This window comes from Sciurus vulgaris, assembly GCF_902686455.1.
Source record: "Sciurus vulgaris genome assembly, chromosome: 10".
In the NCBI taxonomy this organism is placed as follows: Eukaryota; Metazoa; Chordata; class Mammalia; order Rodentia; family Sciuridae; genus Sciurus; species Sciurus vulgaris.
The window spans coordinates 102,519,443-102,591,531 of NC_136470.1; the positions used below are offsets into that span (position 1 = coordinate 102,519,443).

At 38.1% G+C, this 72,089-nt stretch overlaps 2 protein-coding genes across 6 annotated transcripts; both read right to left on the reverse strand.

Moving 5' to 3' along the window:
• Positions 1–208: 208 nt before the first annotated feature.
• Positions 209–16,062, reverse strand: CLDN11 (claudin 11). The gene is made up of 3 exons (XM_079155953.1): positions 15,613–16,062; positions 11,994–12,158; positions 209–2,762 (listed from the first exon to the last, which is right to left on the reverse strand). The coding sequence occupies exons 1-3, from the start codon at positions 15,836–15,838 to the stop codon at positions 2,530–2,532; spliced, it is 624 nt and encodes a 207-aa protein (XP_079012079.1). The 5' UTR covers positions 15,839–16,062; the 3' UTR covers positions 209–2,529.
• Positions 16,063–37,214: 21,152 nt separating this feature from the next.
• Positions 37,215–59,611, reverse strand: SKIL (SKI like proto-oncogene). 5 transcript variants are annotated; one of them, XM_079101501.1, is made up of 6 exons: positions 56,817–59,611; positions 47,369–47,466; positions 44,885–45,117; positions 41,746–41,975; positions 41,100–41,255; positions 37,215–40,252 (listed from the first exon to the last, which is right to left on the reverse strand). In XM_079101501.1, exons 1-6 carry the CDS (start codon positions 57,912–57,914, stop codon positions 40,094–40,096), a joined length of 1,974 nt encoding a protein of 657 aa, XP_078957627.1. In that variant the 5' UTR covers positions 57,915–59,611; the 3' UTR covers positions 37,215–40,093. The 5 variants fall into 5 exon arrangements, with proteins under 5 accessions (XP_078957627.1, XP_078957629.1, XP_078957628.1 ...); XM_079101503.1 differs by having other exon boundaries at positions 41,031–41,255; positions 45,023–45,117; positions 47,369–47,462; positions 56,813–59,611; XM_079101502.1 differs by having other exon boundaries at positions 41,031–41,255; positions 45,023–45,117; positions 56,817–59,608.
• Between the last annotated feature and the right edge of the window lie 12,478 nt (positions 59,612–72,089).

Genomic DNA, 72,089 nt, shown 5'->3' on the forward strand with positions numbered 1-72,089 from the left:
AGCACAAGGCCCTGGGTTCAATTCCCAGCACCACCAAAAAAAATTTAAAAATAAATAAAAATAAAAAAAAGAATATTCATGGATCCAAAAACTCAATTAAAAAAATTGACTATATATTGAAATAATATTTTGATATACCACATCAAGTAAAATATGTTAAAATTAATTTCATTTGTTTATCTTTAATTTTTCCATATGGTTTTATGGGTGCATTAGAGTTGTACATAATGGTAGAATTCATTATTATATTTTTGTACATGCACACAATATAACAATATAATTTGGCTCAATATCATTCCCCACTATTTCTCCATTTACTTTTAGATTTTTTAATGTGACTATTAGAAATTTTTAAAGTACATATGTGACTCACATATTCCCACTGAATAGTACTGTTCTAGAAGAAAATCTACCCTCCTTCCTCAAACTGATCATAAACCCTAACACTACAGTTATGACCTACAAAACAGGATTCCTTAATTAGTCCAGACAAAGTTAGCTAGAAGAGATGTAAGGTCTCTCCCCCATGCTTCAAGGAAAGCCGAACGGGTAGCTCACCCTCTTACAGTAAAGCAAGCAGCATTCTCATGGGAAGGAACCAGCACATCCCTAAGATCGCTACTGTATTTAATGATACTTCTGATTGGTGGTGAAGAGAAGGAACAAGAGGACCTAAAATCTTACTTCTCCCTCCACATGCCTTCTGCTGCATTCATGGTCATAATCCACTATACCTTGACATGTTTTAATGAGGTAGGGAGGGTTTTCCAATATAGTCACATGAGTCATATCCTAGCAAAAACTGTCTCATAACAGAGCAAATATTTTTGTCAATGTGTTGTCTTTTCTGCACAAGTAATTTAGAAATACATCCTACAAGTTACAATATCCTAATGTATATAAATTTCTACAAATATCTGACACAAATGAAGATTTCCAAGGAGGAATGTTTGCCAATTATTATACTACCAACAAAAGAGATTAGGATTTTATTTGGAAAATGTCTGCCAAAATAGATATCTATTTCCTTAGAGGAGGCCCATAATTTGAAAGTTTCTGGAATAGAAAACAAAAAAAATCAACTCAATGTGTCTTTGTCCAAAATTTCCAAAAATCTACATATGTGACTAAATGTATTTAGGTATTATAACTAAAGATCCAATAAAATGGGTTTTTAAAATTCTCCTTCATACTTCGCCAATTCTATACTAAATGTTCAAAGTAAATAAAGGAGTTTAACCACATAATGCTTAGCACTTGGTTTCTCATTGCAACCCATTTACCAAAAAGTCACTCTATAGTAGAAACCTAGAGAACATTAAGGTTACATTTTTTTGATCATACATTACCACCACACTATTAGTGAATAAACTCTAACTTTTAATTACTCAGGGCAATGTAGAATGACTTGTTCCTGACTCACTGATCAGGTCCCCTATAAATTACCAGTAGAGATTAATGAATTTATTTTTTTAAATCAGTAGACGAATACCTCTGGATACAACAGAAGATTGAAGGCCAGTTTTGCAGACAGTTTGTTATTTTATTGCACAGATTTCACTTAAGGAACCAAATGCACCATCCGTGTTTGGAGAGTCTGGGGTCTCAGATGCTGATAACACCATCAGCATTTACACCCGTAAAGCCAAATTCAACAGTACAGCTTACGTTAAACATGGCTTCAAGAGAGCCAACAGAACAAAAACAGAGAAAGGGAAAAGGGCTTTTAAAATGTGTTAATTTGAAGCATATGCAAATGTGGGATTAAAAACTATATCACACAACTCTGGAAATCAAAAATGTTTTGTGGAACATCAGTAAAAGTTATACTCACTTGTACTGTTATTTATTGCATGATTAAAGTCTATTTGGTTCATTTCCTTCATACTGATGAACTGAGAATTTCAGGAAAACCATGGTTCTAAAAACAATCGATCTTGAAAAAAGTATGTACAGATAAATGTAAAATCACAAACTAAAAAATATCCCCACCCCTTGCCCTCAACTTATAAAAGGGAAACTTTCCCACGGAGAGAAAGTTCCACAATTCCCCTCCCTCCCCACCCCATGTCCCCAATTCTATCTTTTTCTATCTCTTAGAAGTAAATGACCTTGGAATGGAAGAGGAGGGAGCAAACTGAGAGGCATTTATGAGACTCCCATTGTCATCTGTAACAGTTTGAAAAGTGTTTCTTATTTCGCTCCCCCACCAGCACCCAACTCAGTCATGTTTGCAAGACATTTAAAATTTAGAAACAAAAATTCTTTTTTTAATAAACAACAAAGGGATGCCCGAGAAAAGAGATAATCGTGGGCAACACCGTGGAAACTATGTGGGCTTTATCTGAGCCAGAGATTTCTTTTAAGGCAACCAAAACGTGGTGGGGGGGGATGGGGGCGGGGAGTGGTGTTAAGACTACGGAACGCCAGGCAGGATGTTTAGACCTTTGGCTTTGGTGCCTGGCAGAGAATGAACCTAGGGCCACAGGCCCGGCCTACAGCACCTCCACGGGTACCGTGGCCGCTCTCTTATACATGCGCACTCTTGGCATGAGTCGGGGAGCTGGAGCCCGAAGAGTAGTAGAAACGGTTTTCACCAAATGACTGGGCATCTCCAGCGCAGCAGACGATGACGCTGCCACCCACGAGGCACAGCACCGCACCGATCCAGCCCGCGTACAGGGAGTAGCCAAAGCTCACGATGGTGGTCTCACGGTGGGCGCACACAGGGAACCAGATGGTGGCGACGATGGCGCAGAGAGCTGGGGAGACAGAAAGAAAGCGCTGACTGGGCGCACCCGCCACTCACCAAGTGCGGTGTGCAGCGCGTTCGCTCCGCATCCACACGCCTCGCAACTGCTCCAGAACAGCTCCAAACACACAGCTCCACTCCCGCGGCAATCAGAGCCTAAAGACTTGCGGCTGTAGAATTAGTCCTGTCAAAGCAGCTTGCCCTGCTGGGTCCTTATTTTTTTCAACAGGTGGCAGTGACAAAAGAACTCTCATGTAAAAACTGAAAAATAAATCATTTAAGACCAAAAATTTGTTTTCACTGTAATTGTGGCTTTGTAATTCCAAGTCTATCATTACATTCACCTAATCATATTATCATTTTCTCTTTACAGGTCTATTTCCTATGCCAGTCTCTGAGTTTTTTGAAGACAGGGGCTGTACCTTATTTATGTCTACAAACTCAATATTTAGCTCAGCACCAGGTATAGAGGAGGTGCTCTATGTATGCTTGTTGAATGACTGAATAACCTGAGCTATTTAGAGACTGGGAACAAGATGACGCCCCCTTCAACTCTCTATTCAGTTCACACTACAAAGACCTGAAGAAGTTGTGCAATTTCTCTTGCCACGGTGAATGTTGCTAGATGTAAGTGGAGCATCAGCTGAGCGTCTGAATCTATGCTGTTCTATTCATGATCACAAAATCCCAACACAAAAATCAATAATCCTTAGAGTAAAATAATTCACCTAGTCAAGGATTTTATGATGAAAATCATAAAATAAAAACAGGATGGAAATTTTATTTAAAACCTTAAGTTTGAAATGGTACATTAGGGATGACAGACATAAGACTAACAGTAATAGTGAGGTTTCCACTCGTCAGTCATAAAAGCCATCAACAAACTCAAGACAGGGCATTGCACTGCCAGCCTGGTGTGCCACCTGGGGTACCCTTGTCACTTTCAACTCAATAAGCTCTTTTCTGATTTCTTCTCACACTGAGTGATTTTCCTAACTTACCCTTTACGCCAACAGAAAAGAAATATAATTTTTCTCTAAATAAACACTAAAACACACAGCACGATACATTTGCTCCAAATTTTAGGAAAGATTTAAGTTTTACCCATTTTGAAAGACCCAACTGTCTCATTGTGTGTTTTTTGTTGACAACAGAATAAACCTGCCCCCACAAACTGAGTACAACATACATATAAACAAATGTGATTCCTATTCAAAAAGTACAATGGAAGTCAGAGGCAAGAGTGGATTCAGGGGTCTTTGAATTGTCCAGATTGGTTTTCTAACAGCCTGAGTTCACTCCATTTACAGTGAGACAGGACCACCATAGGGATAAGGGGCAAAGCGATCGTGGGCCTTGGCTCATGGCCTGACAGCAGAAGCCAGGAGGCTTCATGTGTACCAACCTCAACCATGTCAGCTTTGCATCATTGAGGTCAGACTGTTCTGTATGCGTCCTCTTCATCAAGTGTAGTGACTTATCTTTAACACAGGGAACAATGCTTCAGTTCAATACACCTAAAGCAAATTAACATTCCCCTCTCCTGAAAGTAACCAATAAAATGAGGTCCCTCCTTTGGCTCAGGGAGCCTGCCTGAGTCCTGTCAGAACTGTCTCCCTTCCTAAACAGAGGCCCCAGTAAAAGCCTTCTCTACATGTTAGCTTGCTGGACTCAGTTTAGTTCCTATGTTATCAGGTCAAAAGATCCCAGTGTCTGGCATCAATAGTGAGCTATCTACACAATTAAGGAAATTTGTTTTGTTTAGTTTTTGTAGTTTTGGAGATTTTTGGTTTTGTTTTGTTTGTTTTTGTTTTGGGCAAGGGGAGGGGTACTGGGGATTGAACTCAGGGGCACTTCACCACCAAGCTACATCCACAGCCTATTTTGTATTTTATTTAGAGACAGGATCTCACTGAGTTGCTTAGCACCTCCCCATTACTGAGACTGGCTTTGAACTCCTGATCCTCCTGTCTCAGCCTCTGGAGCCACTGGAATTACAGACATGCACCACCCAGCTAGTTCTGGAGATTGAACCTGGGTGCTCTACCTTTACTTTATATCTTCAGTCATTTTTTATTTTTATTTATTTATTGAGACATGATCTTGTTATATTGACCTGGTTGGTCTCAAACTTGCAATCCTCCTACCTCAGCCTCCCAAGTAAGTGAGATTACCAGCATATACCACCACATCCGGTCAATTAAGGAGTCTATATAGGTTATCTAAGGGGCTAAAATCTTACATGTTCATTTTCTTAAAGAAAGCATAATAACATCCACTTCTATAATATTTATATGAAACACCAAGAAAAAATACACAATCCAGCTACACACCCCAGGCCCCCACAGTGGCTTTTGTTCCACCTGGGCAACCTAGCAAGGGCTTCCAAACACTCAGGTTTGTTTAGAAGGAAAAGTCCGACAGTTACAAGCTGAATTGTGTAGGAAAAATAATGATAATAAAAGATTTAATTCCCATACAACTGATTTGGTTCAATTCAGTCTTTCCCATAAACAATTAACTGGTTTCAAAACAACTTACGGTTCAAATTAAGTTTTACATTTTCTATTTATTTTGTATTTACAAACACAACACATAAACACATACACAGAAACATGTATATGCACACAGGCAAGAAAGCAACCCCCCACGTCCCATGAAGCCAAACAACTTTGAAATTTGGTTTAAACTTCATCGAATAAGACAAGAAATTGCCTCTAAGTTCATTTCATTCTTTCCCATAATAAAACCAATAATAAAACTAAGTTATCTTCAGATAAGGAAAGAATCAGACTTCATCTTCAAAGGTAACCATCAGTTGGTTTAAGTGTTAAGAGATTTTGTTAGAATATATTGCAATATAATTCATTAGAAATAAAAACACAAGAAAAATGTCTGGACATTTATATAATGAACCTCAGAGGACTGGATGAGCAAGTGGGTGCACCAGTGGAAAACGAACCCAGGGCTCTTCTTGTCCCTTCATACACACCAAGACTGACTTCTAAAGTCATCAAAGCTTAAGGTGACTTTAACATACGTAGAGCCACACGCCCCTGATTTACCTCATTAAAGGTTTTCCTCGTTTATAATCCATACAAAACAAGGCAAATGATCACCAGCAGGCTCTTTATTTCCTAGCAGATAAACGTACTCTGGGAGGAATTCCTGTGGCTCTCAAAGATGAACCACATCAAAACCACTAAGAAAAGACAGACTACCGCACAACATGAAAGGAAATGAGAGGCTCACTGGGAGCAGTGACCTTCAACTGAACTCAAATTGAAAAATGTTCAGAGACCAAAAGAGGAGAATTTACTCCATGTTGGCCATGGTCTGAGGGAGAAAAAAATATGAACAGCAAAGTTAAAAATGCAAGTCCAATCACTGCTCGACTAAAAATTGTGAAAGGTTAATAAAACTGTCACTAATTTTGGACTTTCTTAAAGACACAGAAGCCTTGCTAAAATTGTATTTGCAGAAACCCTCCACCCCCCACCACCCAAAAAAAGGAAAGTGTGAAATGATTCTATTATTAGGGGAAAATAAAGTATTTTCCTAAAAGTCACATTTACCTTTAAGGTAAGGAAAATTAAAGAAATAGAAAGGAAATTTTCATTATTTTTTTATATTCTGTCATCCAAGTTTTTTTTTTTTTAATTAAGTCTCCAAAAACAATTTTGCACTCAGATTTTTCAGTCTCTTTCTCCTATTTTAGCTTCAGAAGATTCAATCGTTAACTGCACAAGAGGTGAGGAATAATCTACTCTTTGGGAATAGAAGGTTAAAAATTGTGAATATTCTTAGCTAGAGATGCGGGGAGAAAGAAGGAAACTTCACTGGTGGATACAGATCCTTTCATAAGAATACCTTAAGTTCCAAGTGACGTCATGCAATGTGTTTCTTAGTTTATAGGATACACCCTTGTTAAAAAATTAACGATAATTTGACTTAACCAAGGAGAAATTTGGGGGGAAGGCAATTTTAGAGCAATGAAAGTTTAGTGTAGCTTTCAAGGTTGTGAGAGATTAAATGGCACATGATGATATTAGGGAGTTAAACAAATGTGAGACAACCTCATAAATAAGTACAATTTTTAGGCATCGAAAGTTTTAATAGCAACAAAAGAAAAATAAAGGTAATGAAGTTTAATAAAATTGATACAGATGTGTTTGATTCGAGAAGCAACAATTGAGAAAAGGAGAAAAAGAGGTTGGGAAAGATCACCAGACACTGATATTTCTGCCTTCCTCTAATGAACACCTTTTTTCAAGTTTTTTTTTTTTTTACTATCAATACAAGGTATTGAATGAACTTTCAAAAGCCTATGTCTACCACTGAGGAATATGTGTATCAAAATTACTTGAATTGTTCTGACTATATTAGTAATACTGGAGGAGAAATCTTCCTTGATAAGCTGAGTTTTGAGACAAAAACATCTGGAGCCTAGAAGAAATGAAGAATTGGGAAGATGAAGCAAATAGGACATGAGCTGATCATTATTGAGAAGGAGTTTGGGTTCATGGAATTTATTATTCTAATTTTTTCATGTACACTTGAAATTTTCCACAAGTGTTTCTTAAATCCTCCTCCATTTAACATTTTACAACACAGTGAATGGTATCTTAGTATCAATACTATTATAACATACAACCTAAGTAGCAACAATTAATTTTAGCTTTTCACAAAGGAATCCATGAAGGCAACAATAAGATTTCTAATGAGCTGATGGGTCAATCTCTATGTATTATTCTCATATGAAACTAGAAAAGTTTTGAGGTTTTATCTTCCTTGTTTATCATTCTCTAAAATGTTGACATGTAACATACTCCTCTTACACAAGTGACCTTTAGGAGGAGCTAATATTATAAAAATCATCAAATCAATGGAATATGTGAGTCCATTATTTTCCTGGCTTGCTTTCAAGATTTTTTTCCTTCAATTTTATTCCATGCATCATTATCTTTATTATTTTTTTCCTATAGTTTTTCAAAGCCAGCTTATGGTTGGTTGGTTGGTTGATTGATTTTTTTTATTCATTATTATTTTTTGGTCCTGGGGATTGAATCCAGGTCCTCGAGCATGCCAGGCAATGTTCTATCACTGAGCCACAACCCCAGATCCTCGTTATTATTTTTTTTTAACCACAGAATTTAGAGGCAGGAAGTATTCACAAAGCAGTTAGTGCCTCCAACTTTGCTGGTGAGATCATTTTAAGCCACAGTCATACTCAGATGTCACATTCTTTCCACTATCTATATGAAATTTTATTTGGAGGAAGATTTTTCCATATTTTAATTCATGCATTATAACTGTATATAATGGTGGGATTCATCATTACATATTCACATATGCACATGAGGAATTTTTCTAAGAATGTTCCTAATGTCCTGAATCAAGGGCATCACTAGTCCTTCCACACCCAACGATTCCTTTTCCCTACACTACATCTGATCCTGCATGTATGACAAGCTCAGTTTGTCTCACATTTGCCCACACCCTTTATTTTACTATAATTTTACTGTTAACCTGAAGTTCCAAATTAAACCAACTTTTTCCACTACCAACAGGGACCAGGTTTTCTAAAAGGAAGAACTAATCACTGTGGCCCACACCTGTGATCCCAGCTATTCGGGAGACTGAGGCAGCAGGATCACAAGTTGAGGCCAGCCTGAGCAATTCAGAGAGACCCTACCACAAACCAAATTTTAAAAAGGATTGGGATAGAGCAGTGGTAGAGCACTAGCCTACCGTGGGAGAGACCCTAAAAAGAAAAGAAAAGAAAAGAAAAAAACCTTAAAAAGGAAAAGACGAAAGGACCCTACTTAGGAAGCAAAGCACATTGCTTTTCCTTCTATTCCCTACCTTATTCCCTTAAGAAACATCCAAATAAAGTACTTCCTAACTTGCAGCAAGGTAGGAATTAGAGTGAAGCAGAACTGAGTCTGTGTTTTCAGAAGGGTAACTTGTTTTGGCTTTCCATAATGGAATAAGCAAAAATCTTTAACTATTGATCCCAAGGCTGTGTTTTAACAGAGTAAATGAAGGAAGCATTTCCATTAAGCCAGGATATGAGGTATGTTTCCAGAAACAGGTTATCATCTCTCCTCACCAGTTCCAAGAGTGGGGTTGACCCTACGCAGAAATTAGACACGACTGGAAGAATAGCCAGGTGCCCTCTGGGTTAACTCTCTTTTTCCTCTAACCAACAAGAAAAAGAATGACCATTTACTGAACACTTCCTATGTGGCAGATTCCATGCTAAATAATTTCTCTGTTCTTTCCAACCAGACAAGTAAGCATTATCATTCCTATGTTATAGAAAGACTCAGAGACATCAACTACTTGCCCCAGTTTAAACAGCTAGAAAGCAATAGATTCCAAATTCAGTACAGTCGGATCTGACACAACTGACTAGATGAAATGATTCAGGGCGCAGGCACCTCACGCATTGGTAGGGACTCTTGAAAAGCTACAAACAGATTAGATTGGCCTCAGATTCACCCCAGATCTGAGAAGCCTGCTGCTCCTCAAGCTACTCATCTGGCTTAAGAAGACAACAGCATCAGGCTTGTATTTCTTCCCCACAGCAGGAACTAAACCTCACACCATTAAACTGAGACTGCTCAGAAGATGGAGTTGTTACAACAGACATAATTTTTTAAGCCTTAAAAAAAAAAGAAATAGTTACAGATTTTCAAGGTCAGAAAACAACATGATTTTAACTGCATTCAGTTTCCATACCAGGACCCGTGTGACACTGTGTCCAGTTCCCAGGCCCCCAACTCCAGTGTTGTCCCACCCCCTTTGGTCAGCAACCACACCTCAGCTGGTGCACCACCCGGTGACCCTAGGACCCAGCATGGGCCCAGCACTGACTTCTCCTGGGACAGTGACAGAGACCAACCAGAGCTACACAAAGAGAGCCTTCACTATCTCTTGCTCCTCCCACTCACTGCCAAGGGTGGAAAACAAGGCACTTAGGGCCGGGGTGAGAAGACCTAGAGGAGAGCAGCAGGAGCCACACTTGAGACAATGAGCTTTACATTTCCAGAGCTGGCTCCTCCTGGTCAAAACAACATCCAACCCAAAGGCAAGTGGCAACCCACTGAGAAACAAAGCAGGACAGGAGCCTTCAAAGAGGTGAACAACACTGGACATGCAAGCTGTAAAGGGTCCAAGGGTGTGTCCCCTCACCCCATCCAGAGAGACTTCCTGCAGGGTCAGATAACTGGACACCCTGTCTCCCTTATAGTTTCACTCCACACAGGCCAACAGGGACGTGGGGCCCACCCCCAACACCCTGCCCCACTGCATTTCTCTTGTCTGACACGATCTGCCTATACCAAGCCACTTTAAACAATAAAGAAAACCTAATTCAGCTAAGAAAGTTCAAATGCTTCCCCCAATCTCAAAACAAAAACAAAGCCTGGTTATTCTACTAGGCAATTCAGCTGTTTTTAAACCAATTAGTCTATCTATACTTGTTTTTATCACTCTATTTTCCACAGGGTTTGTTTGTATTTGTTTTAATCCACTTGTAGATACTCTGCAACTCTCCTGTGAAAGGCTAGAATTTCTAAAGATGAACACCTAAGACGACACACCCAATCTTTGACTCTCCCATCTCCCAAGAGCCCAAGAGAACCTCTAGAGCTTCTGGGAGAAAGTGAGGAAAGTAATAAACAGCAAGTGGTTTGGAAGAGAAGGTCTTCTGGATTCCACAACCCAGTTTATCATACAGCTTTGGCCTACCCATCAGAAAGGGACACAGAGATCTGACCATGAGAAGGGGCACCTTTGAGTTACAGAGCAAGGTTGTGTTCTACATGGCACTTGTACACAGATTCTTTGTGGCTGGAACCAAAATTTCCACGTCCAGATATTTGTCTGAAAATTAGTAGTCTTTTTCACCACACACAGGCACCGCCCCTCCCCCACCTTTAAATTCTCCAAGACTTAAGCACCCGCAAACCTCTACCCTTTCACCATCCTGGGGAACGATGCCCACCTCTCATGTGCCCTGACCTCAGTGGGGTCACTGTGAGTGAGAAGCCTCCTGGTGGGGAGTGGGCATCATCAGTGGCATGGACATATACAGAACCCTGACATATTCCCCACCCATCAAGTGCATGATCTGCCACCTTAGGAACAGGAATCCCTTGTCCCAGGAGAATGTGACTTCAAATCTAACCCATATCCAGATCAGTTTCTGCTCACTGATATGTACACTGCAACAAGAACTGCTGCTCTTAAAATCCACATCTTCTGTAAAGATTTAGATATGCTAATGGAGTCAGCATATTCCATTATGGGGGCAGGGGGATGGAGAGAAATGAAATCAGCAAAGAGAGCAGAACTAGAAGCCCCCTCCACTGGTTGTTAAATCAAGCCTTGAGTCCAAGTGTGATCAGCAAAACTGAACAAGCACGTGATGTTTCCTTGATCTAGACTCTCCCCACTTCCAATCCATCATCTGACCACCTTCTCTTCAATTCTCAGCACTCATCCCTGGGTTCCTCTGCTCTGGGAAACACCCATCTGGGTTCGGTGCCTTCTTTCTGTGTGCACAACCTGGGCAACTTTTTAGATGAGCACATGCCACACACACTGTGTACACTCAAAGTAGACACTGCCTCCCACTGCCCCATGTCCCTAAGGCCCACCTAATGCCTGGTGCATGTGCTCAATGAGCATTTATTGAACAAAAATACTTAATCATCCCCTACTAGTCCACCACACTCAGTGAATGTTCCTTTTTTCCCTCTTTCTTTGTATATTAACTGAGGTTCTCAATCTTGGCTGCCCATAAGAATCAACCCAGGAGTTTTCAAATATATCTTTCCCTGGTCTGATCGCCAGAAACTTCTGATTCTCTTATCTGCTGTGGGAACTGAATATAAGGGTTCTAAAAGAAAGCCCACTGTGTAGCCTGAATGGAGAGCCACCATACAACTCTATTCTGTCCTTCTGGTCTCTCCCTTAGTTTTCCCTACCCTCAAAATCTTCTTCTTCTTTTTCTTTGTTTAAACTTATTTCTGTGTGCAGTGCCCACACCCCAGATATTACTGAGTCCTCTATTTAAACTTATCATCAAATAGGAAGGAATCTCTTATGGTGTCAATTGCCCAGTGGATTCTCTTGACTTCCTTTCATGTTTCCCTTGAACTCAAGGAAGCAGCAACCACAAGATTTGAGGTCCATCAGGTTCTCAGAGTTGGGGCATGTATAGAAAGCTTACCCAGCAGAATGAGCATGACACCTGCCAACTGGGCCCGCCGGTACTTGGCCACACCAGGCTCATGGCCCATTCGAATGCAGGGGAGAACCGTCAGCAGCAGCAAAATGGCCGGCAGGCCCAGAACTGAGGCAGCAATCATTAGGGCCCGGCAAGCCTGCACATAGCCTAGGAACAAGAGAACAGATAGGGTGGGTTAGATCAAGGGTCCTCTTCGTTCCTGAGGCACACCTCACAGGAATTCCTTTCTTCTCACCACATTCCAAGATTTGAAATAGGCTAAATATTGTCCAGGATAACTACATACCTTCAACTTTTACAGCAACTCAGCAACAAAAAATGGGAGTTAGAGAAATGGAATGGGTATCCCTGGTTTAGATGATTTGGTCAAACTTCCAGGATGAAGAGTCCAGAGTCTACATTATTACACCTTGTAAAAGACTCAGGTGGAAACTCAACTCTTCAAAGAAGTCTTCTGCAATGGTCTATGTGGGCTCCAGCCTGCTGTTGATCTGCTTTACCTATGTGACTTTGGGCAAATTACTTAACTGCTATGTCCTCATCTACAGAGTAAAAATAATAGTAGTACCAACATTTCTCTGATAGAATTCTACAGAAGAGTAAATTAATTAATTCATACAGTGCTTAGAAAAATTCCCATGCTGAGTACTGAAAAAGTTAGTCATTATCACTCGTGTTATTACTTTTATCTGCAAGTGTACTCAGTGATTTCATGCCTAAACATGTGCTTTTAATCCACTTTGAGTATGAATCATGTATGGCTCTAAACTACAGTAGGCTAAGATTCAGACTTCTCTCCACTATGTCTTGAACATACTTCCCCAAATGTCCATCATTGTCTAAAAGTTGTCTCTCTAGACCTGGGGATTCCCGGAGAGCCAACACCTGCCTTGGTTTTCATGTGTCCACAAATGATGATGTAAACAAAAAATTACAAATGAAGGAATAAGTGGATTGAATAATAAGGTAGTAGAACAAAGCTATCCAAACTTTATACTGTCAAGTAAAATGCCAAGTTAACTTTATTAAGAAATAGATTATAACATGTACAACGTTTACATAGATAAATATGACAAGGTCCTGGGAGAATTTCACAAACTTAAATTTACTGTTTCACTTTTGAATTTGTTTCTCATTAAAACACTTACCCTCTCAAAAAGTGACATTCATTTATTACCTCCCTTTTTGGCTCACAGTTACGAATTCTATCTCATACACCTGGACCCCCATATCAAATCCAGCCAGGCTGCCGTATGCACCAAGACCCAACTTTAACACTGTCTCTTAGCAAGGTATGTTTTGCCAGAGTTCAGATTCCAGAAGGGCTCTCTTCCAACCACTGCCCATGTCAGCTTCTTTGGAATTAAAAATAATTCATTAGACATCTGTTGACTTATAGACTCCCAAAGAAGAGCCAAAGAAGGCCCAGCCCCTCCCTGGCCTTTCAGTCTGTAGGAGAGGCAGGAAAGACACAAAGGAGGGAGTCAGCTAGCAACAGAGGTTCTGAAATTCACAGCACAGGCTGTTCACATGCTACAGTGCCAAGGCCATGTCTAGAAGTCAAAAATGGAGGCTGAGAACCATCCCTGCCCCCAACCAAAGTGTAAGGGTGGGGGGAGCCGGAAGGGTTAAGCCCTCCCCCTAATGTTTTCCACCCTGGAGAATGGCTCATATTCTCTGAAAACAAACCACTTGGCATTGAATGCTCAGTAAATTTAATTCCAGGGGAAACAGAAGAATAAATTTATGCTTAGTCAAAGGTCCTTAAAAATTTCATGCCCAGATTTGAATAGCTACCCTTTATTGGAATATCTACTACACAAAAGAAGGTTTATATTTCTTGTCTCATTTACTCCCCAAAGCAATCCTAAAAGATAGGTGATTGATTTTAACTTTAAAAAGATGACAAATAGGGTTCAAAGAGGTTAAAAACTTCTCTCTAATCACCCAGATTTTGATTGCTGGGGCCAGGACCAGCATTAACTGAAGCTGGATCCTAATCAGAGTTTCCTGGCCTTCTCTGTCCTTCTGAAAGGGTAGCAAAAGGCAGACCAGATGTGCAGTATGCACACCTATTATGTGCCAGAGGCAATGTCCAGGTTAGGAGAGGAATGCCAAAATAGTAGGAGGACAAGTGCATCTTCAAAAACTGTAAAATGTGGTAAGAGAACTTAACTTACCGCCATAAAAAAAAAAAAAAAAAAAGAAAAGTGATGCGATAAGGATAAGCCAAGTACAGCAAAGAAGGGAGATTTATTCCAACGGCCAGGACTGGGATATAGGCACAACTTGGGACACTAAAGGGGTGCAAAGTCTCTGAATGACCCCCACCGCACCCCACCCCCCACCAAAAAAATATATATATATTTCTCAGAGAAGGCACAAAGCGAACCGCTCCTAGACCCGCCGCTTCAGAGCCAGGTTTCTCTCTGTCTGAAGGAAGCCAAGACTAAACTTTAACAGCGCACAATTCACAAAGGCTTGAGGGACAGCAGGCCACCGTGGAGGGGCCAGGTCTAGAATGAGCCCTCAGGGCAGGCCAGATTTCTAGCAGAAAGCTCGAGGGGGCGCCCGTGGTCTCGCTATTCATCCAACTTGTCTCATAGTTAAATCGCAATTGAAATTTTCCCATAATTTTTCCACAGGACAACAAAGGAAGATGGGGCTCCCCGCGGGCATCAGGGAGGTGGAGGCTGATCAATTCTTCCCTCAGCTCTCCTCTTGGAGACACAGCTGCAGGCCAGAAGGAGCGGCCTTTGGCGGTGCTCAGTGTCTCTCGCAAAGGAGTGTGTACTCTTCCCAATCCAACTGGAGGGTCGCAGAGCAGGGGAGGGTGTCACCGCGGCCTCGTTGCCGGACTCCTCCATAGCAGAGGTAGAGGTGGGGTAAGGTAGCTAAAACAGACCCTGGGGACTGCGAGAATCAACCTGGGGTTTGCTAAACTGGGCAACCCAGAGACACCCTTAGACATGAACTTTTTGGGGACCCCGCGGATGGAGCTAGGAGCTCCCCAACCTCTCCCCAACCTGTCCCAGGAGGACTGAGAAACAGCCAGCACCTGTTTGAATCGCTCCAATGCGTGCGTTTGACTCTTTCCTCCTCACTTCTGCAGCAATCTTAACTGGCAGCACGGAGTCTGTGGGAAGAGTCTGGGACCAGGGTAGTAAAGAGGCAGTGGAGGGCTGGGACGGTGGGAATTCTCTTCGTCTGTGTCCCTTACTCTGGCTCAACACCTCGGTTCATTAAATTCTTAGAGCGACTGGGTCAGCATTGCCACTGGCCAAATTAACATTATTATCCCAAATTCTAGATAAGAAAATTGAGACCGAGTATGATTTCTCAAAGTGCATCCTACTGTCATGTGTAACTAATTAGTACAAATAAAAACACTTTTTAAAAAAGGAAAAACTGAGACAGAGAGGGATTAAGTTTAGAGCTGCCTAATTCTGCAGCAGGGTGGGAATGGGGGGATGTCAAAAACGTGCCCAAAGGTCATTGAGGCCCAAAATGTTTCTGTGAACTCTGTCCACTGCCCCCCTCTCTGGTCTACCCAGAGAATGTGGGCTTAGAGAGCTGCCGCTTGCACAGTGGGGGTCCTTACCGGGCAAGATGAGGATGTCCACCAGGGGCTTGCAGTGGTACAGCCCCGTGGCCATGACGCAGTCAGCCCACAGCCCCTTGGAACCCAGTTCGTCCAGCTTGCGGCAGGTGGGGATGGTGTAGCCACAGGTCACCACCCAGTCATTGGTGGATGTGGTGACGATAATGCCGATCCAGCCCACGAAGCTCGTGACGAAGCCCACCACCTGCAGGCACGTGGCCACCATGGTGGCCACCGCGACGTCCACGAGCCTCGACCCTCAACTGGCTGTGCCCGGACCCCGGGCTGGACAGCGCCTGCCCTGGTAGGTACTCCCTGTACTGCCCTGGCGAGCCGCTTGCCGGCGATCGCCCGAGGCCGGACGCTCGAGCTGGTGCGGGCCGCTAGAGACCGCGAGCACAGCACCGACGACGCGGCGGGCGCACAGCTGGGACAGCGACCGATGCACCGCGGGGACAGCAGCGCTGCTGGGTGGCGCGCCCCCGCCCCCCTCTTTAAACCCGGTGACCGGGACCGAGGAGCGCCAATCCGCGACCGCCCGGGGTCGAGCCCGCCAATCGCCAGGCGGGGTCCAAAGGAGGGTGTGGAAGGAAGCAGAGTAACGGGAGGGGGGCCCTTCTCCCCTCCCCGGCGACGCTCGATCAGTGCTGGAAAGTAAAATAATCCCATCCTGGTCCGAGACGTGGAGAGCGCAAAGAGGGCTCTCGTCTGGCGCGAGTTCTGCTCTGCTGCAAATTATTTCTCTTCTTGCAGTCCCTCTCTCATCTCTATCTCTGGGTCTCCGTTTCTCTCCATCGCTGCTCACCTTCTACCCATTCAGCTGTGAGTGCACCCAAGGGCGCCAGGTACAGTTCTCCCATGGCCCAGGATTGTAACTGATTGATAGCTACCCTAAGATACAGAGTTGAAAAAGTCAGCATACCATAGTTACAGTGTGGGCGTTTATATATGTATATAGGTATATATGAACTTTTCATGGTTGAAGGCAAGCATGGCCACAATAATGGCGATAACAGCAGTTCACAGAGCTGTATTACATAGTATGTACATGCATTTTACATGTATTAGCTTATTGTCATAAAACCTTTGTAGTAAAAACAATTGTCAATTACACATAGAAGAAAGCATGATGAAAGCTAAGTGGCCCAAGTTCATCCAGCTGGCTAGGGGAAGACTCCATGCCCATCTCACCTCTCTCACTAACCATTCTGGAAGGAAACCCTGCCCCATCATCAGTTTCTGAGAATTTCTAAAGAACTCAAGTGTCCCATTTCTGATATATTAAAAACCAAGCTGACACTTCAACTCACATAGAAAAGTTAATATCTGTACCCACTGAGAAAACTACCTAGACCAGACTGAGTGTACAAAGTGTAAGCTATGGTCCTAGTCATCACCAAAATCAGCCACCTTTTCTCCTACATTCAAATACGGTCCCTTACCTGTGCCTTTTATCATGCAAAAAAGTTCCCCTTGGACTGTGTTTAAACAGTTTTAACTCTCTCTGAAATGTCTGGCTTATCTTATTGTATGTCTTGATCCATTCATTTGGATCACAGCCTCCTCATCAATTATGCAATTTAAAGGCATGAAGTACAGTAGAATGAATTGGACATTACTTTCCTATGTTCATATATGAATACACAACCAGTGAAACTCCACATCATGTTCAACCACAAGAATGGTTATACTCCATGTGTGTATGAGATGTCAAAATACATTTTCCTGTCATGTATATCTAAAAAGAACAAATTTTTTAAAAGAATGGCAGAGTGGTACTAAAAAAATCAGTGAATGTGTGAAGGATTTTGGCAAACACAAAAACTTCTTGCTCAAACATTCCAGAATCTCAGAAGCCTAGGACTGATTACAGAATAATATTCTTTAGAATAATCATATTCTCTAACTAATGAAAAATAACAAATATGTATAACAAATTATAGGTACATAGCCATTCCTAATGCTGGTATTGCAAGTCACCATATCTTCTAGGAAAGTCTGTCCTTGAAGAGACAATTGCATTTCTGTGGTAACCACAAAGAAATCAAATGCACAAACAGAAAAGGCTCTGTAATAGATGCCTAGTACAAAGTCCAGAATGAGCGCCCAGGAAAGACAGACTACAAACATAGGCCAGGCTGCTGAGTTCAAATCCTGGCTCTAGTACTTACTGGCTATGGGACCAAATTACTTCACTTTTTGATTTTCTTGTTTGTGCCTCCTTTACTCATTTGTAAAATGGTGATCAAAATAGTGTCTTCCTCATAAGTTTCTTGGTGATTATGTAAGTTTTTATCCAGACAAAGCTTATAATAATGTCTGGTACAAGGTAAATCCTCAAAAATCCTGGGCTACTTGAACTATATGTGATGCTTCTGAAATCTTGAATTTACACCTGTGTATTTAACCTGCATTTATTCAAATTTGACTTCTGGAAACTATTTTATAGATAGATGTCTCCTTTCTGAGTGAGCCATTAGGTTTGGGGAGTATTTCATCACCAGAGTTTATTAATCTGGATGCTTCCAGATATTTACCTGTAACATTAAAAACTGCTTTTGTACTAAGTACAAGATAAAATATAAAACCCAAGCAACATCAATTCATTACAAAAAGAGTGATGAAATTTGCACTTATGATTCTTTTGACATTTGATATTCATGAAAATTCAACAATCATATTTTGCAGTGCCCAGATCACTGACAGGTCACACAGCAGAGATGTTCGTAAAGTCTGATTTCGCCCTTTGGCTTGTTCCTTAACCTATATGATTCTCAGATTCTTCACTCTGGAGTGAGAATAACAATGGGAAGACTGGGTGAGCTAACTTATGTGAAGTATTTAGCACAGTGCCCAGTACTGATGGACATTCATGCATATTAACTACTGTTTGTATTATTTATTGATAATACACCTTTGATAGAAAGCTAAATAATTAGGTTATTATCATCTAATCAGAGAGATTATAAGATCAGTGTCTAAACAATCCCAACATAGATGTACAGAAAGCCACCCATTTGGAAGGCCAGTTTAAACCAGTTGGAATAAATTAACCATAAGTAAAGAGAGGGCATGGCTATTCAAACAGAAGTCAGAACCACACTGAAGCATAGAGAACTAGGAGCCATGAGGCAGACAGAAGCTGTGAGAATCCATAGGAGATGGTCTTCACTATCCATAGGACATGATCTTGTGGCCCACAGACTCAGTATGCAACCCCAAGGCAGGGCTTGCTGAATCATGGAAAGTCCCTTGAATTACCTTAGCTGAGGGTCTTGCACCCTCATCCAGGTTCCTTGGTTGTGATTTATTTCTAAAGCCCTCCTTATGATGCTTCCAACTTCCCATGTAGCTTGATTTAAACTGACATTCCTGGTCTGGGGTCCTTTAAGTTGTGAGAGTGAGTCTCTTGGGGTCTAAACACCCAGACAAGAGTCAACAATGGAACCCCAAACCATTCAAAGACCTTCTTAGTTAATTTTCTCTTAGAAAATTCCATCATACCACCTCTTCACATTTCTATAGTATATAACAGGTATATTAATATATAAAGTCTATAAAGATGTAGATGACACTTAATTTCAGATCTTCCAACTCTAAGCCAAATATTCTTTCCATTATGAAAAATGTAAGAAGAGTCTTTTCTGTGGGTCAAACAGAAGAAACTTAATTTTATTCTTTTTCATAGATACTTGAAGCAGAGGATTAGAGGATCACTGAATATCCTAAAACCCAGATGTGAATAAAAGAAAGGACTAGGTTAAGTATTCTATCATTTACACCTAAAAATAGTCAACCAAACTAAAGTGCAATTCAATTAGAGCACTAACTCATGTCCAAGGCAAATGGCTACCCTGAAAGCAAAGCTTGGGCCAAAGGAGTGTGCTCTCAGCGCCTACTAGTGGTTATCTTCTAGCATTGCATAGCTGTAAAAAAGTTTTCTGTATAAAGGAGCTGTGATTTGTAGAAAAACATGATTAACCTCAACTTCACACATGACAAATAGTGATAATTAAGCTAAACTAGATTGTACATTTTTGTGACAGTTTTCTTTACATATTAAAAAAGATGCATCTCTGTAGTAACCAAACATGAAAACAAAGGATGTATATGAAATTACTTTTGTAAGAATATTCTTTTAAAAATGAGGTACTGTTAGCCAGGCACGGTGGCCCACACATGTAATCTCAGCGGCTTGGCAGCCTGAGGGAGGAAAATCACCAAATTAGTGAGACCCTGTCTCAAAATGGGGAGGACTGGAGATGTGGCTTAGTGGTTAAGCACCCATTTTGATAACAGGTTCAATCCCTGGTACCAAAAGAGAGAGAGAGAGAGAGAGAGAGAGAGAGAGAGAGAGAGAGAGAGAGAGAGATATCAGGTGCTTTTAATCGAATTTTTTTCAGTGTTTGGGATCAAACCCAGGACCCTTTGCATGCTAAGCAAGTGCTCTACCATTGATTTATAACCCCAATCCCAAAAGGATCCCTTTTCAAAATATAGATTCTTTTGGTAGATTTTAAATATTGACAAAAATCCCACATACATATCATTTTTAAAATATTATAATATAAACTCATAGTGCAAACAAGTGTATCAAAGGAGGCTTTAAAATGAAATGCCCTGTGCATTGGGGGTTTTGTCTATTTTGTTCATCACTGAAACCCCAGAATGTGCTACAGTGCCCAACACTCAATACATATCAGTTGAATGGAGCTGAATTGAAGGGGAAAAGAGACAAAGACAGAGACAGAAACAGAAACAGACAGAGAATTGAATTTGCAAGCCTCCCAAGGTTCACTAGGATGGGAATCTGAAGATATGGTGTAAAATAAACCAGGAAGGATGAGAACTGGTTTAGGGAGTGGGCAAGACCCTTTGTGGTCTTAATTATCCACCTGCTGTCTCTAGGAAAGTAGTGCCTTCTCCAATAGAAGAGATGTGTACTGCTCAGCCCTCAATCCAAAAAAGTCTCCAGGTACCTAGAGATGCTGGCCTCAATCAATATATCTCCATCCAAGAAAAGCTGCACCATCCCACACTACTTCCATCTAGAACATCAAATTTAGCTACTAAGCTGGATGTGGCCGCATGTGCCTTTAGTTCCAGCTACTTGGAAGGCTGATGCAGGAGGATCACTTAAACCCAGAAGTTCAAGACTAGCCTGAGAAATATAGCAATAACTCACCTCAAAAAAAAAAAAAAAATTAGCTACTAGGGGAAAAAAAATGCCTTTTCGAAGTCCCATTTCTTGGCCTTTTTCACACAATTATAATACCTTTCAGAAGCCCTTTTCTAATTTGCCCTTCTTCAGCTTAAACAAAAATAATGAAAAATGAAATAACTCATGTTTTAGGTTTGAGTACTCTTTTCTGTCTTCAAACAACCAATTCTATTTATCCACTTCTCTTCCAGAAGTCTCAGAATACATTGGATGATATCATGTCTAACTCAACCTCTGAGATCATGCTTTCTGAAGAACACCAAAAGTCCTCATTTTAAGCCCAAACTAGAAATCACATTTTCTTAAAATATAATAGTAATACTCCATTTATGTTAGATGTGTCAAAATGAATTCTATTGTCATGTGTGACTGATTAGAACAAATTTTAAAATTAAAAATATGATAGTAATAAAGAATGTATCAAATGGAAAAAATGAGAAAATAATCTAACTAAAACTCCACACCATTAAATTCTCTAGCTTAGACACAGAGCAGGTGTTTCCATTTAGCTACCTAGGACATTGAAATAAAAAGCTTTTGTCCAAAAAAAAAGCAATTTGTCAAATTTTAAGTCCTGTAACTGAAAACATAGGCACTATAAAATAGTCAAAACAATCAGGTAACTTCTTTTACATACTGTTCCATTAAAAAATGTTGAAAAGTCTATTGTTGTGATCATGCCAACTGTTTCTTACATAAATAACAATTCTACTTCATTATCCTGCATGGGGACATTCTTGGGCACATGACCCAAGGGGACATTGGAGCAGGTAGCTACAGGCATTCAGATGGACCTCAGCTCCATCACTTACTAGTTGTGTGATCTTGGGCAATTATTTAACATTTTTCTTGTCAGGTAACTGTGTTAAGTGACTAATACTCTATTTCTTGCCAGTAAAACTGTATTGACATAGTAACTATTTCCTAATAGCTGTGAGAATTAAAGATGTTTCTTCATGTAAAATGCTTGTAGAAGTGCCTAAGACAGATTAAGATATCTTAATATAATATTATAAAAATATTAGCTCCTATACCAAAACTAGTTAACCAGTTGGTCATAAGCATGTTTGTAAACAAAATCTTAACCTTCATATAAATTTCATAGCAATGAAATCCAAAACATTTCATTATCTGGTAGCACCTGAATGAGACTTTGAAAAGTTAGAAATGACATTTCTTCTCCAACAATAAGGACTTTTTATCAGCTAAGATAATTCTAGCACACGGCCCCCCATCCCCCACGCTCCCCTCTTTTCCATGGAGATTTAAAACTAGATAGGATTCCTTTTTAATTCCACTGAAGATATTGTTGCAAAAATCATCTCAGCCACTAGAGGGCTCTCACAGATTCCCAATTACACTAGATAAAAGTGACTTGATAAAAAATAGCACGAATGAATATCACAAAATACCGACAACGAAAGTACAATGAATCAGACATAACTTTCCTATGTTCATATATGTATGATCAGTGTAACTGCACATCATGTACAACCACAAGAGTGGGAAGTTATACTCCATGTATGTATTATACTTCAAAATATGTTCTACTGTCGTGTATAACTAAAAGGAACAAATAAAAAGAAATAATTTGAAGATATGAATTGCAAAGTTCTATGTCAAAAAATCTGTATCATTGGGGTTTGGTATTCCTGAATATGTATACATGTATTTAAATATATATATATATATATACTGAAATGTTAACAAATTCCTTGGAGTAGTGAAATTAAAGGGTTTATTTTTTTTGCTTGTGCGCGCACGTGTGTGTGTACATTGTTGTTATTTATTCTGTGCAGGGGATTGAACCCAGGTCTTCATGTATGCTAGGCAAGTACTCTACCACTGAGCTACATACCCAGCCCTTTTGATTTCTGAGATAGGATCTTATTAAGTTGAACTTGGAATCCTCCTGCCTCAACCCCCTAAGTAGCTGGGATTTTAGGTGTGTGCTACCACACTTGGCTGAATGATTTTTTAAAGAGACAGTGTCTTGCTATGTTGCCCAGGCTGGCCACAAACTCCTAGGATCCTTCTGCCTCACCTTCCCAAAAAGCTGGGACTATAGGTGTGTAGCATCACACCTGGCTAGCATGAATTTTTCAACAAATAAACCAACTATATGCTAACTCAAGATACTCATTTTAAATCAAAAAACACAAATAGGGTAAAAGTCAGCCAGGCGTGATGGTGCATACTTGTAATTCCAGCAACTAGGAGGATGGCAAATTTGAAGCCAGCCTGGGAAATTTAGTGAGACCCTATCTCAAAACAATCCATCGAAAGGGCTGGGGATGCAGCTTAATGGTAGAGTGCTTGCCTAATGTGTGCAGGGTCCTGGGTTCGATTCCAGTACCACAAATAAAAGATGGGACAGAAGAGGGGATGATGATGTAAAAGGTAAAAGTCAAAGGATGGGAAAATATATTCCAAGAAAACAGTAACCAAAAGAGAACTAAGTTGGCTATATTAATATCAGATGAAGTAGACTCTCATTCAAAATCTATTATAAGACACAAAAGATATTGTTTATTTATAAAAGAATCAATTCATCAAGAATATATAAGACTTATGAGACATGGTGGCATACACCTGTAATCCCAGCAGCTAGGGAGGATGAGGAAGGAGGATCACAAGTTCAAAGCCAGCCTCAGCAAAAGAGAGGCACTAAGCAACTTAGTGAGACCCTGTCTCTAAATAAAACACAAAATAGGGCTGGGGATGTGGCTTAGTAGTCGAGTGCCCTTGAGTCCAATTCCCAGTACTCCCTACCAAAAAAATGAATATATAAGAATCATAAACATGTGCACCAAACACAGAACCCCAAAACATATGAAGCAAACATTGACAGAATCGATGGCTCTACGATAGTTGGGAACTGTAACATCCCATTTTCAAGAATGGATACAAAGACCACTAAGGAAATAGAAGACTTAACACACAGTCAACCAATCAGATCCCACAGACATCCAGAACATTCCACTCAACAACAGAATATATTCTTCTCAAATACACACAGGAGTCTCCAAAATAGTTCATTAAGCAAGTCTTGATAACTTTTAAAAGACTGAAATTCACACAGTGTCTTTTCCAACTACAATGGAAACTGGAAATCAATAGCTAAAGTGGAAAAATCCACCAATATGTAAAAATTAAACAATACACTCTTCAATCCACCAATGGATCAAAAAAGAAGCTACAAAGAAATTTAGAAAATACTTTGAACTAAATGAAAATGAAAATACAACATACTAAAACTTATGGGATGAAGCAAGAGAAGGGTTAACATAAAAATGTAGTCATGAAGCATATAGTAAAAAAGAAGAAAGATCTCAGTCCAATAACCAAATAGTATACCTTGAGGAACTATAAAAAGAAGAAACCAAACTCAAAGCTAGGTAGAAGGAAATAATCCATATTAGAGCAGAAGTAAATAAACCATAAGCTAGAAAACTATAGGAAAAAAAATCAATGAAAACAAAAGTTGATTTTTTGGAAAGAGCAACAAAATTAACAATATTTTAGCTAGATCAACTAAGAAAAAAGAGAGGGAAGATTCAAATTACAAAGATCAGAAATAAAAATAGGCATATTTCTATCAATTTCACAAAAATAGAGGGTTTTAAGAGAACACTATGAACAACATCACCAAATTAGATAACCTGGATGAAATAGGCAATTACCTAGAAACACACAATCTACCAAAATGGAATCATGAAGAGCTAGAATATCTGAATAAACCTAAAACTAGTAAGATTAAATCAATCATCAAAAATCTCCCAACAAAGAAAGCCTATTGAGATCCGATGGCTTCACTCATGAATTCTACCAAGCATTTAAAGAACTAGTGACAATCCTTTACAAACCCTTCCAAATAATCAAAAAGGAGGGAGCACTTTCTGATTCTATGAAGCCAGCATTATCCTGACACCAAAACCAGGCAAAGAAACAAGAAAAAATAGAACTATAGACCAATATTTTTATGAATACTGATGCAAAAATCCTCAAAAAAAAAAAATCCTACCAAACCAAATTCAGCAGCATATTAAAAGGATTAGCTGGGCGTGGTGGTGCACACCTGTAATCCCAGTGGCTCAGGAGGCTGAGGCAGGAGTATCTCGAGTTCAAAGTCAGCCTCAGTAACTTAGCGAGACCCTATCTCAGAATAAAAAAAAAAGGGGGCTGGGGATCTGACTCAGTGGTTAAGTGCCCCTTGACTTCAATCCCCAATACAAAAAAAAAAGTGTACACTATGACCAGTGGGATTTGTTCCTAGAATGCAAGATGGCTAAATACATGAAAATCAAACAATGTCATATACCACATTAATAGACTGCAGGGGTGGAACCCCATAATTATCAATCGATGCTGGAAAAAGTACTTGACAAATCAAGACTTGATCATCATAAAAACATCAATAAAATAAGAAAGAACTTCCTCAACAGTATAAATAGATCCATAAATGAAAAACCCACAGCTAACTTTGTACACAACAATGAAAGGCTGGAAGTTTTTCCTCCAAGTTCAGGAATAAGACAAAGATGCTCACTTTCAACACTTCAACATAGTATTAGAAGTTCTAGCCAGAGCAATTAGGCAAGAAAAATTAAAGGAAGAAGCAAAATTCTCTCTAATCACAGATGACATAATCTGATCTATAGTAAACCTTAAAAATATCTCCTTCTCTTCCTCCCTCCCTCCCACACACTAGCAGAATATCTAAAATGAATTCAGTAAAGTTCCAGGATAAAAAAATCAACATGCAAAAGTCAGTTACATTTCTATACACTAACAATAAAACAGTCCAAAATGGAAAGTAAGAAAACAATTCCATTTACAATGCAACAAAAAGAACAAATTATTTAGTAATAAACTTAACTAAGAAGACAGACTTGTGTGCTAAAAACTACAAACATAGCTCAAAGAAATTAAAGAAGACATAAATAACTAGAAAGACATCCCAAGTTCATAGACTGGAATATTTAGTATTGTTAAGATGACAATACTATTCAACACAACCCACAGATTTAGCATGATCCCTATCAAAATCCCAAGCACTTTTTAAAGAAATAGAAAAATCATCATAAAATTCATATGGAATCTCGAAGAACTCCAAATAGTCAAAACAATCCTGAAAAAGATGAACAAACTTGGAAGACTTGTACTCCTTATTTCAGAACTTACTACAAAGCTACAGTAATCCAAACAGGTTGGTAATGGTATTAAGGACCGACATATAGATCAATGGAAAAGAAAGTCCAGAAATAAATGCTTGCATATATGGACAAATAATTTTCAAGAAGGGTGCCAAGACCATTCCGGGGTTAGGGGGAAGGATAGTTTTCTCAATAAATGGTGCTGGGGAAGCTGAATATTCATGTGTCAAAAAAATGAAGTTGAATCCTTATCTTGCATCATATACAAAAATTAAATCAAAATGGATCAAAGGACTAAAATGTAAAACTATGAAATTCTTAGAAGAAAACAAGGAGAAAAGCTTCACATTATATTTGGTAATAATTTCTTGAATATGACACTAAAATCATAAGCAAAAAAAAGCATAAGAAAAAGGTGAACTCGAGTGGATATCTGTTTCTCGGTGAGGCAGTTTTTGCTGCTTATCAATCCCCTGCTCTTTACCCCATTTGTCTGCTGTGATGACCTGCGATCTGCCAGCATATCGACGCCTTTTTTGAGAGCAGATTGCTCACTGTCAGGTGTCTATCACCCGCCATTTGCCTGCCTCTTGCCTGTCCATCGCCTACCTTATCCCTATCCATCACCCAACGCTCGAGGTTCACCTCCTGATCGTCCGACAGCTGCCAGCAGACTGACTGCAGACCGCCAGTGGAGCACCAGCTGCCTGCTGTCGCCTGGAAGTTCACTGTCACATTACCTGCAGGTTTGATTACACGTGGCTGCCGCCATTTTGAGACAACAGCCAGGCCCCGTAGGACTCCTGGCCAGACTGACTGAGCCCCATCTCCAGGATCCCTCAGCCCGACCCACCACTCCTTGCCTCTGGGGCCCTCAAATCAACTGACTGCTCCCTGCTGCCAGGACCCCCAGACCAACTGACTGAGCCCTATCACTGGGAACCCAGACCGCCCGATTGCACCCGGCCTCCAGGATCCCACAACTACACCAAACACACTGGACCCCCAGGACCCTTGCTGGACCAACTGCATCCCGACTCCAGGACCTCCAGCTGACCACGTCCACCCCTGAGCTGTAACTCCCCATTTGCCAACACATTTCGAAACCAGAGTGGCCATCTTGGATAATCCTGGAAGCTGTAGCTCCATCTTCGGGTGGGGCAAATCCCATCCTAAGATGCCTGCTGGAGGCTTGAAGCTCATTGTCAGGTACCTCTCATGCATCAGGCTACTGAACACTGGGAGGTTTCATTAGTATATGACTGTTATACAGTAGATTTTCTTTTTTCTCCTTTTTAAAAAAAATTTAAGTTTTTATTTCTTTACTTTCTTGCTTTCTTTTCCTTTTGTTTACCTGTTCCCTCAGAGTCTCTTTCTCCTTTATTTGCATGCTAACATCCAATTTCTTTTGATTACACTCTCACCCTTTCTATTTTCTAGAACTTCTGTATATTCTTTTCTTATCCCATTAACTGCCATATTCTACATCCCTCTGCATCCTCTTTGTCCTCCATTAGAAACTGCAGACCTTACTGCAAACCTGTTTGTTTTACTGAAGATAACATATGAACTCATTTTGTTTATATGACAATTTTGTTATTGTCCCCATAGGGGCTACTTGGTCTAGGATTGCATAGTATCTGAATGGAGCACTGCTAATATTGATCTCCCCTTAAAGAAAGGGTTTTGGAAACTTAGAGGGCCACTATAAGCCTATAGGGGGAAATCTGCAATACCCCAGATCTACACTGCTAGAGGGGAAGATACATGAACAACATGGAAAAACAAGGGAAGGAAATGATCCAAACAAATCTAGATTCTATATTAATAGAATCCAATGACAGTATGTTAGAAGAAATGTCAGAAAAGGACTTCAGACTATACATAATTAAGATGATTCGCAAAGCAAAGGATGAGATAAGAGAGCAAATGCAGGCAATGAATGATAATACGAATAAGCTGAAAGAGCACCTGCAGGAAGCAAAAGATCATTTCAACAAAGAGATAGAGATTCTCAAAAAAAACCAAATGGAAATCCTTGAAATGAAGGAGACAATAAACCAAATAAAAAACTCAATGGAAAAGCATCACCAACAGACTAGACCACTTGGAAGACAGAACCTCAGACAATGAAGGCAAAATATTTAATCTTGATTATAAAGTCGCCCAAACAGAGAAGATGGTAAGAAATCATGAACAGAATCTCCAAGAACTATGGGACATCATGGAAAGACCAAATTTAAGAATTATTGGGATTGAGGAAGGCACAGAGATACAAACCAAAGGAATGAACAACCTATTCAATGAAATAATATCAGAATATTTCCCAAACCTGAAGAATGAAATGGAAAATCAAATACAAGAGGCTTACAGAACACCAAATGCACAGAATCGCAACAGATCCACACCAAGGCACATTATAATGAAAATGCCTAACATTCAAAATAAAGATAGGATTTTGAAGGCCGCGAGAGAAAACATCAGATTACATATAGGGGGAGACCAATACGGATAGCAGCCGACTTCTCAAACCAGACTCTAAAAGCTAGAAGGGCCTGGAACAACATATTTCAAGCTCTCAAAGAACATGGTTGCCAACCAAGAATCCTATACCCAGAAAAACTAACCTTCAGATTTGAAGATGAAATAAAATCCTTCCATGATAAACAAAAGTTAAAAGAATTTACAAATAGAAAGCCTGCACTACAGAATGTTCTCAACAAAATATTCCATGAGGAGGAAATGAAAAACAACAATGGAGGTCAGCAAAGGGAGGAACTACCTTAGAGAAAAACCACTCAAAGGAGAAACCAAGCCGACTTAAAAACCAAAAATAAGCCGAATGACTGGGAATACAAATCATTTCTCAATAATAACCCTGAACGTTAATGGCCTAAACTCCTCAATCAAAAGACATAGACTGGCAGAATGGATTAAAAAGAAAGACCCAACAATATGCTGCCTGTCAGAGGCTCATCACATAGAAAAAGACATCCACAGACTAAAGGTGAAAGGATGGGAAAAAACCTACCACGCACGTGTACTCAGTAAAAAAGCAGGGTTTTGCATCTTTATATCAGATAAAGTGGACTTCAAGCCAAAGTTAGTCAGAAGGGATAAAGAAGGACATTTCATACTGCTTAAGGGAACCATAAATCAGGAAGACATAACGATAGTAAATATTTATGCCCCAAACAATGGTGCATCCCTGTACATCAAACAAATCCTTCTCAATTTCAAGAATCACATAGACCACAACACAATAATTCTGGGCGACTTTAACGCACTGCTGTCACCACTAGATAGATCTTCCAAACAAAATCCAACCAAAGAAACCATAGAACTCAATAACACAATCAATAACCTAGACTTAATAGACATATGTAGAACATTCCATCCATCAACGAGTGGATACACTTTCTTCTCAGCAGCACTTGGAATCTTCTCAAAAATAGACCATGTGTTATGCCACAAAGTAGCCCTTAGGAAATGCAAAAAAATAGAGATACTGCCTTGTGTCTATCAGATCATAATGGACTGAGAGTAGAAATCAATGACAAAATAAAAAAAGGAAATTACTCCAAGACTTGGAGACTAAATAATATGCTATTGAATGAAACATGGATAACAAAAAACATCAGGGAGGAGATTAAAAAATTCTTAGAGGTCAATGAGAATGATGATACAACATATCAAAATCTCTGGGACACTATGAAAGCGATACTAAGAGGAAAATTCATTGCATGGAGCACATTCCAGAAAAGAATGAAGAGTCAACAATTAAATGACCTAACATTACAGCTCAAAGCCCTAGAAAAAGAAGAACAGAATAACAGCAAAAGTAGTAAAAGACAGGAAATCATTAAAATCAGAGCTGAAATCAATGAAATTGAAACAAAAGAAACTATTAAAAAAATTGACATAACAAAAAGTTGGTTCTTTGAGAAAGTAAACAAAATAGATAAACCCTTAGCCACACTAACAAAGAGAAGGAGAGAGAAGACTCAAATTACTAAAATACATGATGCAAAAGAAATATCACAACAGACACCACTGAGATACAGAATGAGAAGCTACTTTGAAAATCTGTATTCCAACAAAATAGAAAGTACCGAAGACATCAACAAATTTCTAGAGACATATGCTCCGCCCACACTGAACCAGGAGGACATACACGATTTAAACAGATCAATATCAAGCAATGAAATAGAAGCCATTAAAAATCTACCATCCAAGAAAAGCCCAGGACCAGACGGATTCTCAGCTGAGTTCTACAAGACCTTCAAAGAAGATCTCATTCCAATACTTCTCAAAGTATTCCTGGAAATAGAAAAAGAGGGTACCCTACCAAACTCATTCTATGAAGCTAATATCACCCTCATACCCAAACCAGGAAAAGACACATCAAGGAAAGAAAATTTTAGACCAATATCCTTGATGAATATAGATGCAAAGATCCTTAACAAAATATTGGCAAACCATATCCAAAAACATATTAAGAAAATCGTGCACCACAATCAAGTGGGGTTCATCCCTGGAACGCAAGGATGGTTTAACATCTGTAAATCAATAAACGTAATCCATCATGTCAATAGACTTAAGGATAAGAATTATGATTATTTCCATTGATGCAGAAAAAGTGTTCAACAAAATACAACACCCCTTCATGCTCAAAACACTAGAAAAAAATAGGGATAGTAGGAACATACCTGAACATTGTAAAGGCTATTTATGCTAAGCCCATGGCCAACATCATTCTTAATGGAGAAAAACTGAAACCATTCCCTTTAAAAATGGGAACAACACAGGGGTGTACTCTTTCTCCACTTCTATTCAACATTGTCCTCAAAACTCTAGCCACAGCAATTAGGCAGACTAAAGAAATTAAAGGGATACGAATAGGAAAAGAGGAACTTAAGCTGTCACTATTTGCGGATGACATGATTCTATATTTAGAGGATCCAAAAACCTCCTCCAGAAAACTTCTGGACCTCATCAATGAACTCAGCAATATAGCAGGCTATAAAATCAACACACATAAATCTACAGCATTTTTATACGCAAGCAATGGAACAGCTGAAAGGGAAATGAGGAAAACAATTTCATTTGCAATAGCCTCAAAAAAAAAATAAAATACTTTGGCATCAATCTAACCAAAGAGGTAAAAGATCTCTACAATGAAAACTACAAAACACTGAAGAAAGAAATTAAGGAAGACCTTAGAAGATGGAAAGATCTCCCATGTTCTTGGGTAGGCAGAATTAATATTGTCAAAATGGCCATACTACCAAAAGTGCTATACAGATTCAATGCAATTCCAATTAAAATCCCAATGACGTACCTCACAGAAATAGAGCAAGCAATCATGAAATTCATCTGGAAGAATAAGAAACCCAGAATAGCTAAAGCAATCCTTAGCAGGAAGAATGAAGCCGGGGGTATCGCAATACCAGAACTTCAACTACACTACAAAGCAATAGTAACAAAAACGGCATGGTATTGGCACCAAAATAGACAGGTAGATCAATGGTACAGAATAGAGGCCACAGACACAAACCCAAATAAATACAATTTTCTAATACTAGACAAAGGTGCCAAAAATATGCAATGGAGAAAAGATAGCCTGTTCAACAAATGGTGCTGGGAAAACTGGGAATCCATATGCAACAGAATGAAACTAAACCCCTATCTCTCACCCTGCACAAAACTCAACTCAAAATGGATCAAGAACCTTGAAATCAGACCAGAGACCCTGCATCTTATAGAAGAAAAAGTAGGTCCAAATCTTCACCTTGTTGGCTTAGGATCAGACTTCCTTAACAGGACTCCCATGGCACAAGAAATAAAAGCAAGAATCAATAACTGGGATAGATTCAAACTAAATAGCTTTCTCTCAGCAAAGGAAACTATCAGCAATGCAAAGAGAGAGCCCACAGAGTGGGAGACTATCTTTGCCAATAATACTTCAGAGAGAGCGCTAATTTCCAGAATATATAAAGAACTCAAAAAAACTCTACACCAAGAATACAAATAACCCAATCAACAAATGGGCTAAGGAAATGAACAGACACTTCACAGAAGAAGATGTACAAGCAATCAACAGATACATGAAAAAATGTTCAACATCTTTAGTAATAAGAGAAATGGAAATCAAAACTACACTAAGATTCCATCTCACCCCAATTAGAATGGCAATTATCAAGAATACAAGCAACAATAGGTTTTGGAGAGGGTGTGGGGAAAAAGCCCCACATTGCTGGTGGGGCTGCAAATTAGTGCAGCCACTCTGGAAAGCAGTGTGGAGATTCCTCAGAAAACTTGGAATGGACCTACCATTTGACCCAGCTATCCCACTCCTCGGCCTATACCCAAAGGACTTAAAAATCAGCATACTACAGAGATACAGCCACATCAATGTTCATAGCTGCCCAATTCACCATAGCCAGACTGTGCAACCAACCTAGATGTCCTTCAATTGATGAATGAATAAAGAAACTGTGGTATATATATACAATGGAATATTACTCAGCTATAAAGAATAATAAAATTATGGAATTTGCAGGCAAATGGATGAAATTGGAGAATATCATATTAAGTGAGATAAGCCAATCTCAAAAATCCAAAAGAGGAATGATCTCACTGATAAGCGGATGGTGACACTTAATGGAGGGTGGGAGGGTGACACTTAATGGAGGGTGGGAGGGTGACAAGAATGGAGGAAGGAGGGACTATATAGAGGGAAAAGAGAGGTGGGGGGGAGGAAAAAAATAACGGAATGAATCAAACATCATTATGTAAATATATGAATATGCAAATGGTATGCTGTTACTCCATGTACAAACTGAAACAACATGTATCCCATTTGTTTACAATAAAAATAAATTTAAAAAAAAAGAAAGAAAAAGGTGAACTCTCAACATTTAAAATCTATGTATCAAGCCAGGTGTGGTGGCTCATACCTGTAATTCCAGCAACTCAGGAAACAGGCAGGATTGCAAGTTCAAGGCCAGTCTCAGCAACTTAGCAAGGCCCTGACACAAAATAAAACATAAAAGTTGTGTATGTCCTCCTCGTTCAGTTTAGGTAATTCATATGTCTCTAGAAACTTGTTGATGTCTTCGAGGTTTTCTGTTTTGTTGGAGTATAGATTTTCAAAATAGTTTCTAATTATGTTTTGTATTTCACTCGTGTCTGTTGTGATATTTCCTTGTTCATTCCGAATTTTAGTAATTTGAGTTTTCTCCCTCTTTCTCTTTGTTAGTGTGGCTAAGGGTTTATCAATTTTGTTTATTTTTTCAAAGAACCAACTATTTATTTTGTTAATTTTTCCGATTATTTCTTTTGTTTCAATTTCGTTGATTTCGGCTCCGATTTTAACTATTTCCTGTCTTCTACTACTTTTGGTGTTGGTCTGCTCTTCTTTTTCTAGGGCTTTGAGCTGCAGTGTTAAGTCGTTTATTTGTTGATTTCTACTTCTTTTGTTGAATGCGCCCCTGAAATAAATCTTCTTCTAAGTACTGCTTTCATAGTGTCCCAGAGATTTTGATATGATGTGTCTTTGTTCTCATTTACTTCTAAGAATTTTTTTAAATTTCCCTCCTGATGTCTTCTGTTATCCATTCAGCATATAATAGTGTATTATTTAATCTGCAAGTATTGGAGAAGTTTCTGTTTTTCATTCTGTCATTTCTAATTTCAATCCACTATGATCTGATAGAGTACAAGGTAGTATCTCTATCTTCTTGTATCTGTGGCATATATATACAATGGAATATTACTCCACCATGAAGAATGATAAAATTATGGCATTTGCAGGCAAATGGATGAAATTGGAGGATATCATGCTACGTGAGATAAGCCAATCTCAAAAAACTAAAGGACGAATGATCTCGCTGATAAGCGGATGAGGACATACAAGGAGGGGTAGGAGGGGTTGGCATTATGGTTAGGGTTAGGTTTAGGGTTAGGGATAAGGAGGGGGGCAAGAATGGAGGAAGGAAGGACTGTGTAGAGGGCAAAGTGGGGTGGGAGGGGTGGGGGGGAGGGAAAAAAGTAACAGAATGAATCAAACAACACTGCCCTATGTAAATTTATGATTTTTAATTTAAAAAAAAAGGAAAGAAAATGCACTCTTGATTGGCTAAAAAATAAATAAAACATAAAAAGGGGTGGGGATTGTAGCTCAATGGTGAAGTGCCCCTAGTACCAAAAAATAAAATTCTGCACAAGAAAGGACAACTACAAAGAGTGAAAACAGACCATAGAATGGCATAAAATGTTTGCAAATTATATTAATACATGATTAATATCCAAAATAAGGGCAAGGGGTATAACTGAGTAGTAGTGTGTGCTTAGCATGCAGGAGCTTCTGGGTTCAATCCCCAGGACACCCACCACCCCAGGCCATTAAAAAAAAAAAAAATCAAGAATAAAGAACTCACACAACTAAACAAAATACAACCCAATTTTTAAAGTGGGCAAAATTTTACAAATGACCAATAAAAACACGAAAATATGCCCAACATCCCTAGTACCCATGAAAGTGGAAGTAAAACCACCATGAAAATAACAATTCACATCATTATTGATCAAATGGAAAAAAACACATGCTGGCAAGAATGTGGAGAAACTGGATCCACGCTGTATTCCCAGGCATGTGAAATGATGCAGCCCTGTGGAAGTTTGACAGTTCCCCAAAAAAGTTAAATATAGAATTACCATTTTATCCAGCAATTCCATTCCTAGGTCTATACCCAAGAAGCAGGAACTTATGTACTATAGATATTTGTATGCCAATGTTTATAGCAACATCATTCACACTGTTCAAAGGTGGAAACAACCCAGGGTCCATCAGCAGATGAATGGATAAACAGAATGGAGTATATACATATAATGGAGTATTAGTCACAAGATGAAATTCTGACACATCCAACAACATGGATGTAACTTGAAAACATCATGCTAAATCAAATAAGGCAGACATAAAGGACAAATATTTTTATTCCTCTTGTACCCAGAATAGGCAAATTCAGGATCAGAAAGTAGAATAGACATTTATCAGATACTGAGGATCCAGTTACTGGTACAGAATTGGGAATGATGAAAATGTTTGGAAATACTGGTGACAGTTGCAGAGCATTGCAAATGTACTCAATGACACTGAATTGTAGAGTAAAAATGATTTTATGTTATATATCACCAAAAAATTAAAAATGTGGAGGGTTTTGTAGCTACATTTTAAGATGGCCCCAAGTGGTCCCTGCCTCCAGGTATTCATACCCTTGCATTATACCCTACTATGGAATAATATGCTGAACTCAGTTACCCACTTTTAACAGGATAAGGTGAAAAAAAAGTGGGGGGAGGACAGTGTGTGCCAGGTTAGGTCATAATTGTAGTATTGCTTTCTTTTGGATCACTCATTTGGGTAAATTGAACACCATATCCTGAAGAGCCCTATGGACATATCCACAGTCAGGAACTGAGTGGCTATCAACAGCCACATGAGAGCCCAGAAGCAGATCCTCAAGCATAGACCAGTTTTCACATGATTTTAGCCCCAGGTAACAGCCTAACTGCATTCTTATAAGAGCTAGTCTCTGTATTTCTCTCAGATTCTCTATGACACTTATTGCTTTAAGCTGCTAAATTTGGGGGTGATCTGTTAATGTAGCAAAAACTTATACCTGGGGTAGGGCAAAAAAGCTAAATCAAGAGTTCAAGTATTATGAAATAGAATGATCACAAAATACTGGTATTTTCACCACCTAAATATTATATAAAATTTCATTTTATTTTTTAAAAAGTTTTCAAGTTAATCAGTGTGTAATGAATAACATTGTAAAGGAAAAAAAGAAGAAAATGTCAATGATGGGATACATGGTAGTTTGGTTAACACAGGATATTGAGATAACTTGAATCAAATTTCATTGGCATTAAAAGTTTTTATTTGGAATTTGATCCACAATCTATACAAGTTATTTACAAGACATGAAAATGGAAAACAGCACAAAATACAATTGAGGTATAAGCTAAGAGCACAGTATGTCATGTTTCAATAAATATAATTCAAAATTTGTAAACTAAGTGACCAGATAGATGAGTCATTTTTTAGTAAAACCATATAAAATATTTATTTCACGTGAGGTAGAGGACAGTTTTGTGTGTCATGTAATGCAACCAACCACAGCAATTTTAATCCTAAAACTGTACATCATTGGCAAAATTATAAATTGAATTATGGTCAATAAAACTAACAATTTGTTTTAACAGTTGCAGAACAGATCATTCATTTACTGCCTTCACAGGTTAAAAATTCAGAAATAATTTAAGACTACTATGTTGGCATAAAATTATTAGGATAAACAAATACTTCTAACAAGATAGTTAAAAGCAAGTGTATTTTACTTGTCACAAATACTAATTTCCCCAAAAGATGTCCTAGACTTAGTAATTATTTTAGTAGGATGTTTTTACTAGAACTACTATAAGTATGCTGTGCTTTATTTTCAAGTGAGGTATCTCTATTGAAGAAAAAAAATCTTATAAATTTATTTTATATTAAACTACTTTGTTTTCTGGGCTTCATTTTTAATTTTTTTTATATTTCTAATTGAAAAACAGTAGCACTACCTAAGACATTTAATTCTATTTCTAAGCAGGCTCCAAATTGCATTATATTGTTTAGAAGCCAGTTAAGTGGAAAGATTTTACAAAAAAGAAAAAAGACTGTCCTTTTAAAGAAGATGCATTATAAAATACCCATATGCTTTTCTTCCAATAGTGGAAAGGCTTAAGAATTCTATACTAGAAAAAAAATGTAAGCAGTTTATTCAATTCATCAACATATAATACAGCAGTTATGTCCCTTATTGCTGATAGCATCAATAAAAACTATTAACAAGTAGTTCCAAGCACAGGAATAGATGTACAGTATGAGCACAATTTTTCATTATAGTAATTTTAATGTCCTGCCAAGTGGATTAAATGCATAAAGGGCAAATAAAAGTGATTATTCTTCCCTAAGTAATCAGAACATCTTATCGTTAAGAAGAAAATTTCAGAAGCTGATCAAAATCTTCAGTATTAGCTTTGCAATTAGTTCTAGGGAAATACTTTAAGCCTGTTTTATATTACTTGTGTTTCCCTGTCATTTCACTTTCCTTCAAACAGAAGCCACAGATGTGCAAATAAACTGGTTCTTCTGTCATCTCTTCTAAAAGATATGGAAAACCTGCTAATATCATAGTACTTGGTCTATTTTACCTACTTTACTTGTTTTACAATTCAATATATACAAATGATTTTATATCTAAACTGGTAATATATTAAATATGTTATAAAACTAGTCCAAGGAGCATAAAACACCCTACTTCTCATGGACACAGAAATTTAAGCAAAAAAAAAAAAAAAAAAAACTTTACAAAAATTAAAGCACAAGTCAAACTTATGTTGTTGGTCAAACTTTTCAGTGTTAAAAAGTTGCCATTTGTGAAATTAGGGTGGCTTAAGAGCATCCTCATTGACCGCAGGTTTTCCGTTTACTACCTTTATAGATTTGGTACGTTTTTCTCATAAAGTTTATGTTATAGATACACTATCACTACCCAAATTAAAAATCACTCATCACCCAGTAAGAAAATTGTCTTTCTTCCTTGTAAAATGCTCTAGCAAATTCTTTTAGGCTGATCCTTTAATGCAGCTTTTTGAACAATTTCATTTTTCCTAAAAATAATAATATGAAGTCTGATGGAAAATCTGCTTGCAAGCGAACTTGGCACACAAAAACTAACATCAAAACAAACTAAGCTAGCAATCAGCACACAAAAAGAGCATGCAAAGAATAGGAGAATAAGTTTTATATGGATAAGATACTTCAGCAGAGGTCACTTGTAAAGTATTACAAAAATTTCTATATTGTTTTCAAGCTATATGGTGCAATTTAACTTAAAGTTACTTCTAACAATAACAGGTATATTTACAATTGAAAAACTATTTGCAAGGAAGTTAGAAAGAAACCTATGGCACATCAATGAATCTTCTGGAGAACAAAGACTATAATATGTCACATGGCAAGTTTTCTTCCGTAAAGGACTATAAAAAATATTTCTTTACTCAATTCTAAATCAAGAATTGAACAGTGTTACTTACCACTTAGAATTCTAAAGTAACATATTTCAAAGACTAAGAAATTTATTTCAGAAGTTTAGAGGTGAAACTTAGGTTAAGCTTATCATTTACTAAGTAACATAAGCAGAAAGGTTTTGAGGGAATTAAAAAAATAAATGGAATTATAGATGCTTGAGTATGTCTACAAAAAGCTGAGTTATGACACAACTAATTCACAGCTAAAATAAAACTACATTATAAATGTTTGTGATTCTTCTTTCTCCAGATCTAAATCAATGGCACTGGGAGGATACATAATTTTTAATATGTTTCTGCTTGTCATTTTCACTTTGTTCCTCCTTGAGGAGATTTCGAGAATCAACCAATTAAGCTATAGGGTAAAGCTCATTATAGTAAAAGCTTATAGTAAAGCTTAAATGCAAATTACACATTATTTAGAAAATAAACTACATTTTGTGAAGTACAAAAGTTCTTTTTGGATGTGTGAGTACCATTAAGCAAAATGTTAAAATAACTAGTTAAATGATAACCTAGTAATTTTTGAAGTTCTATACCATTAGATATCTGCCTTCTATGCTGAAAATAGTTTATAACTTTAACTCTAGCTAATTTATTTTTAAAATAAATTTAGCTTTCTTCAGTAATTTCATATAGTACCTTATGAGAGAACATGAAAAACAAAAAACTCATGGAATAGTAGTATCGATCTTCCTTCAGAAAACTTAATATTGAGAATTTTACTTAATAACTTTAAAACTAAGAACTAACTACTATGAGATTTGCGATTAAAAACATTTTCTAGGTTTTTTGTGCAAAAACTTAAAAAAAAAAGTGCAGATGTTGCCCTTCTCCAAACTCCGAAATTCCTTTGACATCTAAAAATTATCCAGAAATCTTTCAGGAGCAAATAACTAAACTGTCCTACATTAACCTATCAGACACTCACAGTATACTGTAAATTCCTGATTTTGATATCAAAGAACAATTGAAAATGGTCCATTCGTGCAAATTTGGTAAGATAACATTTAAACATACAAAAGACCAAACCTTTAAGGTGTTTAATATTTTATAATTTAAAGGAAAACAAATCCATTATATAAATTTCAATAAGACCCATAACCTCATATAAAAACTGTACAGGAGGATTATGGATTGTATAGAAACCAATGTACATCAATGGAATCAGTTTTCTTAAGAACATTAATATTTTCACACCACTATTAACACCATTAAAAAGTTCAGAAATTATTTTTCTGAAGTCAAGAAAATTCTAAATATAATCACATTTAAATTGAAAGACAAATTATAACTGCTTCCTGTGTTCAGCAGCAAAGCATAACTAATAAAGCATGTTATCTTTGCCCATTGTGTCCATGGGTATGCTATAACTTCATCAATGAAATTCCTTTTAGAAGACACCAAAAAGAAGAAAATTGGTGGAAATTCAGTTTCACATTCTGAACAAAGTAAAAGCAAATTTTATATATAATAATGAATGTACTATATCAATTCAGAAAGGAGATTGTGTTGGTGAAAAAAATGGAGACTCAACTCCTTGAGTAGTTCTACATTACATATTTGAATTAAATAACACCATTTTGTTTAACATTGAGTTTGAAATATGGATGACAAAATTGACCACAGCTATCTTCCATCAATATGCAGCTTTTAAAAAGTACACAATTATTAATTTTGCATTAGAAATATAGGTAGATTATCTACTAGTTGAAACCATATACTACTGTTAACAAGCTGAGTGGAAAAAAAGTACAAAGAAACATACATTTCATTCATTTGGAAAATGTAAAAATTTATGTACTAATATATAATCTCTTCACTTTCTCTGATCTACAAATGAACAGAAAGCCTAGTTATCCTCATGCAGATAAGATGTTCAGGATTCAATCACCAAAGCAAGCAATAAACAAACAAAAAACTCTGTCAGTCATACACAGATGAATCTCTTTCGCAGTTTCTACTCTTTAGTGGTCTTTGATGATTTCAAAATTTGCAGCTTTAGCTCTTTTATCATCATCTCTAATTTCTGTCTTGCCTCCCGTTCCTGTCTAAGTTCATCTTGGAGTTCTTGCCTATCAGCCTCAGCATGGTCCAATCTCTGTCTCAGCTCTGCCAACTGTGTGATTTAAAAGGTTGTGTCAGTTTTCATTCAGTTTTATTATTCCATTTAATCTTGCTACCATGGTAAAAACCTATTTTCAAATTACTTTTTAAAAAGTTAATTATTTCATGCATATTACAATCCCCTTGAATATCTAATACTTTTAATTTGACATTTGACATAACATTCAGAGAAAAGCAAAGAATCAAAAGAAGCAAACACCTTCAAAGCACTTTCATCATGCCCTACACTTTACCTCTCATCACAGCCTGCTTATTTGTTAATCTTCCCTGTATGGTTAGCTACTATTAACAAAAAAGGACTTATTTATTTTTTTGCCTCCAGTGCTTCTGAATATAGCAGGAACCAGTTCAATTTTATTAATTTGTTGACTTGAAAGTCCAAATACTATATTAAAATAATGTAAAATGTTTATTTATTTTTGTGGTACTTGGGATCAAATGCAGGGCCTTAGGCATGCTGAGCCAGTGCTGTATCACTGGGCTATATCCCAGTCCAACATAATATAGAATTTTATATTCAGAGAACTAGTCATTAGTGATTTAGGTAATTAAATTACAGGAACACAATAAAAGTTTAAAGTAAGAAAGTAACAAAGGACAAAACTACCTTGAAACAATAACAGCATGAAAATTACATTTAACAGAATTATCTATTTTGAAATCTAGCCTAGCAAAATGAACCTGGCCAAAAGGAATTCCTTTAATAGAGAAGGAATAGTTTCCACTTCTATGCTGAAAGTGCATCTTGATACAAACTGAATAATTCTTACCTGTGCTGCATATTCAGCCTCTTTGTCTTTTTCTAAATTTGAGTCACAGGTACATTTTTGCTTCATTACCTGCTCCAATTTTTTCTCCAAGTCTTTCTGTTCAACATAAAATTCTTTCATTCGTTGAGCATGTTCATTCTGCAAAGATTCAAGCTCTTTCTGCAAATTCTGCTGTTCTTCAGTGAGTTCCTTCATAGCTTTTGAACTATTCAACATTTCCACCTCCTATAACATAAACACAATATTATTTTTACTTTATTTCTATCATTAAAAAATTTAAGTTCAGGAAAAAAATACAGCAGAAAAGACTTAAGCTGGGCATGCAGCACACCCCTATAATTCTAGCTATTCAGGATGCCGGGGCAGGAGGATCACAAGTTTGAGGTCAGTCTCAGCAATTTAGTGAAACCCTGTCTCAAAATAAAAAGCAGAAAGGCTGAAGATGTAGCTAGTGGTAAAGGGCCCTGGGTTCAATTCCTAGTACCACCAAAAAAAAGAAAGAAAGAAAACGAAACCTAAAATTCAGCTTATTAGTTCTATGACGAATTATCTTGAAAATCTATTTTCTCTAAAAATTTTAAAGTAGGTTAAAATTGCTTATCAGTGTAAAACTGAGTAATCTTAAATATATTTGCAGCACCTCATCTTGACTTTCCTTACTAAGAATATGCAAAAGCATTTTTTCACAATGTCATTGTTTAGATAATAATTTTACCATCTGAAGTTGTTGCTTCTTTTGCAGAATTGAGTTCAGTTTCTCCTGTTGCTTTACGTAAGTTCTCATTACTTCTTCCATGATTTTCCCCTTATCATCCTCACAAATAACATCTTTGACAAGAAGGGAAGATGAAGCTGCAGCATCATGATTGCTTGGGTCTCTTACTAAGTTGCAAGTAGCAGACTCTGATTTCTTTTTACTTGTAGAATTATTTGAGATCGATGGATCTTTGACAGGACAAAAAAATTAAATAAGGTATGAATATCACTCTGTTTAAAAGTCACTAGAACAATCCATAAATGCAATGAAGAAAAGAAGTCTATTTACAAATCAAAATAAATACTTAATAAATTTAACAAAAGGTGTGCACTTTGACTATTATGAAACATGACTGAAGGAAATAAAAACATGAATACATGGAAAGATATCCCATGTTCATGAATGAAAACTTAATATTAAAAAACAGCTGTACTCCCTAAATTGACTGACTTATGCAGTACAGTCCCTATCAAAACACTCCAGCTTCCAGCTTGGGTTTTTTGTTGTCATTGTTGTTGTTGTTTGGTTTTGTTTTTGTGGGGTTTTTTTGCAGAAATTGTCAAGCATATTTTAAGATTCACATGGAAATTCAAGGAATTCAAAATAGCCAAAACAATCTTGAAAAATAATAATAAAATTGGAGGACTCATGACTCCCCATTTCAAAACTCACTACAAAGCTACAGAAATGAAGATGGTTGGAGATGCTGACTTAAGAACAGACACATCAGTGGGAAAAAAATTCTGAGTTCAGAAATAAACACATCCATACTTTTGTAGGCAATTATGCTTTGACTAGTGTGCCAAAGACAATGTAATCAAGGAAAAATAGTCTTTTCAACAAATGGGAAACTGTATTCCCTTGCAAATGAACGAGACTGGACCTCATACCACATACAAAAATTAACTCAATATGCAGTGAAGACCTAACTATAAGAGCTAAAACACTTAAATATAAACCTTCCTAACCTTGGATTAGGAAAGTTTCTTAGATATGACACCTAAAGCAAGTAGCCAAAGAAAATAAATCAGACTTCACAAAAACTAAAATCCATTATGCTTTGAGAGTCACTAACAAGAAAGTAAAAAGATAACTGACAAAGTAACAAATTAATGTGATAAGGATCTAGTTTTCTAGATATATAAAGAACTCTTAACCATGAAGAGATAACCCAATCTAAAATTAAGCAAAGCATCTGAAAAAGATTTTTCCCCAAAGGAAATACGCAATAGCCAGAAAAACATAAAGATACTCAACATCGTTAGTAATTGGAGAATTACAAATCAAAACCACAATGAGATAGCACTTCACAACCTACAATGGCTATATTTGAAAGACAAAAACAAGCACTGACAAAAAGATGTGCAGAAATTAGAAAACTCACAAGCTACTAACAGAAATATAAAATAGTATAGGGTGCTTGGAAAAGTCTGACAGTCCCTGAATACATAAACATACCAACCACGTGATCCAGCAATTCTACTCCTAAATTTATCAAGAGAACTGAAAACATGTCCACACTACAACTTGTACACAGTTTGCACAACAGCATATTTCATAATAGCTGTAAAGTAGACACAATGCAACTATCAATCAACAGATGAAGGGATAAACAAAATATAATACCTCCATACAATGGAATATTATTAAGCCATAAAAAGAAAAATACCGAATGCAACACATTCTGAGAAAACATAATTAGTGAAAGAAGCCACATACAAAAGCTACATTGCATGATTCTTTTAATGTGAAACATCTAGAATAGGAAAATCCATACAACAGAAACAGATTAATGACTGCCAAACGCTATGGGAAAAATAGAATAGAGTTACTGCTAAAAAATCATAGTTTCTTTTCAGGGTGATGAAAATGTTCTGGAATTAAATAGTTGGGATGGTTGCAAAACTTTGTGATTATACTAAAAACCACTAAATTATACACCTTAAAGGGGTAAACTTTACGGTATGGGAATTATATCTCAACTGGTTTTTAAAAATCACTAGAATTTAGGAAATACAATATAATGCAAATATGACATAATGGCATATTACTAATTATTGTTCGACACACCTAAATCCAAAGGAAACTAGCTTTGAAAATCTCAAAATGAGAGCTGGGTATGCAACTCAGTGGTAGAATGCTTGTGCTTAAGCATGCACAAAGCCCTGGTTTCAACCCCCAGTACTGTTTAAAAAAAAAACTCAAAATTAAAGTATAGAAATTTCTCAAGAATCTCAATTCTCTGTGAAAACAGTTAAATGAAGCCTCTCCAACTGTTCCAAAATGGCTAAAATAATTGTCACACTGCCTAAGCACTAAGCAAAGCTGTGCTTCCACATGGAATATAACACAGGTAATATTTGAGTAGACATGTTTCATTTGGTCCACAGTATTTTAAAAGGCACCATAGATAACAAGGTTTTTTTTTTCCTTTTAAATGACCAGCTAGCATTCTGCATTTATGCCATCTGGTTGGCTCCCACAACTTTCAATCCTTGCTTTATTTCATGACTTAGTTTCTCTGGGTTCGATACCTAACCACTCTTACATATCAGTATTACTTCTTAAAGTTCATTAAATGGCTTCTCAGTTCATAACAAATTGGGTGAAAAAAAAGTTCCAGGCACAGTGGCACATGCCCATAATCCCAGTAGTTTGGAGGATGAGGCAGGAGGATCAAAAGTTCAAAGTCAACTTAGTGAGGCACTGAACAACTCAGTGAGGCCCTATCTCTAAATAAAATACAAAAAGGGACTGAAGATGCGGCTTACTGGTTAAGCACCCCTGGGTTCAATGCCCAGTACCAAACCAAACAAAACAAAACCTACTAAAGAATCTGATAGCAAGAAAAGGTAGAAATTTAAAAAATGACAAAAATCATTTGCAGTATGAAACTATATAGCCTATCTATATCTGTCTCATTAGCTTCCATTGCTATATTCATTCTAGAAAAGTACAGAAATCACCCTGAGTTTTGAAAGGTGGCATTTTTAAGGTAAAAGTTTCAATTATCTGGAAAATCAGCAAAAACAGAAACCTCTTTTAAAATAAGTTTTTAGATATCTGATTTTTAAATATAATTCCTGAATATACTCACCTAATCGGCTATATAATTCTCTACTTGTTTTTAAATCCATTTTCTCCTGTTCCTCAAGGGAGACATCTGGGTAAGACACTGTTTTTTGATGTTTATTACTAGTGTGAGGCTTCTCTGGCTGTCTTGATAAGGACTTACTTGCCTCTGTCTTTGTGACCTCTTTAGACTGGGATACAGCAGAAGTAAGTGAGACATTTGGAGCAACCACTTTATCACACATGTATAAGTAGTAGCTGAAAATAAAGAAAACCAAGATAAGGCACATATTTATATATTACATTAGGTACAAGTCAAAGTATGTGACATATTTCAATGGTCAAATTCAATTTCTTCTTTTTTTACCAAAATACACAATATAACAACTCAGAAAATGAGTCATATAAAAGATTTCTTGGGGGAAAAAAATGAGTACTGTAGGCATTATGATCAAAATTATGAGGGATTTTGTTATTTTGTAAGTAATTTCTTAGCATTAAAAAGATACTTGCTGGAGAAAAAAACCAAGTCTCTTCCCCTACCCTTAAAACACCAGAGAACTAAAAGCATGCTGCACTTCACAGAGTTGCAGAGTAGGTGAGTCAATGAGTAAATAAAGTTTACTCCAGAAAGAGAAAAGACTATACACTACTTGTTGGAATTTGGATATGAGGTACCCCAAAAAAGCTCCTGTGAAAATGCAGAAATGTTCAGATGTGAAATGATTGGACTGTGAGAGCCATAACCTAATCAGTGGTCGATTCACTGAACAGATTAATAATTTCAAAGGACTAATTGGGTGTTAACTGTAGGCAAGTGGGGCGTGGCTATAGGAGATGGATTATTGGAGGCTTGTCTTTGGGGGTTGTATCTGGCTCCCCTTTTTCTTCTTTCTAGATGCCATGACCTGACAGCTTCCCTCCAACCATAGCTTTCATCAAGCTGTTCTGCCTCACTGGGGCCCAGAGCAATGGAGTCCACAGATCACGGATGAACCTCTGTAACTATGAGCTCAAAATAAACTTTTTCCCCTATAAATTGTTCTTGTCAGGTATTTTGGTCACAGAGCTGAAAAAGCTGACTAAAACACTACCCCAAAGCAGGGAACCCCTGCTCTTTGCTAGAGTGAGACTGCTTTAGTCACCCTCTGCATGACTGGCATAATCCATGTTAGTTCAATGAGGAGCTCCCAGGGCCCTTTAAGGAACTCAGAAAGAGAGAACAGGTGAATGCTGTGAATGTTGCCCAGGTACTAGGTAATTCGCCTTGTATCAAACCTCACGGATCAATCTTAAAAGACTAGTACTTCCTACTTATTTGACAAAACAGCAATAAAAAATTGTGCAAAATTTAGATTGAAAGGATAACTACCAAATTGGGTCAAAGCTCACATAAAACAGCTCAGATTATCTACAAAGCTCATAGAACAAATTTAAGCTAGATATTTAACTATATTTTTAACTAAATTTAAATAAACTTTAGTGAAAAGATACAACCATTTAACTAATACTTTATCCCCTAACCTTCTGATAATCTCTTATATCTCATTTTCTTTGTATAGGACATCTACATTTTTTCTCTTTATCAATCTCATGAACTCTAGATCTGAAAACTCAATATTCTGCTAAAAAACAAAACAAAAAAACACTGACAAATAGATTTAATAGTACCCAAAAGTCTTTGAATGCAATAGGATTAACAGTGATTTTGTACAAGTATAAATAAGACTGGTGTAAATAAGACTGAGACTCATCACCATGCGTGGGGGAATTTAGATTTATTTACAGCAGCAGATAAAAATCTAGGACTCAGTATATAAAGAGCTTATAATCTATGATGTATTTTGTCAAAAACAAGAAAACCTGGGTTTGGGGTTATAGATCAGTGTTAGAGCACTTACTCAGCACACGTGAGGCACTGGGTTCGATCCCTCAGCACCACATAAAAATAAATAAAATAAAGGTATTGTGTTCATCTATAACTAAAATTTTTTAAATGAAAATTTGATTTTGAAGGATATGGTTATTATAAAAGCTCAAAGTTTCAAAAGACTTCCTTTCTAAAATATCAAAGTTACACACCAAACTCTTTTGAAGAGTTGGTTTATCTCTTGAAAGGAAGAAATTAAAGGAGAATTTTCATTATTTATTCAAGGCAAAAGGAAATGACCTATTTTTAGGAAAAAAACACAGAAATACCAAGTAAAGGTTATCTCAAACAACCAATACAATTTATAATTAATTTCATTTTAGATTCTTTCTTTGAATTTTTTCTAATAAGAGGAAATAATATAATCCTCCTATAATTTCCCTATAATGACAAATAGAAACAAAAGATACTTGAACCCCAATGTACCTACCTAAAAACAATTTTGAATATTCAAAGATATTCTATGAACAAGAAAGCCTAACACTATACAGTGAATTCCAAGGTTCCCAGAATAGCAGCTGGTAGATAGCTGTTTAATGAATGGGTAAATGAATGAATGAACAAATAAATACCACTCACCTGGGGTGTAAAAAAGAGTGTGTCTGAGAAACATGGTCACCTTCCTGCTTTATAACAGGATACCATGACTGTAATTCCATTCCTGATGTTGTATCTGTCTGCAGAAAAATGTGGAAGAGAAAGTTTATTAAAGGGAAAATGTAATTATTTATTTATTTGATGTATGTATATGTCTATATATGTATTGTGTATATATGTATGTACATGTATATGTATATATACATACACCACCACCCCCAATGCTAAAAATCAAACCCAGGGCCTTAAACAGGCTAAGCAAATACTCTATCACCTAGCTACAACCCCAGCCTGATGGTTAATTTTATCTGTCAACTTGAAAGGGCCAAAGGTAAAGAGGAGTTACATTCTTAACAATCACCTTCTAGTAAGGCAGTAAGGCATTCTTTCCTAAAAGGACCACACCTAATCACCTGAAACTCAAAAGAGTGCTACATGAACTACCACACCATAGTTTCAATATGGATTACCAGAAATGACTTCATCAAATGTCATACATGTAGAATCTATTTTAAACAAGAGTACTATGTGAACGTACAGCATTGGGAACTTTGATTCTTATTCTTGCTATTATAGTCAGCTAGAGTGTATCCCACCTCTACAGTGTCTGTTAGACTAGTAACTATATAACATTCTACTTTGGCCAATTAAATCCAAAACCACTTTGTTAATAACTATCAGTAAACATATTTCTTTATAAATATGGTAAGCTTTTTTTTTTTCACCCCAATGCTAAAGGATGAGCCATATGTGTAAATAAAGGAATAAAAAAGAGAGAAATGGTAAAAAGTCTGGCAACTTAATGAGCATCTACCTTTTAAAGAATTTTATGCATCCTGCTTGACTCTAACAGTTTGAATGAAGTTTTATTCACAATCCAAATCCAGTGTCTATTTCTATGATGTCCCTAAACTTTAGACACTACTTTAAGCAACTGCCAGCACATATGCTTATTTTTAGACATATGCTTAATTTCTTATTCTCAAGCCAATCTACTAACAGAGTCACAAACCACAGGTTCTAAGAAAATCTCCCTTTAAGATTAGCTAGTGTAGTCACTAGCCAATGTCTGAATTTCCCATTCAACCCTAAGTTACTATCCGGTCTCTGATGGAACAACCACCCGAGGTTAAATTTTCAATACCTACCACCCTGTCTTTCATTCAAATATTCACTTTCAAGAGTCTCTTTCGTATTTGAAATCCTATTCCATGAAGCACCAAAGAAGTCCAACAGTCTGCATTTTATCACATATACAAATTAAATAATAAAAATGACAGTGACATGCACAACACTAACCATGATTAAATGCTACAAGTTAGTTTTATCTAATATGCTGTGGTAAGCCACAAAGACATTTATAACAAATTATCCTAACTGCATGTTTAAAAGAATTAAGAAAAGTACATATTACACAACAAAACATTCTCGAACATTCCAGATTTTCTGATCTACTCTGCATTTGTACCAACATGCAAATTAGGTTTTCAAAAAAGAACAATTAAATGGCACAGTAGTAATGCTACTGATCTGGAATAAAAATTAGATACCAAGATATGAGCCATCTATTGACTTTTCTCTCTTACCTTTCAATATGGGAATAATTTAAACATTAAAATAAAACACATTAGGGGCTGGGGCTGAAGTTCAGTGGCAGAGCACTTGCCTAGTACATGTGATGCACTGGGTTTGCTCTTCAGCCACCACATAAAAATAAACAAAGGTATTGTGTTCATCTACAACTACAAAAAATTCTTTAAAAAAATAAAAATAAAATATATTATGTGATTTGGTTATAGAGAGATGATCACTTAGTAGCTTAAGTTAGATCCTTAACATTTCTAAATGCTTTTATTGCTCATCTTCCCCACCATTAACTACCCCAAAAGGAACAGATGGCATTTCACTTCACACACGTAAGCAAAATTTCAGATATATTATTTCATTCCAAAGATTCGTTAAGTCATAAAACTCCAAATAATAGCTAGGAAAGCAACGCTGAATTTTAAATGACCCTAAAATGTATGCTTAATTTTTAATTAAAAAAATTAGAAAATGTGTTTTACAGAAGTTTCTCTAAATTTCTGCATCTTATTATGGTCTTTATACACATGACTCTGATAATTGGATTTCCTACTAAAGAACTATTGTATTTTGGTAATACAATGCACACTAGTCTCATAATGACAAATAATTCAGAGAGCTTGATTTATTTATTAAAAAGAAGTTACCACTTTTTAAATACCAAAGCAGTTCCACCCACTTAGTACCACTGTTATCATACAAATATTCCAATCTGTACCAGCAAAAACAAAACAAACCCTTTAGAAGTCCTAGACAAATGCTCAGTAATAAACTACTTTTAGATGGGCACTCTAGTTTTTCATTACAGCATCCAGATTAGTATTATGATCTCAAAGTTCTAAATACAAATGCTTCAAAGTACTGAAAAATTTTTGAAATTTTTGAAATAAAAAGTACTCTTTTTTCAAAGAATAAAACTTTTTAAAAACTATATGGAAAATTATTTTTAAAAACAATTTAAAAGATGCTAAAAATGATGAAGATTAATTTTTGTGTTCCTAAGACAGTAAGCAGGTTGGTAAATTTAACAGTCTATCATATTAATGGAATGATTACACAAGAAGTAAAATGTAATGCACATTAGTTTTATGCTAGTCCAACATATATCATTATCAAGCTTATCAAACACATAACGGGTATTACATAAGTAGGAAATAACTTCTTTGATACAAGTGAATGTATCTATCAGGACCTTTTTAATACCTATACTACTAAGCTAGTCAAGTGTCCCATAAATGATTCTCAGAAATATACAAAAGACACCCTACTAGACAGCTGCCAACAACTCTTACTGAAGAAACCAAATCCCTCTGTACAGTATCAGGTTTCAATACTTCCAACATGTTGTGAATGAGTGTCTCAACAACTGAAATGGAATACTGTTACAAGGTAACAAATAGCTACTTATGAGATTTTAAGGCTTAGTCTTGAGCCTCACTTCATTGTAATTATTAGAATTAATCAACCTAATGCAAAACTGGGACAATATGATCTAAGCATCTGCACTAACTTATCAAAAATGGATTTTCAGGAGTCACAGCAATGCCTGCTGTTCCCACAGACTAATCATACCACCTACCTCACAAAGTCGATTTTAGGTTTGAAGTACTTAAAAATACTCACAGGAAAAGCAAAGGCTGAAGTTCTTAAAAATAAATGTGCAACTATTACCTTACATCCTTCATGTGAAATTGTTAGTCTGTCAGTCCCTCATAACTTAAAAGGAATAGGCTGATAAAAATCCTGTTAATTCCTAGGACTTCAAAAGTATATATATGTTTACACACACATGCAGGAATTCTGTGGTGTTCAAAACATTTAATATGCAACTCTGTGGAACCTTCAATATCATAAGTATATTTTCACTGAAATGTCAAAACTTTTATTAATCTGAATAAATACAAGGCTTTATTTTTTTATCATCTTAGTATACTTTTTAAAAATTGTGGCCTCAGATTATTTGGACCTTCAAAAAATGTAAATTGGCAATATCAAAATGGAGATTAATCTTACTATGTGTGATATACTCTATTTTCTATTTTATTCTATTTCATGTTCTTTTTTAAATGCTGGTGACCCATTAAATTGATTTCATGACCCTCCTGACCCTTCTCAACTAGGTTCTCAACAGAATTAGAAATGCCCCAAGGCATTCTTTGTACGGAGTGAATCAATTTCTCTCCAACAATGTAGAATGGTGCCTACAGAATGGTACTAAGTACCATCCTCAGGAAAACTGACCTCACTCAGATCACATATCCTCAGAACCCCAGACATATCATAGAACCCCAGACAAGAAAGGCTCCGTGGATGAAATACACAGTTTGAAAAGAAACTCAGACCTAAGGATATATACCTAATTTTTTTCACAAGTCCCTTTAAAAAATGCTGATGATTCTATTTTTTAATGCTAAAAATGGATACAGATTCTGCATTTCTGAAAACAGGGGCACTATTCCTAAAATATGGGGCACTATCCTCAATGCCAGTCTTAAGATTTCCAATAAAATGTCAGGAAAAGGGAGGATCTACAAATCCTGTTATTAATAGAAAGAGCTCCAAAAACTTAATTACTCTAAACTCATTACAAAGGCCCAATAAGAAAACAGAGGGATATTCTTAATGAAATTCTTATGCGATCCAAATGGACTGTGAGGTCTCTATCATTCAAAACCTCAACCAAGTCATGGAAAAGGCACTATCTCCATGAGAACCAATCAATGTACCTTTTCAGATTGTAAATCTAAAATAATAAAAATGTTTCAGAACTATTTCTATTTTTTATAAAAATCCTATTTCACGCTTTCTTCCTACATACTTTAAGTAAATAAACAATATCCAACTAGTGTACTGTGTACAAACAACTAAGTGGGAGACACATTTGAATCCAGTATACAGTTACCTTGCCTATCTTCTATCTTAGGAATAGCTTCACATAATTCTAGTATAGCCAAGAACATGATTAGGGGAAGAAGGAATCCCCAAATACATATGCATACTTCAATAATCATTGAAATATCATCCTAAATTTCTTTTTGTGTATGGGGTACTGGGGAATCCATGGGGGCTCTACCACTGGATACAGCCCCAGTCCTTTTTATTTTTACTTTGAGACTGAATCTCCTTAAATTGAACTTGCAATCCTCCTGCCTCAGTCTTCTGAAATTACACAGGGGCCTGACCATCCTACATTTCCATAGTAACTTTTAACTTTTAACTTCCAAAATACTTTCACATACACATTCATTCTCTCATTTGAGTCCACGTGTAAAATATATGTATTAAAGGTTAAACCATTTCAAAAAGAATCCCAATTCTTTAAAACACAGTTAGTGTTGTTTTTTAAAAAATTATTCAGTTAAAAAAAAATTAAGATTTCATTGAGAGCCTTTGACATGCCAGGCTCTAAAGGAAGTTGTGGGGAGAGGCGATCAATCTCTAAATGCATGAAGACAGTCATTAATTCCAAAAAGTTAGACAATATTCACCGTGGTCCCTCATATAAGCACAAATAATTCACCTGACTCTGACCTTATCTCCACTTGATCAAAACTTGTGCTAATCACAAAATGCAAACTATACCACAGAGGTAACAAATGACCATGAAATCTACCATAATTACTACTGGAATGCATTTTGTCCCATCACAACTCTTCATAGTTGCCCATTCTCTGGAGTATATGTCCTGACTTCATTTAGATTTATACTGAGAAACACATTTCCTAAACAAATGTACAACAGATTGCAAGAGGGGAGAGATTTTTATACTATAATTTGAGGTTTTTGTACTCAAAAAACCTCTGCAGAAATGAAGAACTGAAATGAAAATGCAAAACGAAAGGCAGTAAAACAACTAGTAAGCTTTCAGGGAAGTTTTGTTTTGGCTTTTCTTTTTTGTTTCTGTGCTAGAGATCAAACCCAGAACCTTGGGCATGCTAAGTATATGTTCTATCACTGAGCTACAACCCCCAATCGGGAAATTTTTTTAAGGATTCTATTTATAACACAGATAGCCTATAAAGGTTTTTTGCCCCTAACTAAAAAGTAAAAAATGTACTAAGAGTAGCTCAATCTGAGTATTAGTAATCTAAGTTTTAATATACTTACAAGGGCATATATCATCCTTAACTTAGTAAAGTGGAAATTGTTAGCCATATACTATTAACAGTGAAGCATCACCTATAATTTTTTTATTAACTGACTATAAATGGTCTAACAGGCTTAAAAATAATCTTAAGTAAATATCACCCTTCAAATTTTATTAACAAATGATCAATTTGCTTAGCAACCTTTATTCCATTGACCAAAATTAATTTGATCTAATTCTGTTTGAATACCCACTGATGATATGAAAAAGAATCACAAATATGATATTTTCCCACATATTGGTGTACTAGAAAATACAATATTCATTTTTCTAATAAAAGCACAAAAAGCTCATTTCAGACAGTATGATAATATCATTATGTGGAGCAAACTAGGCAGGTCTAAAAATCAAGTATATTTTTTACAACCTGAATAAGAAAGATGTTCATAATATACCCTTAGTTTCCTCAAAGAGTAAATTCAGTTCCTTACTTAGAGCACTGACCTTACACAACTTATTTCTCCCATCTAAATATAGCTCCTAACTATGCAAATTGAACAATCATTAGCTATGCAAGTAAGTAGTTTGTTGGTCACTGCTAGTATCATTTTCATCCTTAAAATAATTAAGTTGCTACATTTCAAACAATCATCTATTTCAGGGGTTTTTAAAATTCAAAAACAGTACTTTGACTATATAAACTATATAAGCATATCTACATTAGTATTCACACTAAACATAAGGCCCTTTATGTAACAGGCTATTATATTTAGTATAGTATTAAAAAAAAAAAGTCCTGGTCTGAGTTTATAAAATGATCTTCCTCTGGTCGACTGTTTGACAACCAACTTACTGACTCACAAGATAATGAAAAATGTTCCCTAATCAAGGACCATCTCCCTGTTGCCTGTCCCAGTTAAATACTTTAGTCTATACAGATATGTGTAAGCTAATACAGAATTTAAGACCCATTATACTAAGGTAAGTTGATAAGAAAAGCTAATGTTCCTCAAAATTTTGTTTCTGCCACTACATTTGTTTCAAGAGAAAGGGAAAATTACCAGACTTCAAGTGAAAAGATCTGCATACAACTCTGACTCAACCATCTATCAAGCTACACAGTTAGGAACATATTACATCTGAGACTAGTTACTCTCATGAGAATACATGTTCAAACTTGCTTTACTCACAGACCCTCAAAAAACTACCTCACAGGATGAAGTTGTAGCTCAGCAGCAAAGCACTTGCCTAGCATGTGTGAGGCACTGGGTTTGATCCTTAGCACCACGTTAAAATAAACAAATAAAGGCATTCTGTCCACCTACCACTACAAAAAAAAATTAAAAAGAAAAACTACCTCACAAAGTTTTGAGTAGTAAATTTTTAAAATGTGCAGTGAGGCAAGCATAATTTTTTAAAAAAATTCAAATAGGTATTAAACATGAACAAAAAAATTTAAGATCTGATTGTTGAAAATTTTCTTAAATTCTTTTGATTCAGATAAAATTGGAAGTAATATTAAAATATAACAAAGCAAATTACTAGCCAAGTGTGGTAATGAACATCTGTAATTCCAGCAACTCAGGAGGCTGAAGCAGGAGAATCACAATTTCAACTTAATGAGACCCTGTCTCAAAATAAAAAAATTAGGGCTGGGGGTTGCAGCTTAGTGATAGAATGCCCCTGGGTTTGATTCCCCAGTACCGAGGGGGAAAAAATAAACTACAACACTACAGCAAATGCTGCAAAAATGCAACATATAACATAGCAAAGAGATGGGGAGGAAAAAACTCACCTCTCCCAAAAGCAAAAGTGTATTCAAATTAACAAATTCTGGGACAACAATGGACTACTTCCCAGATAAAGGATGGTTTCAATTTTAACCAAACACCAGCACATTCAGTTTCAGTTAATATGTCCTCCATCTTTTTCTTCCTTCAACCCTGGCATGGTTCTGTTTTTTCATACAAACACAGAGAAGGAAAAGAGGCAAGGTAGTCTATCCCCAAAATGCTTATGTCAAGAGTAACAAAGATTTGAAAAAGAATATCTGGCAAATATCTGGCAAATAATATGGCCACCTATAGACATATAAGCATAGGGTGTCTACTTAGAGCTTGGGGGCAAAGATAATGTAAGTATCAAAAAGGGTCATATCACATTGTGAAAACAGATCACCTCTGAGCACAAACCCCAGTATTGTAGAAGTACAGCTGTAAGCAAGTTTCAAACTTTTGAGTACTGCCTTGAAGTCAATAGAGTTTTAAAACCAATTAATAACTGTACCTGAATCTAGTAGCCACTGGCAAGGAATTTAAAGTACTAACCTTTTGGGAAGTAACAAGCAGAGCAAACTACTCTAAATGAGTCTAAAAGTCTCCCATCTTAAGTTTCAGAAGTAAATCACTGTCTTAAAACTATGCTAAGTAAATTTCCCTCCTTAAGAGTACAATGATAAGGCACAAGACATCTAATCTTAAATTCTAATCCACCCTTAACTTAGCTATGAACAACTTTGGGTCAGTCATTTAATATGCTTCATTCACGTCTATAAATCAGAAAGATATGTCAAGCAATAAAAACTAATAGTGAAAATATTTAAAGTTTTAACAAAACATGCCAGATTTGTTTTATAAGAATTAAATAAATTATACATGCAAAAGTGCTCAAGAGCAATGCACGCCATATTTCAAACAATGAAGTGTTTGGTATTGTTATTATATATCAATTTAAAGTCAAGTAGGAAGATATATACAATAACAAGATCAAACAGTATTTAATAATTCAAATTGTCTTATTACCCAGGCATTCAAATTCTTAATTAGAATGAAGATATTAGCTTAGCTACCAGATAATGCAGTGAGAATAATAAGTTTTAGATCTCTTTGCTAAAACTTGTTATATTAATACTTTACTAATGTAAAACAAATTTCTTGGTTCTAGCTGTGTCATAAATTTTAAAAATTATTCCTTACTTTAAAAAAATATCTCGCGCTGGGCACAGTGGTGCATGCCTGTAATCCCAGCAACTCAAGAGGCTGAGGCAGGAGGATCTCAAGTTCAAGACCAGTCTCAGAAACTTAGCAAGAGCCCCCAGCAACTCAGAAATTCTATTTCAATATAAAAAATAAAAAAGGACTAGGGATGTAGCTCAGTGGTAAAGCACCCCAGGGTTCAATCCCCAGTACCAAAAAATAAATATCTTGGTTACTAGAATCACAAATACTTCAGACAAATGTCTTTTCTATTTGTTTCCAATACTGATCAAGCCTGAATATCGTATAAACATCAGGTATCACAGGTGTGACTTTGAAAAATGCTGTTTCGGGTCCACCATAAGAAATGTTTAGGCTAGTCAATGGAGAGAACACCATAATACCAATAGTATAAACTATCTTGAGTCCTAAGAAAACAAAGGACTTAGTCATCAAGAGGTAGGATGTATGAAAATGACCACAGGACCAAACAAAGCCCAACTCCTCCACTCCCTGACTATATAATTTTGGGAACTGCCACCCATCCCAAACTCATATCTATCTGTGAAATGGGAATAATCCTACTTCTCCCACCAGGTTGTTTGGAAGGTCAAATGAGAAAATATACAGACAAATATAGCCTAAAAATTACAGTACAGATGTAACATGACATTGATTTGTGTTTTGTTGTTGCTTGAGCAGTGTTTCTTAACAACATGTAAATTATACTCTAGATATAAAATTTTGATTTCAAAGTAAACTATTACTCAAAATTGCTACTTGCCTTCGATTGAGTTCTCTTTCCATTCCTCATGCTAAACTTCTCCTTCATTTCTTCTAAAATTATTTTCAGTTTCTTTTCTTCAGGTGTCCCTAAGTATTTTTGGTTCACATGAAGATAACAATGCCATTTGGCAGATTCAAAGCCCCAGTGGCAAGTTCTTTTGTCAGGTGATCTGTGAGAATGCATCACAAATGTCTGGGGTGCAAACATTCCACAGCACTCCAGACACTGAATACATGGAGCATCAGGCTGAACATAAAACTGAGGTGCAAAGAGCCCCTGACATTTGCCCAAGCATTCATGTTCCACTTCAAAGGCACTGCCAGTTTCCTTTAACTGGGCCAATGAGTTTTTAGCAGGAAGTATGCTACCATTTTGAGGAAAAGTTCGTGGCCGCAGTAAAGCATTACAAAGTCTTTGTGCATCAGTTAATGTGATCAGCCCACAGGATGGAGCATTGAAAGGAAGTATTCCCAGGACCTTTAAGATATGCAGCTGATCTGAAGTACACCTTGAACAATATATATATAACTCATCACACACTGTATTTATTTGCTGAAGTGAAAATTCTCGTAGAACAGAATTTAAGACTTGGGGCAAACAGAGTCTCTTTTCTCCCCCAACTTGAAAACAAGAAATAGACTCCCCTTCCAAAACAGTCTGGGTGAGCTCTGTGGAGCTATCAGAAGGGATGAGCAGTGGGCCAGGGAGAACCTGAGGAGATGGAAGAGGCAGAAATACAGTAGGTGACATATTTTCTTGGGAATACCGAGCGGAAAATGCTGCTGGTCCACCCAGAGAGCTCTGACTACTTAAATGGAATTGTGCCAATGTATGTTTCAAACTGGGATTTAAATTTAAAGGTTCAGGCACAGAAGTACAGGTCCGCTTGACATGCTCTCCATCAGTTTCCATTGGTGTTTCTCCATACTCATCCAAGTGTTCCTTCTTTACCGTTGGCACCTTGTTTACCATTTTTCCATTTGCATGAATGTCTGTCAACAGTTTTTTCACTGGAGGGCTGCCATCATCTCCCATCCCATTCAGTTTTTTATTTGAGCCCTGAACCAAAGAGAAATTTGCCTGTAGGTTTTCCATTACTATACTATTGTGTTAAATAACTAAGTCTGAGATTTGCATTTTTATTTAGTTGCTTATTTTGAAGAAGAGTAACTGTATCAAATACTTTCAATTTATTCATAAAAAATTGTAATTTCCAAAAAGAAATCTTCTTACACAATAGATTTTGCAACTTTGTTTTGGTTCTGCTTATATCCTAGTATATTTCACTGCAAACACTATAAAATTTCTCCTTTGCTTCTAGTAATAAATATAACTTAAGAGGTACAATTCTGAGGAGGCTTTTCTTGGATTCTTCATATATGTGTAAAACAAAGTTACCAATTTCTCAATTCAAGAGGTCCAGCTTCAATGCAATCATTTGGTTAGTATTTTTTTTAAGCAAAGCAAGTGTAAAGTTTATGCCATTACTGTTTCATAAAACCTAGACTCCAACACAAGTCAAAATAATGCAACCAAATTTAATTTTTGCCACCAAGGACACCAAAAAAGGAGAGGGGGAGTATCCCCTCTAAAAATGGTCTGTTGATCTGTGCTGACAAATTGAAGACTTGTGTAAATCTTCACACCAGTAAGAAGAGCCTCTGGCTCCACTTGAACTTCTACAATTGAAAATGATACTTAACAAAAAATTGCCCAGTTATCTTCAACAATTACACTTCATTCTTCTTTAATCTGGAAGAAGAGAAAGGGGATGGAGGAAGAGTTATATGTGAATTTGTTCCAGAGGCCAAAGGGTCAGTTTGAAACCAGTTTCTTAATCTTAAACTAAGTTCACTTAACCAAAGGTAACACTTGAGCTATTTCTTTAAATCTAACACCAAGTAACTAGAAGAAGCTTCATTTAACTAGAAAAGCAATTTGGAAGATAGGCAAAGGGAGAAAAAATATCCCTCAAAAAGAGTAAGGCTACTCAAATTCAGAATCCGAAGAACCTTAAACAGATGATCTCAACCGAAACTCAGTATCAAAGGCTTTCTCAGTTATACTATTATAAATAAAATATAACCCATTATTTCATCCAATTTTTTAAAAAAAGTAATTTCATTTAAATTCCCTCAAAAAACAGGAGTTAATGTTAAGTAACTAAGTTACAATCTCAAGTGCATTAATTCATCTAATCAACGTATGCTACTTTTCTAGAATGACTGTAGGCAAAAATTAACTTTCCCTTTAAAAGGTTAGTAAATTTGCTTAATGGAAGCCAAAAGCTGTAAGACTCCATGCCTGGGAATCTCCATCCTTGAACAAGACTAATCCGGGACAAAAAACACAAGGCAGACAGACCTCACAAAGAATGCAAATGGAGGAAAAGGGAAAAAGAAAAGATTCTACCACTTCCTCCTTTAGAGAAAACCCAAAAGAAATCCAATAATTAAGAAATTTTTGTTCTCCAAACTCCCAGCAGTTTACCTTAAAACAAACCCAAAGGATTAAGGTCGAAAGCCACTAGCCATGTACTGACTTTTGCCACCATAAGGACACCTCATCCATCGCAGGCCAAGGAAGAGGGCAGGAGACATGACCTAGAACGTGGGGAGCCCCTAAAACCCTGACGCGCTCCGCCCACGCAAAGTCACCCACCCATCTTTAACCCGAAATGGAGAAGACAAGGAGCTTAAAGCGCCGGGACCTCTAGGGGGTATGAAAAGGGGTGGAGGGAAGTAGAGGGAGGAGTCCTCCAACCCCCACCCACGAGCCTGGGATCACCCCAAGTGTCCCCCCCACCCCTCCCACTACGGGGGCCGCCGGGTGAACGATGGAAATCCCCCGCGCACCCTCTGCCCGGGAAGTTCTCGGGTGTTACCCCAGCGCCCCGAGGGCTGCACCTCCCCCGCGCCGGCCCTGAGCCAGACCCAACTGGGGACCGCGGGCAGGTTGGCCGCCCAGCCCAGATCCCCGTGCCGCCGGGGCAGACCAGCCAGGTCGAGCCCGGGGCATCCCCGCGGAGCGCAAGACGGGCGGGGGTGGGGGCGGTGACCGGCGTCCAGGTCTCCGGGGTCCAGGCGTCTCTGGTCAAGTGCAACACCCTCCCTTGCCTGCGCTCACCGCCCGGGATCTACTAGGCGTGATCCGCCGTGGGACACCCGCCCCACGACCCCTCTGGCCCCGACCCCGCCCGGACCCGCGCATCCGGACCCCCGACTCTGGTCTCTGCGCTCGGGAAAGCTCCACCAGCTTTGTTAACTCCCACCACCCCTGTCGCCGCCGTCGGGCTCCCCAGAGGTCGCGCGCCCCTGGCCTCCCGCCGCCTCCGCCACGTTCCCCCGCGAGCCCGGGCCGCACCTGTGCCCGCCGCCGCCGCCGTCGCCGCTCGCCCGCTCCCTTCGGCTGTGCCGGCGCCGCTCCGAACCCCACACACATCGCTACACACAGCCCTCTGACGTCACCGTGCCCTCGGCCCGCCCACGTCACTGCGGAGACACACGGCTTCCCGCAGACGCCGCCGCCGTCTCCGGCCGCCCGGGGGAGAGCGAGGGCGGCCAGGAGGGGGAAGGGGAGGGAACGGAGCCAGCGGAGGCCCCGCGCGCGCGGGCCCGCCGGCGTCGCCGCCCCCTCGCGACTCCCAGCCCCTTCGGGGACGCGCGCGCCGTCTGGCCTATTGTGGCTCCTCAGGGATCCCCCCGCCCTGTCCCCCCCGCGCGCGCGTCCCCCATCCCTCAGGCGCGCGCCCGGCGCTCCTGGCCCAGCGCGCCGTCTGGGCGGCTGGCGCGCGGCGCTGTCTGCGGTGCACCCGGCGCAGACAGGATGTTCCCTCCCCGCCCCACCCCCATAGCCACCCTCCCTCCTTCCTTCCTCGAGTCGCCCAGCCGGCTGTCTGGGGCCGCCACAGCCCCACCCCCGCCCCACCCGCTGCTCTGTGGTGACGGGCCAGACCCGGGGGCGCCCAGGCCGCTCGGCCGTCGCGCGACAGGGAGGGAGGGGGAAGGGCGGCCGCGCGGTGCACTGTGCGCGACCCCAGCAGCCCGCAGGGCGGAGGCAGAGCGCCGCTGCCCGAGGTCAGGCGCGGCGACCCTCCCCCCGCGGGTCGCAGCTGGGCCGCCCCGCCCCGGAGGTAGCCGGGCGGCGGCTGCCCTGCAGCGCGCCGGGTGCTGGCCCTGCTCCCCCGGGCCCGTCGCGCAGACGTCCCCCGCCTCGCGGGGCCTCCCACCCGGCTGCCCTCGCCCCCGCGGGGCCTCCTGCCCGAGGGCCGCCCTGCCAGCTGCCGGCGCTCCGCCCCGCCCCGGCGGCCCCCGCTTCGCCGGGGCGGCCTCCACCCAGACGCCTTCCCCCGGCTGACCTCCATCCGCCATCGGGCCAGGCGGGCGGGGTGGCCAAAGTTCCGGCAAAACCGAGGGGAAACATTTCTGTCCCCGCTTCTCAGCCTCCCACCCCACCAGACTCCCTTCTTGGTTCCTAAAGGGAGCTATAAATTACATGTTTCTTACCGTGTTTACTGAAGGGGTTTGGGTTTGGGTTTTTTGTTTTTGAGAAAGAAGACGAGATGGGGGTGGGGGGAGATAACGACTTAAAGAGCTTTCAGGGGCGACCCTGGGGCGTGTGGGGTGAGGGTAGTCAGCATATTGAACTCTGCGGAGCTGCACCGTCCCATTTCGAAACATCAAGAAATCCCCTTTTTTCCACCCCACCGCAAGATCAGGAACTGAAATAGTCCACCGAGTAGCAGTAGGCAGACTTCAGGAGGGACTCAAGCCTTGACCTTTCTTCCCCCCCCGCCCCTCATTTTCGCCAATTTCTTGCTTCACTGTTTCGGGGTTGCTCCTGTGGCAGGGGTCTACATTTGGAGTCTGCGACTAGTACTCGCAGTATTATTCCCCTCTTTTCCTTTCCACAGGCCCACCAAAAACTCATAAGCCTCTCGTCCTCAGCCAACCCCGCCCCCACCCCCACCTAGGTTCCCTTCCCTACGCCCCCATCGCCAAGCTCCCAGGTCGTGCCCCCTCTCCCACCCCCCACCTTCTCCTCCTTGACTGCCTCCTTTTCTGAACATGAATAATTCCACAGCACTTCCCATCTGTTATTGCCATAGAGACAGAAGCTCGGTAAAGATAATGATGTTCTGTGCAGAGCCAGTGGGGGGAGAACAGCATCTGCGAGTCTGGGGGAATAGATTTTCTAACCGCGAGTATATTCAGAAGGCCAAGCTGCAGAGCTGAGGTGGAAGACTGGACAGTCCTGAGAGTTGGCACCAGCTCAGCTTTTGGCACCTGACTTCTGTGTCTAGCAAGAAGAATGAATTTTTAGAAACCAAGATAACTGATTTAAAAAAAAAAAAAAAAAGTGATTCTGGAACTGTAAATAATGATAAATGTCTGGTAGTCATTTTATCAGCCATAAAAGTAATTACTTGCTTTTTAGTAAAGCCTGAGAACGAAAATATATAGACAGTAAACAGACTTTTGAGAAATCAACTACATTATCATTCTTCACTGTTCTTGTGATTTGCTTTCCACAGGAATCTGATCTTGAGGGAAGGATCCTTAGTGCCTCTGTTTTTATGTGTAATGGTTTGAGAAAGTGACAGGCAAATGTGGCTAGAACTAATCGAACTTTAAGGACATCTTTTCACCACTGTTCGTCAAAGTACAAAATGTACCAAATTAAAATTCACTTTGCCCTTGAACTCCCCAAGTCTTGGCCTCAGAGATACAGATTTGAATGCAAGCGAAACCAAGCAGACTACCTTACATAGATCTAATGCTGATGGGGAGGTTCTAAGACACATTTTTGCAGGCTTACTAAAGGATTTTCAGAAGTATCAGTAAAATTTCTTTTATGATATAAAATTAAAGGCACTAAAAGCAAATGAAGATGGTTCTTAAATCCAGAAACAGAATTGAATAGATACAAATGTACAGGCTTTAGAAAAAAATAGGTGCTGTGAGGTAATGAATGTTGTAGTTCTACATACTAATAATGGTCTTCATCAATAGTGAAAATTCAGTGTAAGTATTGTAAGTAATTATGTATTAGATGGATTTCATCTGGCCTTCTAGCTCACCTTCTTGGCTGCCAACAGGAAGAGCTGAGCAAGACCACCAAGAGTGCGCCTGAATGCTTATGAGAGCTCCAAAGGACTCTCTAGGGAGGGTGTTTACCCATTGTTTTATCCTCTTCCACTAAATAGTATGTAGTAGTAAGTACATAAAAGATCCAAAGTAAGTGGTTTTAGGCAGTCTAGAATCTCTTCTTCTCTGGCTCTCTGGTTATAGTATAAACCAAGAATTTAGGGGTTACAAATTTGAAGGCTAATTCTGCTCTGTGACCTGATTAGTTTGGGGCAAATGCTTTCCTTTTGTCTCCATTTACTGAACCATTGATAATGACCTATTAATATTAATTACAAGGAATATGAAATTGAGAAAACAGGGAAAAGTGAAAATGTAACATTTTTTTTTCTTAAAGGAGGGGGAAGAAAAGCCATGTTAATTGATCATACAAACACTGGTGGTGTTTCTGTTTACACTTTCTGCTCCTTCCAAAGAGGAGAAACTGATGGTAGCCTGGTGGTCCTTTTGCCTTCTCTTCTCTCTGCCTTGACCAACATCTATGATAGAATTTGAAAAACTATTTTTGTTTTTGTTTTAGTTTTTTGGCAGCAAATTAAATGCTGAGATCGGTCAGCTTTACAAAAGAACCTCAACCTTTTCTGTCTCATATTTTTTTCTGCAGCTTTTCATTTATTTCTTTTTGTTAGAATGATGAGGATGATGATAATTCTCTTTAACTTCTTCACAGCACTGTAATCTTTTTTTCCTGTCCTTTTCCTTCACTCCCATGTTGCTTTAGTGCTGCAGTCCTTGCTGGTGCAAAGTTCCTTCTCCTCCTTGACTAGGCTTTCTCCCTGGACTGCTCTTTCCTCTTATCTGCCAATTCTATGCCAGTTCAACAAGATCCCCATTTTCAAACCTTAAAAAAAGATGAATACCAGATGCTTAAAAACTTAGCCTCCTGTCCCTGCATAGTGTCACACTGTACTTCCTCACCATCTCGGGTTTTAACTTAGACTTTATGAAATTGGAAGAGAGGAAGAAAACAAAAAGGAATAACCACAAAGGGTGAAAAGGTTATGTTAGAAATGTTTGAATTTTCAATGTTTAAATTACAAATAAGTCTGAAATTAATGTAACAATCACAATAAGTTTATTTCATTGTCAATTCTAGGAATTTCATAAGTCTTTAAGAAGTTTGGCAAAGTTTGATTTACTGCAAATCAGACTTTTGGACTTTTTATCTGAAAAAGAAAATGAAAGGAGTTATAATTAGCCCCATAATGTTGTCAAGCTATAATTTGCAAGTTGAGAGATATATTATCTAATTAGTAGTACTGGACTCTAAAAAGTTCAGTGTTTCACATATTTCTATAGATATTAGAAATTCACTCCTTTAACAAAAGGGAAGTTGAGGCAGAGTTTAGGTCACCTACCAAACCACACTGTTCATCAGTGGCAGAATGGAAGTTAGAACCAAATTCACTTGACCAACATCAGTGGTGTTTCCATTCTTCATTTCCTCACTCTTCTTGGGGTGTATACAAGTAAGCAATAAGGTCTGATTCAAATTACTTTAAAAAAACAAATATTGAAACTCATAGGTTGGGCACATATATCACGATCCACAATATTTACCCTTACTATGTACAATGTTGTATTCTACTCTATTTCTTTGTATTTCAATCCACTGTTAATACTTTGCAACCAGAAGTTTAAGAAATAATGAATTTCTGAGTGTGGTGGTACACATGTGTAATCCCATTTACTTGGAAAGCTGAGTCAGGAGGATGGAAAGTTCAAGGTTAACTTAGACAACTGAGCAAGGCGTTGTGTCAAAATTAAAAATAAAATAAAATTAAAAGGTGGGGGTTGGCAGGGTATAGAGCCTAACAGTACATCACTTGCCCAGCATGTGCAAGGCCCTGGATTCAATCCCCAATACTGAAAAGGAAGGAAGGAAGGAAGGAAGGAAGGAAGGAAGGAAGGAAGGAAGGGAGGGAGGGAGGGAGGGAGGGAGGGAGGGAGGGAGGGAGGGAGGGAGGGAAGGGGGAGAGGGAAAAAAAGAAAGAAACAATGAATTAAAGAATTACCCATGTTAATATTCATATAGTGTTCAGTTTTGCTAGACTCTATTCTAAGCCCTCTACATACAGTAACTCATTTACTACTTCTATTGACCTTATGAAGTAGTAGCTATATTACCTGATTTTACAGATGAGGAAACTGGCACACAGTTGTGCCCAAGATCACACAACTTGATAAATTCTTGCCCTTGGAATGTGAGAAAGATTTATACTTGATTTTCAAATCTGTTCTAGGCAGGTTCAGTTTTTATGTTTTTAAAAAAAAGGATATGAAAATTTATATTATTTGACAAGATTCTGTCTCACTTACTGCATTATGATAGTGTTTGAAATTCCCAGAAGACATTTTATTTCCATTAATAACCAGGTTAAGCTGAAAATGTGTTATTTGGAAGGGAATGAGTATTATTATTATTATTATTATTATTATTATTATTATTATCTTTAAACCTCACAATAATACTTCAAGGTAGAAAATTTTATCCCCACTTAATAAGAAAATCGATATTCAGGGTTTCTCTGAAATCTTTGCTATACTGTTTTGTCTGTATCAGATTAGTCACCTAGCAGAGTGCTAGGTGTTGCCACTGCAACAGCAGTGGCAAAAACTAAAGAAAGTTTGGTTAAAGGAGAGTAGAAATAGAGTATACACATGATATAACTCAGAGAAGGAGAACTCAGGTGAAGGACTATATGGGAATACAGGTGTCCAAATAATAGAGGGAGAATTGTAGTGGCCTCCACAGGTTTGGCCAATCAACCCCCACTTCTTTTCCTGGCTCCTACCCCTCCACTTGTGAACCACTTGGCCACAAACAGTAGGTCTTCATTCTGCTGTGGTTGACCTTATGCCCTGTTGCAGCCAACTGGACCAGGCATAGACACCTGAGCCAATCCAGGCCAATGAGCACCTGCTTGGAGGTGTTAGGAATGAGCACTGAAGGAGTCTAGGTTCAGCATGGCGGGTGTATTGATGGAGTAAATATAATCTCAAGACCTTTTGTCAGTCATACTAACTGTATTGTGGGATGGAAGAGCAGTGTGAGCCAGTCTGCAAAGGGAAACCAAAATGAGGCTGAGGCAAGAGAGGAACAGATGGAGCGTTGATAAGACACAAGCCTTAGGTTGCAGTTTATTCCAGAGACTGAGCTGAATTCCTGTCCTTGAATGCTCCTACAACCTTGAACTGAATCCCCTTCTTGGTTTGAACTAGTCAGAGTGAGTTTCTGCTGTTTGCAACCTAGAGTCCTAAGTGGTTGAAGGGCAACTGGCTCTGAGGAAGAAGTGGGCTAATGGGGTAGTGCAGCAAAGCCTGCTCACTTCAATTTTATATATCACTGGATTTAAGTATAAATGACAAATTTTGCTAGCAGTAGATCCCTCAAACCAAAACCAAAACAACCAAACAAAACATGATACTTTTTTGCTTTTAGCATAGAATATAAAATATTTAGGATCTTCTCACTTCTTTTAAATGTAGAAGCCTCTCCACATCATGTACAACCACAAAAATGGAAAGTTATACTCCATGTATGTATGATATATCAAAATACATTCTACCGTCAGGTATAGAAAGAACAAATAAAAAAATTAAAAAATAAATAAATGTATGAGTTTCTAAACTAATGCTATCCAGTAGACCCTTCTGCAATAATTGGATATGTTCAGTATCTGTACAGTTTAGTGTAGCCACTAGCTACATGTGACTACTGAGTCCTTAAATGTGGCTACTGAAACTAAAAAACTATTTTATTCTAATGAATTTAACTTTAGCCACATGTGGCTAGTGGCTACTATATTGGACAGTAGGGCTCTCTAATTGTTGAAAATAAGGTTTCTTCTATGACAAAAATCACACAGTAGGGCTGGAGTTGTAGTTCAGTGGTAGAGCACTTGGCAAGCAAGAGCAAGGCAGTTTCTGGGTTTAACTCCCAGCACTGGAAAAAGTTGAAGAAGACACAAACAGTAAAGTCGGTTTGCAATGTCAAAATGAGAATCAAAAGAAAACTGGAGGTGACTACTGCAGAAACACTAGAGGACTTCTGTGAAGTACTTGAGCCAGCAAGTGCGCACTATGTCCCTACCTCCAACCTCATGCAATAACTTGGAAAAAAAAGGATATTAAGATGGTCCTGTGGTCTGAATATGATTTGTCCCCTCTGAAACTCATGCTGAATTTAATCCTTATTGTGAGGTATTAAGAGGGTCGAAACTGAATCCAGCTCTCCAACTGTGGTATTTGGACAGAGAATCTTTGAGAGGGGTTTAGAAGTTGATAAAATCATCAGGGTTAGATCCCCCATGGTTGAAGATCTGTTATGAAAAAAGAGAGATATGAGAACACTTGTTTCTTGCCATATGATGGCTGGCACTGCCTCAGGACTCTGCCAGCAAAAAGGCCATCAACCAGATGTGGCCCTTTGCCCTTCAACCAGAAAACTGTGAGCCAAAATAAGCCTCTTTTCTTTATAACTTACCCAGTGTGTGGTATTGTGTTATAAGCAACAGAAAATTGACTAAAACAATGGTACTCAGAAATACCTGTGAAACGAAAAGAAAGAAACAAACAAAATAGGGAAGGCAGAGAGGGAAGGTGAAGCAAAGTTATTTTAAAGAAAGAAAATGGTTTTCTTTCACAGTGAAATTTAACTGATTGCATTAACAAATCCAGAAAACAAATGTATCCCTCAGAAGGCATAACTGGTCAGCAAGATTAGGAAAGTTATCTAAATTGTGAAGATTAATGAATCAGCCCAAGTTATTCAGAAAGCAAATTATGTCTTTAATCTCCCTTGTTCTTATTTCTTACATGGAACAACCTTCTGATTATAATGGGGCTTCCCAACCCACTTGCATGTGGGGAGATTCTGTGCCAATGCATATGTTCTAGTTCCTTTTCTAACTGTACACAAATACATGGCGGGTTGGTTGTGTGCTTCCAGTGCTATGAGTTTGGTTAATGCGAAACTGCTCACAGACCAGATCCAATCTTGTTTGTTGACAAAATCAGGTGTCTGAACCTTCAGGGCAAAGATCCAGATTCTAATTAACCCAGATAACACTGGCCTGGTCAGGCCCATGGAAGATTGCCAAATGACCTCCCCACCAACTCCCTGACCTGTCCCAGGGACATATCTTCAAAACATTATTTCCTAAAGTGGAAGCAAGAGAAACTAAAGATTCTTGAAGAATTCTGGCATGGCCCAGTAAGAACACGATAACAAGAGGGGTTACGAATGGAAGTCTATGAGATACAAGTTATTTTTAAAAGGGTGATAATAAGCCTGGTAGGTAGTACACACCTGCAATCTCAGGTACTCAGGAGGTTGAGGCAGGAAGATAGTAAGTTCAAGGTCAACCTGCGCAACTTAGTGGGATCTTGTCTCAAAATACAAAATAAAAAGGGCTGTAAACGTAGCTCACTGGTAGAGTCCCCCTGGGTTCAAACCCCAGTACCACAAGATAAATAAAGAAATTTTTAAAATGGAGTCTCACTATGTCACCCAGGATGGTAGTGAACTCCTAGGCTCAAAGGATCCTCCCTAGTAGGAAGAACTATTAAGTTCATGCCACTACACCAGTTAACAATCAATATTTTTAAATAGGAAACTTTCATTTTGATTTCCTCTCCTCCAAAAATGCCTATCAAGTTCCCAAAGCAATTTTACTCAAAGTGGAATTTTCTAAGGACCTACACAAGAATCATCTGAGGAGTCACTTAAATGTTTGGATTCTCCGACACCAGAATGTTCAAATTAGAATGTCAAGATGCAGGAATTGCAATTTTGTTTGTTTGTTTGTATACTGGGGATTGAACTCAGGGGCATTTAACCATTGAGCTACATCACCTGCCCTTTTTATTTTGAGACAGGGTCTCCCTAAGTAGTCCAGGCTGGCTTGGAACTTGCAATTCTCCTGCCTAAGCCTCCTAAGTAGTTGGCATTACAGATGTGACCCACATCTCCCGGAAGGAATCTGCACTTCAGATAAGCTCCCAGGTGCTTCTCTGCAATCTCAAGTTTGCACTCACCAATGAAGTATAAAGAAACAGTAGAGGAAGGACCTACCTGAAGCATGACTAAGTACTGCCTGTTGCAGCAGGGTTACTCAGGTGGCCACTGGGGCAGGCAGGACAGAAGTCCAAATGCAGAATTATCTAAGAGAAGGGACAGACCCAGATCTGTCTGTTGTTCTGCCACCCCAACAGCAATTGTTCAATATTTTTACAAAATTGACAAAATTAAGTAAAAATAGGACCTGGAATTTCCTCTCCCTCTGTCAGATTCTAGCCTCCCTCACAGCACTTAATCTTCCCTAACCTTTTCTTGAAGTAAAAAAACATTCTAGAGATATGACTATTTCCCAAAATAACATTAACTTCTTTCATAAACAGTTCTACAGGAAAATAAGGAAAAGAAAAAAGGTTATAAGGTTCAAGCATGTTTGTGAGTTGATTACAAAAATTAAATTTGGGGACTGGAATGCAGCTCAGTGGTAGAACACTGGCCTAGCATGCATGGGGGCAGGGGGCAGGGTTTGGGGGAGTCGCCTGGATTTAATCTCCAGAACTGGAAGGAAGCAGGAAGGAAGGGAGGGAGAGAGGAAAAAATGGAGGAAAGAAGAAAGAAAAGAAAGAAAAAAAAGATGAAATTTTATTATATGTTTTCACACATGGGAAAGAGTTAATAGTATATTCATGATATTCAGTAAGTGAAATATGAACAGATCAAGAAAAATGTAGTGGTAAATACATGGCAGGATAGGTATCAAACTGAAAATAGCTACCCTTCAGAAAATTTTTTTTTTTTTATACTGGGGATTGAACTCAGGGGCACTTAACCACTGAGCTACATCCCCAGCCCTTTTTGTATTTATTTAGAGACAGGATCTCACTCAGTTGCTTAGGGCCTCGCTAAGTCTCACTTTGAACTCTGAAATCCTCTTGGCTCAGCCTCCTGAGCCCCTGGGATTACAGGCATGCCTGACCAAAAAGTTATCCTAACAAATTTAGTGGTCAAATGCAAATGATGTGTACCAAAGATGCACATTCGGTTGTTTGCCATAGAGAAAAGTTAGAAACTTTCTACAATGAAACACATCCATCATGAGGTATGCAAGTCTTACAACCTCTTCTAACAGAACCTCCCTGGTCAGGATCCCTTGTTGTGGCCTCAGGGCATCCCTTGAGCAAAGGGTGATCACTGAAAGGATCAGGAGCAGGGACCTGAACCACAGTCTGGTCAATGACCTAGACATAGTCTGACCTAACAGCCTGGTTTAAAAGGTAGATAATGATTCATTAGGCCAATTAGACTTTCCCTTCTGAAACTTAAAAAAGACAGAGTTATTCCATTGGAATTGATGTATGTATTTTCCTTTATAAATAAGTTACATATGAAAACCTCAGGCAACAAAATGATTATTTTCAAATATGCTTAATGTAAGTATAAAGTTTACTGAGAAAAATATTAATAACACTGTCATTTTATCTAGTAATATCTTGATCATTAGTCAAATTTGTTATAGAAGATGGTCAGCATTCTTTCAATCGACAGCACTTGTTAATAGTAAAGTCTTACATTTACAAAATTAACTATCTTGAATTCTGAAGCTCACTAGAATTGGCATCTGTGGGACACAAATATTGGCTGTTATCAAAATCAGAAACTGAATTTCTAATGAATAGTTTACATAGGTAACATGGATTTAAAAAAAACACAAAGGCTCATTAAAGTTAGTATAAATGTAAAATCTTTTTGAATGTAAATTTAGTTTATTACAAGTATGGTTTATGTTTCTTCATTTATATTACAGTGTCCTACTTTGAACAATGTTATGAACTTATTTATTAATTAATTTGTGTAATTGAACTCATTTGTTAGTGGTACCAGCCCATGACTTTCTAACTGTGACCTGAGACTGCATGAGAAACTTTTTTTTATTTGTTCTTTTTTGATAAACATGGCAGTAGAGTGTATTTTGACATATTATACATACATGGAGTATAACTCATTCTAATTAGGTAGGATAGATATGAAATTCATACCTGATTTGATTGAATAAATAACTTGTCAAACAAAACTCCATATAATATTTTTCTTAAGTGCTTTAGTCACTTTCTCCTGGATAGACAAGGGCCAGGCATTCAGTATTCAATATTTAAACATCTTACACATTCAAAAATAGTTAAGACAAACACTGCACTACTATAATTTTAGGAAAGTGGAGAACAACTTGCTAATAAATGTTAAAAATGATTTAGTTGTAAACAATCATTGACATCTAGGTAGGAACCTAAGTCATCCATGAAAGTGTAATTGTGGAGCTCATGGGTGAGCCAAAACAAATAGAAAGTAAGATTCCCCATCTCCGGTCTCCCACAGGCCTCTCTGACCCCAAGAGCAGGACCACACCTGCATGGATGTTCAGTTGAGACTTCTACCTAAACTGGAAGATGCTCTGAAGCTGCCTCTCTAGCTTTGGCTTCTTGCTTCCAGAAAATGATTCCAACCACAACCTTTTCTCCACTGATTGTCCAAATATCATAAATATGCAACTGCTATTAATCAGCTGTATTAAATATCTGCCCTTCAGGTTGTAAGCTCTCTGCTTTTTAGACAAATCAAAGCATGCTTGTGAAAAATGTCATTCAACCAAGATAGTTAACTATCTTGAATTCTGAAGCTCACTAGAATTGGCATCTGTGGGACACAAATATTGTCAAGATAGATAAGCATATTATGGCTTTCCTTGTTGAATTTTTTTTTCCCTGAATCAAATCAGTCCATCAGAAATGTTCATATTCAAAACAGAGAGTTCCCTTCCTGGGGAGGACTTTTGGCATTATATTCTCCATCTGTCTGTACAAGGGATTTTCTGAGAAAGAATCACCTATATTTTGGTAGTTAAGGATGACTCAGTGTTCCTTTTATGAGAACCCTTGGGATAAGTTTCTCTTGAGGGTCAACTGCTTTGCTTTTGTCTTACAAATACCCCAATGGTTGTTATTAGTCAGGTATTGCCCCAGCTCCTTAGAATCTCAGAATCACATTTGTAGACTACCACCTAGGTACTCTTAGGTGCTGACACTATACCTGGTTTGATTTTATTTCCCA

Excerpts from the sequence above, each read along its gene's own strand:
- SKIL (XM_079101500.1), bottom strand. The coding sequence starts at position 57,914 with ATGGAAAACCTACAGGCAAATTTCTCTTTGGTTCAGGGCTCAAATAAA. Across the intron at positions 45,118-47,368 it reads CACTCTTTTTTACACCCCAG|CTACTACTTATACATGTGTG; the intron begins GTGAGTGGTATT and ends CTTTATTTTCAG. Across the intron at positions 41,256-41,745 it reads AGAAGCAACAACTTCAGATG|GAGGTGGAAATGTTGAATAG; the intron begins GTAAAATTATTA and ends TTTATGTTATAG.
- CLDN11 (XM_079155953.1), bottom strand. The coding sequence starts at position 15,838 with ATGGTGGCCACGTGCCTGCAGGTGGTGGGCTTCGTCACGAGCTTCGTG. Across the intron at positions 12,159-15,612 it reads GGACATCCTCATCTTGCCCG|GCTATGTGCAGGCTTGCCGG; the intron begins GTAAGGACCCCC and ends TCTTGTTCCTAG. Across the intron at positions 2,763-11,993 it reads TGTCATGCTCATTCTGCTGG|CTCTCTGCGCCATCGTCGCC; the intron begins GTAAGCTTTCTA and ends CTGTCTCCCCAG.